This window comes from Phaenicophaeus curvirostris, chromosome 1 (assembly GCF_032191515.1).
Source record: "Phaenicophaeus curvirostris isolate KB17595 chromosome 1, BPBGC_Pcur_1.0, whole genome shotgun sequence".
Classification (NCBI taxonomy): Eukaryota; Metazoa; Chordata; class Aves; order Cuculiformes; family Cuculidae; genus Phaenicophaeus; species Phaenicophaeus curvirostris.
Window position 1 is genome coordinate 176,884,543 of NC_091392.1, and position 72,089 is coordinate 176,956,631.

The 72,089-nt window shown below is 41.7% G+C and overlaps 1 protein-coding gene across 1 annotated transcript; it reads left to right on the forward strand.

Moving 5' to 3' along the window:
- Nucleotides 1-24,441: 24,441 nt before the first annotated feature.
- On the forward strand, nucleotides 24,442-50,801 carry TNFSF11 (TNF superfamily member 11). The gene is made up of 5 exons (XM_069880998.1): nucleotides 24,442-24,700; nucleotides 34,771-34,938; nucleotides 41,570-41,615; nucleotides 41,698-41,796; nucleotides 48,555-50,801. The coding sequence occupies exons 1-5, from the start codon at nucleotides 24,494-24,496 to the stop codon at nucleotides 48,974-48,976; spliced, it is 942 nt and encodes a 313-aa protein (XP_069737099.1). The 5' UTR covers nucleotides 24,442-24,493; the 3' UTR covers nucleotides 48,977-50,801.
- The last annotated feature ends 21,288 nt before the right edge of the window (nucleotides 50,802-72,089 follow it).

The following is a 72,089-nucleotide window of genomic DNA, read 5'->3' on the forward strand; positions in this document are numbered from 1 at the left end:
CTGTTCAGGAACAGAAATGTTAGTTCTGCTGGGAGATGCCCAGCCTGGGAGCAGAAATAACAACATTGTGATAGCCTCCAGGACCCAAAGGTGCACTGTAAGGCAAGGAGCCTGATTAAGGCTGAAGTAAAACCTATCAGAAAACCATCATCTGCAGAAAAAAAAATGGTAAAGGCACCTTTTAACACAAATGACCTTTCTCATGACTGGCCTTGGGTTTTTTGTTGACACAACTGCTTGAAGTATCATAGACTCACATGGAATCACTTGGTTGGAAAAGACCTTTGAGATCAGTAAGTCCACCTGTACCCACATACTACGAAACAAAACCCCTAAGGACTTCATCTACTCATCTTTTAAATACCCCCAGGGATGGTGAATCAACCACCTCCCTGGGCAGCCTGTTCCAGTCCCCGATAAGACTTTCAGTGAAGAAATTTTTCCTAATGTTTAACCCGAACCTCCCCTGGTGCAGCCTGAAGCCATTCCCTCTCATCCTGTTGCCTATCACATGGGAGAAGAGACCAACACGCACCTCTGTACAACCTCCTTTCAGGTAGTTGTAGGCAGTGATAAGGTCTCCCTTTTTTCTAGGCTAAACAATTCCCTCAGCCGCCCCTCATAAGGCTTGGTCTCCAGCCTCTTCACTAGCTCTGTTGCTCTTCTCTGGAGACACTCCAGGACCTCAGTGTCTTTCTTGTAGCAAGGGGCCCAAAACTAAACACAGGATTTGAGGTGTGGTCTCAGCATTGCTGAGTACAGGGGCAAAATCACTTCCCTGGTCCTGCTGGCCAGGCTATTTCTGAAACAGGCCAAGATGCTACTGGCCTTCTTGGCCACCTGGGCACACTACTGGCTAATATTCAGCCAGCTGGTAACCAACACACCGAGGTCCTTCTCTGCCAGGCAGCTTTCTAGCCGTTCTTTCCCAAGCCTGTAGCGCTGCATGGGGTTGTTCTGTTCCAAGTGCAGGACTTTACCCATGGCCCTGTTGAACCTCATACCGCTGGTCACAGCCCATTGATCCAGCCTGTCCAAATCCCTCTGTAGAACCTCTCTACCCTCAAGCAGATGGACACTTCCTCCCAGCTTAGTGTCATCTGTAGACTTACTAAGGGTACATTCAGTTCCCTCATCAGATCATTGAGAAAGATATAGAACAGGAGTGGACACAGCACTGAGCCCTAGGGAACACCACTTGTGACTTCCCCCAACTGGATTTAACTCCATTTATCATGACTCTTTGGGCATGGCCATCTAGCCACTTCACCCAGCAGAGGGTATGCCTGTCCAGGCCAGTGGCAGCCAGTTTCTCAAGCAGAATACTGTGAGAAATGTTGTCAAAGGCTTTACTGAAGTCCAGCTCCACTCTATACACAGCCTTTCCCTCATCCATTAAGTGAGTAACCTTGTCGTAGAAGGAGATTGGGTTAGTTTGTCAGGACCTGCCTTTCATAAATCCATGATGACTGGGCCACAGTGGAAGGCCCATGTGACCTACCTATCTCACAGCCTCATGCTGTGCACGAGCCTATAGCCAGCTTCTCTGCCCTATATCGTTTTATAAGACATATTTTGCTGGACTAAGATCAGCATGGAAGTCTATTGATTGTTACCAGCTTATCTGAACTGCTGTACACACAGAGGAAGAAAGAGCTCAAATTTTCCGTGTTGTGCTCTGAAGCTCTTGGAGCAGGAGCTTAATTTCAGTCAGTTTGAAGGCATATTGAATTTGAGTTCACTATTGTAATGCATCCACACTTGGCCTTCAGTCAGGCATACGTGAAGTGACAGTCTTCCCAGCTATTTCGTGCCTCAGGGGAGAGACTAAGTCCCTGTTAAACCATATTTGCTTGTTTGGTACAGCTACATCTAAGCCACTGAAGAAAAGGCTTTAGGTTGTCTGCAAACTCCATGGCTTTTGTGGGTTTGTTACAGTGATTTCATGGCCTGAATTCAAATAAGCTGTGAAATAAGGGTCTGCTCCAAAGCCCACCCAAAAGTTCGGTCGTCTTCCCAGTGCCCTAAGCAGACAATATTAAGGGAATGCAAAACCTACATCTGAGCAATACAATATGTCACCAACCAACCAAACGCTGAACCTAGCAATTTTTACAGTCAATATGCTCTATCATCTATATGGTAGCTTGGTAGATGTTGTTAGATTAAAGGCTTCCGTTGAGTCCCGAAACAGAGGTTCTGCAGTGAAATCAAGACAGTTATTTCTGCTAAGCAAAGATGCCTCTTTCGGAGATAAAGCTCTGTCTGTTGGAAGGAAAATCTCAGTCACTCTGTGGCTATGTCATCCTTGTTCTGGGTGGAAGCTGTTTTGATAGGTAACATCTGTTATTTTCATTGAAATCTGAAAGACCTGTCTACAAGTCTTGGTGTTTTTTTTCTTCCTTGGTATAGGATGTGAGGGAGGGAAAAATAACTAAAGTGACCTTTCAGTTGACTGAGATGCAGTGTAAAAAGACTCAAAGAAATGAATATCCTTACAAATATGCATAGTAAGGCATTCTTACTCAGTTTTTCTCATGTAAAGAAAACCAAGAAAAACAGAGCTATTATGACTTTACCCACCTACAGACAAAGCCTGAGAAGATCCTATTTCTCAGACCTTTGTCAAATTTTCAGTCTATCTAGTGGGAATTCTTTTTCCTCTCTTAAAAGATAAATACGTTAAGTAGTCTCAAAGGACAATAGCTTTTCATCTGGGAAAACAAAAGTCATCACTCTCTTTCATTCTCAATCTTTTCTTCCTTCCCTTTCTCCATCTTTTTTCCCCCTATCCCTCTGCCCATGAGAATGCATATTCTCCTTTGCCATTTACCTCTCTCTTCCTGGGACTTTGTAACATTTGGAGACAAGATATACTGGGACAAAAATTCCACTTTAGGAAAATCAATTCGACTATAACCTATCTTTCTATTTGGTTTTAAGTAAAATGTGGTAGAAAACATAAAAAGAATGAGAGACTTGCAGACATTTAAACTAAGAAGTAAAACATTGATAAAGAAATAATACTTAAATTCATCATTGCAATTTGCTGAATTTGCCAACAAATTCACATTTGACCCTGAACTGCTCAAGGAAAACGAGGGAAAGGGGAAAGGGAGGGGGAAAGGGAGGGGAAGGAGAAGCAGTAGGGAAAAGGAAAGGGAGAGGGAGAGGGAAAGGAAAATTAGATTTCCAAAGTGATGTTGAAAATTATGATAATTCATAGTACAAAACCAAATTGCTGCTCATGAAAATTGTACAGCAGGTAGTCAGTATCTTCAGCCCCTGGCACAGGAGCTAGTGCTGGCTTTAAGACTTTGCTCTTACTAGAAGAAACCTTCTTACTGTCCTTTACACATAAGCATTCTCATCTATTGGATAACAACCTGTTGCTTTTTGATGACCCATAGCAGGACTGGATCATGATTCTTGTGCTGGGATTTTAGGTGTTGAGATCAGCATGTGCTGTTGTGATAGCAGCTAGTAATCCAAATCCCTGCCTATGGAGAAAAAAGCATCTGGTAGGGGCTGGTATTGATTGATGGTCACCTGTTTCAAGGGTGCTGCTTCAGCCTGACTCACTTCCAGTGGTGTAGCTGGGGAGTCATTTTACCTCTTGCCTCCTGCAACCATTTATGGTTCATACACTGTGACTGTTGTGCATAAGACGTTGGTGTATGGCAGATAAAGTCAGGCATGTTGGCCCGTTTGTTTGGTTCTGTGCACTATATGAATGTCTCCCCCACCTCATTTGAAAGCTAATAAGCTTGCCATCTACACAAGCAGATAGATACTGGGGCAACAGCATCAAACTGTGAAAGTTTTTACTCTAACCAGCTGTGTTGCAAAACTGTGGTAGGAGGTTGTGCTTGACATTTCTTCTGCTGTAGACACAGTGGGGTTGTTAATGATCCTGATTATGTGCAAAGCCACACAGCAAAACCTTTATCAGATTGATAGCCACAGGAGTTTTACCACAGAACTTGGAGTGACAGGGGACAGGACAAGAGGGAATGGCCTAAAGCTCCGCCAGGGGAGGTTTAGGCTAGACGTTAGGAAAAAATTCTTTACAGAAAGGGTCATTGGGCACTGGAACAGGCTGCCCAGGGAGGTGGTTGATTCACCTTCCCTGGAGGTGTTTAAGGCACGGGTGGATGAGGTGCTGAGGGACATGGTTTAGCGTTTGATGGGAACGGTTGGACTCGATGATCCGGTGGGTCTCTTCCAACCTGGTTATTCTGTGATTCTGTGATTCTGTGAAAACAGGACATATAGGAGGTCACAGCCAGGAGATTTTCAGGGATCTCCCATCTCACTATGAATTGGACTGGGTGCATAGCTGAGTCCCAAAGGACCTTATTGGTTTGTGGCTAAAAAATGTGTGGAGGCAAATTTCTGCCCACTTCCATGGGGGTCACACAACATATTTTCATTGTGGAAGCCATCCTTGAAATTGCTTAAGGCTTTAGAGAGAGAGTTCTGCATGACGGTCTAACTTTCATTGCCTTCCCCAAGACATTTAAATCTCCAAATAAGACTTATCGGAAAATAAATAGTTAAAAAATACTCTACCAATCAAAATAGCATGTGATTCTGATATATACAGAAAGTACTATAATGTTCGTACGTGTTGATATTTCCTACTTACTTTGCAATCTTTTTTATTTTGTTAACAGGTTTGTCTATCTCCTTCCTAGATTCTTAAAAAAAAGGAAGCGGAAAGAAGTCCCAATGCTCAGGAGCATTGTGCAACATGAATTTGAGGGACTGGAACATTTCGATCCAGTACACGGGCTTCTGCCAGTTCAACTAGGGAGAAACTGAGTTTGTGGGTAATGTAACATAATTGCAGGGAAAATCCCTTTAAAGCCAGATACTGAAACATCTGCAAAGCAAAAAGACTTCTTGTCTGCTAGCTGCTGCTATCTCACTAGCTGTATCCAAAATACATTGTTTAGCTTGATTATTAATTTTTTTTAAGTTACTCTTAAGCTGGGTCATCCAACATCAATAATTTCAACCTGGAGAATGAAAGACCTGCTGACTGATGAGAAGGTAAATCAGAATGTTATAATAAAATGTGTTGAGCAAGACTACAGATAAGCAGAACGACCTTCAACATGCACCTAGGTAAGAAAACAAATCCAAATAAAATTCCAAATTCAGGATTAAGTCACAAGGATGTTGTTTTGTGCAAGATGTCAATGAGCCTGTTTATTTTTCCTCTCTTGACCTTCCTCATTTTTGTTCTCCTGAGTTCTTGGATGTTAATTGCAACAGATCTAAAACTGAATTCCAAAGATGGTGCTGGAGAGGCTGAATCACGTTCAGATCTCTTGGTATAGCTGCCTTACTTTGGTGTTGCAGCTATGCAATTTCTGAGCAAAAGAGAATGAGATTTCATAGAATCATAGAATCACTAGGTTGGAAAGGACCCACTGGATCATCGACTCCAACCATTCCCATCAATCACTAAACCATGCCCCTCAGCACCTCATCCACCCGTCTTTTAAATACCTCCAGGGAAGGTGACTCAACCACCTCCCTGGGCAGCCTGTTCCAGTTCCCAATAACCCTTTCTGTGAAGAACTTTTTCCTAATGTCCAGCCTAAACCTCCCCTGGCGGAGCTTTAGGCCATTCCCCCTTGTCCTGTCCCCTGTCACTTGGGAGAAGAGGCCAGCACCCTCCTCTCTACAACCTCCTTTCAGGTAGTTGTAGAGAGCAATAAGGTCTCCCCTCAGCCTCCTCTTCTCCAGGCTACCTGTTAACTAGGAGAGCCAATCTATGACTTCATATTCAAGAAACAGGGAGAAGGTGTTAATGATGCACAGACCCCAATTAGCAATGACTTCACACTGAGAGCCAGAAAATTGTAGCCTAATTTTAAGGTATTACTTTTTGGATCTTTATGCTTGCATGCTCAACAGACAATGGAGATTTCTCCTTCCTGCCTTGTAAACCAGCAAGCTCAAGGTGAGATCTGGAAGAAAAGCTATGTATGAGCATATTAATCAGCTGTCTTCCCACTACCCCCTCTTTGCCCCCTGGATTGTGCTTGGAAAATTGGAGCTTTCCTACAAAATTCCCCCCTGCCGTCAGCTATCTTTAAAATGACTCCTGCAGCTGCACTGTGAGACATGTGGGGTTGTAGGCTCATCGATACTATGCAAATTTACCCTGTAAGGAGATTACCTGTTACTGTGGGAGCAGACTAACCTGCACCTGCTACATTGCTTTCACTTTTACTGGACAAGGTTAATGATGAAAAGAGGTTAGTTTTTTCAGTAATTCAGTAAAAGGTTAAGCAATTGATTACAGAACAGGAAATCTAATTACAAAGAACTGAGACAATAAACGTCTGATGTCTTTATTTTGAGGTGTTCCTTCTGGTTTTTCTTTTAGCATTTCAAATTCGGTTACCACTTGGGGTTCAGGAAAGTAATCTTTCCTCTGATTTAAGTAACAATTCCTCATATAGACAGATAAATATTTGATACTAGTAAAAAAAGTTGGGTTAATTTCTATGAAAAATGTAATTATTTTTAACATGGAAAAATAAAGATTTTTAAAAGCAGATATTTGGTGTCTAACCCTATGTATTCTTGGCCAGATTTGGAACTGAATTGGACCTTCGGCTGTATCAATTCTATCTTTAAAAGTAACTAAAGGGTGGAGAGCACACGTCCATTTGCCACTACAAATGAGCTATACATAAAAGGTTACAAATATCAGAAGGCAAATCCTGCAACAAAAGTTTTTTTTTTTTCAGATTTCAGACTTGACTGACTGAGTTCTAAAATATCTGTGGGGGATTACCAGTTATTTGTACCCTTGTAATTAAAAATGCATTGAAGAATTTGAATTACCCACTCCTTTGGGGTGTGTGTGTTTCTGTTCGTTTGTTAGTTTGGGTGTTTTGTTTTCTTTTAAATGCATTGACTATACCTTGCAAAACTACTTGCAGGTTAATTTTAGTCTTAATCCAACTCTTTCCCCCTAAAATCCCCCAAATCAACCAATGACACACATAGAGATCATATAGTGCAACTTCTAAAAACCATACCTGAAAGTTTAATTTTAACACAGTTTTAGAGTGAACAACACTCGACCTTTGGGAAACTTTTACCAGAATGGAGAGCTACACTTGTTTCATGATAACTAACTCCCCAGGTATTAAGGTCTAATACTGAAAACAGTGTATTGCGAGCAAGCGAAAAGAGCAAATGGAAAGAGCACAAACCAATTTGCTGTTTTCACTTATGCTTCAGAGCTATGAATGTCATCTCAGGTGGAAAATGTCTTAGGAGTTTTCTCTAGCCATCTGAAACCATTCTAATATATTGAAAAATGGCAGTGACATTTCCCCAAGATATTTTTATGTGCAGTACTTGGTCAATGCTAAGTGAGGAGAGAAAAAGGGCTCTGATTATAAACAACTGAAACAGTCATTTTCTCCTTTTTCCCCTCCTCAATGTATAGGTTTGTTTTTTTTCTAGAACAATCCTAATTTTTATAAAAATGCTGTATTTTTAATTCAGAAATATAACTCTGAAGTAATATAACCTCTTCTCTCCTTTTCTCTCACCTGCTTTTCTTATAAAATGTAGACAAAACAACAGCTGCAGTTGTAATCCATTCAACTGCCATTCTCTGGTCAGGCTGAGCAAAGCCTCCAAGTACAAGCTCTTCAATATCAGCAAAGGCATTTGGACTGGCAGGTGGAGGCTCTAATGACTTTTAGATGGATATTTCCTCTCTCCGCACATGATGGTGACTGAGTTGCAAATAAGCCAGTGCACTTCAGGCTAATTATAAACTTTAGATGCATATAGAAACTGGGAAATAGATCCAAACCAGCCCTGGAGTAGCAGTTTCCATGTATGCCAGGTTTTATAATATCTTAGGGGTGTTGCCTTGTGAAGTTTGGAGGAATTTTTTATTCAGTGCCAGACTGACTAGGGAAAGCTCCTTTTCAGGTTTTGGCTTCTCCTGAAGTAGATGGAGGAATGCTGGATATATCAGGATATGCTGTTCATGTTGTCATAGTTAAACAGGCAACAGATAGTGACACAAGCTGCTACAAATATTTTTCAGGCTACAAAGAACCACACTTGTCTCCTAGAATCAAGGTGAATTTAGAGTAAAACATTTCCTAGAGAAGCTGGAGGGATATATCCACTGCTCCTGGTAGAGCAGGATGACTCCACGGTCCCACTGGCATCAGATGCCAACTCCTTTATTTCTGAAGACAGTAATGATTTAGGACGAGACCGCAACCAGCTGTGTAAGAATTATTGTCACTGCTTCTGAGGTGATGTAAGCTAATACATTTCTCGCTGAATTAAACTACAGCCTTTGTGCCCTTTTCTATGCATATATTCTAAGACAATAAATGAATCTTTTCTACTGTCAAAAAGAGTCTTAAAGGATTATCTTCCAAGTGACATTTTATTTTGGATTTGGACCAAGTAGGAGTTACTATTATTTGTGCTTTTCTCACATAAATTCAGAGATAGGCTTGAACCTTTACTGAACAAGTCAGAGGATTTATTACATAGCCAAGCAATCTAAAACCAGTGGTGCTGCTCATGGATGTACAATTTTTTATGTGAGTTTATGAGTTCCACTCTGTAAAGGGCAGAAAAGCAGGTGTGGTAGGAGTTACATGAGAACAAAGCTGTTGTGTATCACTTGAGAGAGTGAATTAGGGTCCCAATGCTTTATTAATATTTGTATGTGTATTCTTGATTTGTTGTATTGACTTGACACTTGATTGACTTGGCTCTCAAAAATTTACATGTGCTGAGAGCAGATGGCACTGCTAAATGCGATGTCTATGGGATTTGGCAGTGGAAACCTCATTTCATTTAATGTCCTAGCTCCTTGGTAGAGTTGAGACTGTCTTTCAGCCATGCCCCAAGTTACCATGCCTCAATTTCCCTTTCTGTTAGATAAGTACAACAACACTGATGTGTTTAGAAACATACTTGGAGATTCATGGGGGAGAGAGGAGCACCAACTGAGTAAATGGGAACCAACATCTTCAGTAGTGTTATTAGCTATATTTCCTTATACACATTATTTCCTGGCCCTTAATGTCTATAGTGTAAAGTGATGTAATGTCTATAGTGTAAAGTTTGATGGGCATGGTTTAGTGATCGATAGATATGGTTGGACTCGATGATCCTGTGGGTCTTTTCCAACCTAGTGATTCTGTGATTCTGTGATCATGGGCACCAAATGAGGTCATTATGAGGAAGAATGCATCCACATCTTGCAGAAAACAGTTCAGGCCCAGATGTACCTGAAAGTAAGTGATGTGCTGTCTTGTCTGAAAATAGCACTGAGAGCTTAGAGAACAAGTAGCCTACTTTGAAAATCTCAGATATGAGGTTGTTGCTTTTCTGTTGTTTGTTGGTTTGGATTTTATTTTTTTTTCCCTCAAGGATGTGCATGATGACCAGTGATTATCCAGATAATCAGCTTCACATACAAGATTGGGAGTGTGAGCTGCATTTTATCCTGGCCAGGACTTAAAGTTTTCAAGAGGATCACTAAAACAACTGTAAGGAAGCACTGGAAACATGATTCCTGGAAGTAATTCCCAGCTGTCATGTTGAATTATAGAGACGTTTAGAACTGCTAAAATTTCCATGTCTCTGTTTAATCCTCTGTAAAATGAGTAAAGTAAAACATATCTCAGAAGGATGTAGTGAGTTACCAAAATGATGTTGCGAAAGATTTCCTATCTCTTAGGAAGAAGCGAGCTGTTTAGTTCAAGGTATTAGTGTTCTGCTGCTATGAAGCAATTCTCTCTCCTAGATAAAACAGGGCAAAATCATGTAACTTCATGCTTCACTACTGATGACTGACAGGTCACTTTGAATTTGTAATTATAGTCAAAACCCATATCCATTTCTTCATAATAAGTGTTTGGATTTGTGTAATTGTGATGTAAGAAGAAAATGTTTAAACCACTTCTTTAATTTCTGTAAAGGGAAATAAGGGAACAGCATGAGATAATGCTCCGATTTCAAATAAGCACCATCAAAGAAAAATAAAATTGTATTTTGCTTTCCTATATGTTACACATTTTCCAGGTTATGTTAGAAATACATATTCACTTCGTATGTAACGTATTTGTTATTTTCTGGTTCTCCTCCAAGACATTTTACCATTATCCTGCCAGGACTGTATCTTGTCTGACCACTTCCCCATTGCAATTAAGGATTGAAACCACTTGCTTACGCACAACGGAGACCATCATACCTAACCCCAAAGGAGGCCAGAAACTCCTAGCACATTGCATTTCCCAGACCAACTAGGAGGCCCAGGGCACAGAAGGACAGCGTGCTATTTGCAACAGTGGCTGGCACACTGACAATCCACATGAGTGAAGCACTTCAAAATAAAGAAAAGGAAAAAAAAAGAAATGACGGGGAGCAGGGGGTTTAGTGCATCTCACAGAGTGGTGCTGTCTGCATGTTCATAATAAAATGAGATAAGCTACTTCAGAATCAGTTGTTAAGAACATGCTACCAAAGTCCCAGCTTCAAGGAATGATATTTATCCAGAAGCTTTTCTTCAAATCATGCAGTGTATATTTGGCAGTTGATGTGCAGAATCACAGGCTTGATCTGAACAGACATCAGACCATGAAGCTTGCACAAGCGATGCAGCCTTCACTGGCAATTTCACTTTGTCCCTCCTCCCCCTTCTTTGCTTTTCCTTCACTCTTTCTCTGCTGCCAAAGCCAAAGAGGAGGAGGATGAGGGAGGTGGGATGCAAAAGAGAAGGAGGCAGTCTCGAATTCTAAATGGAAATATTTCATTGGCTTTAGTGTATTCTGAATCAGGCCCATTGTACTCAACAAACTTAGAAGTGACCAGTATGCAATAAAGTAAGATTCAGGGTAATACAGTCAGGAAGATGAAAGTGATTGCTCAGTCCAGACTGCAATTTTTATATGTGTTTGTATGCATCCGCACATGGCATTTGGGGGCTGGGGATAGTGCTAATTAATCATGATAATCAACCCATTGAATTAATCTTTATTTTTCATAAGGCAAATCTTGTCATATTAAACAGTGGCAGCTGACACATGTGGATCTGATAACCTATGCTGAAAATAATCTTTGCAGCCATTTGTTCCATTTCTTTCTCAAGGTCTGAGGACTTTAAAATGAAAATCAGTTTGCATTGCCAGAAAAATATAAAAAAAAACTGAGTGGGATGAAATTGTTTTGGATATCTAAGTCCACGTGGCAACATGTTTTAAATGCTCTTACACAGTTGTAGCAGGAGGACATGATGTTTCTTTACGATGAGGGAACACTGGGAGAGGAAGAAGCCTCTCAGATAACATACTGGCACAGAGAGGCATAGATATACATGTATTTGTAGAGACATTAGGTGTTCTGTCTACCTGCGTATTTAGTTTGAAAGTAGTTCTGTCAGAAAGATTCAGTTCAATAGTTAAGATGAAAGAAATGACGGGGTTCACTCTAAACTTTTATATTAGTCTGAAGCAAGCCACGGTTTGAAAATAAGAAGCTGTTTGGATTTATTATCTTCTGGAGCCATTAATTACAGTGTGTCCCATTTCTGTTTATTTGTCTTTTTTCTTCTTGGTGTTGAAAGACTGACCCTCGTGGACATAAAAAAGGTTATCTAGCTTCATCTGTCTCACCATACTCTGTGGCTCAAGTCCTTGTGGTAGGGCACTTCCCCAGACTACATGACACAGCCAGATGTAGCAATTGGATACCGGGCTATGAAAAAGCACTAATTTCAGATGTCAGCTTTCACACTTCATAAAACAGAGAGCATATTACAGCGTACGTTAAATTCAAGAGCAAATAATACCAAACATCTGCGCAGATGTGTTGTAGTTTTGAAAAATCTGGCAGAATGTATTTGGAAATATTCTCTAAATTTCCTCTGTCCCTGCCCTGAGACTGTGGTAAGTAGCACAGAGACCAGCTGTCCAGCCTTGTTTTTCTAAGCCATTGACTAAACAGTGAGTTCATGTTCAAGATAACTGTGGGGAACCAGTTCATGAACTTCTTGAACTCTGCTGTCCTTAAGTGTGGTGATGGGATTGAAAAACTGCCATTTAATTAATAGTGAGTCTTGTAGCTAGAAACGAACCTTGGACCAAGGGGGGTTTTTTTCATTTAAAGATGTCTGGAAAGCAAAAATAAGTAAAAGTGCTAAGCTGGCTAAATTGTTGCCTTTTTGCCAGGGAAATACGTTGGTCCGTAAAAGAGGGAGATAAAACCATCAGCCACATATACAGTCCAAGACCTGAAATGCATGTTGGCTCCAATGTCAGAGCATTTACACACAGCAGAATTTGCCCTGTGCTCCTTTCCAGATTCACTTCCCAGTTTGCAAAATGATTACCTGGAGGTCTTTCCACCAGCGGTGTCTATTTTACTGCAAGAGTTTGCAGCTTCCCCGTTTATTTGTGGGATTCAGTTCTGTGCCATTTATAGGCAGAATGGGGACTGGTCTCTGTGAGAAGAAAGCTGCATAAAGCTTAAAGTTGAAATCTTGTATTGCCATTTCAGCCTCTAAAACTCTCCATTCCTGTTGATAACAATGCTTAGATGTTGAGCCTTTGTCCAATATAAACTCATTTTCTTTGAGAGGAAATGGTCTCAATTTGTGCCAGGGGAAGTTTAGATTGGATATTAGGAAAAAAATCTATTCACTGAAAGAGTTGTCAAGCATTGGAACAGGCTTCCCAGGGAAGTGGTTGAGTCACCATCACCATTTTAAATAAACCATGGAGGTATTTAAAAGACATGTAGATGTGACATGGCTTAGTGGTGGACTTGGCAGTGTTAGATTTCTGGTCGGACTTGACGATCTTAAAGGTCTTTTCTGACTGAAATGATTCTATGGTTCTGCGAAAGCTGTCTTCTGATTTCTGGCTTAAATGTATTCCTTGTCAGTTTATATTAGTTTGTCTATAGACCCTTGGTTTAAATAAGCTCCCTTTCCTGTCTTACATCTCTAATGTATTTATGGCCAGCAATTACACACCTTCAGCCTTGACTTTGAAGGCTCTCCACTCCTCTGATATTCCGTAGCATTTCTCTCTTCTGTTCCCAGTCTGAAATCATCTTTCTTGAATATGGGTACCAGATGGGGACAGATTGTGAGACTGCGGTGGGGCCTTAACCCTGCCCCCCCATGGAAACAGAACTGGAACAAAAGCATTGTATTTGAGTCTCACATAACTTCACCATTATCTTGTTGATAACTGCCTTTGAGTAAATAGACCAAATGTAAACATTTCAAACTATAACTAGTAGAAAGTTTCCAACTAGCAAAGTATTATTTTCACACTTTCCCTTTATATGAGGCCTCAAAGTATCTTATGATGTGTAATTAGGATCCAGATCTTAAAAAATGTGGCAGAATAAACAGCTATGCTTCCTCTTTCAGTTCATCCTTCTACTGTGCTTTGGTATGATGAAGCAGAATAGGGTGTAATTATCTACAAGTAGTTACTGATGAATAAATGATCCTATTTCCCCAGGCCCCTCTGCTTAAAGATGCTGAGGGAGTTGGTTTCTACTTCCATAGTACCTGGAACCATCACTGATTCTGTGCACTCTTGGTGCACTAGTTGAAGAGGTTATAAAAGTTTTACCATTACTGACCTACTGATATCCGATAATTACAAATAAAATGTAAGGAATATAAGGATCTTCCTTTGCTACAGTATTAGGTGGCCTCATTCTGTAAATTCTGTTGCTGCTTTGTAATGCTCCTAGGCAGGTGTTACCACAGTCTTTATTTAAACTATTAAATGAGACTGGCTGCAGGATCAAGTGAGGTGATTAAGGAGAAAAAAAAAAAAAGTGTGTGCATTTTGGTACATTACTCTGGCTTTGATCATCTGCAACGTGTTGGGGCTGCGATGTTGAGCACTATAACACCAGACTTCATGCTGATCCTTGCCAAAGCACTGGCAGACACTGTCCTGAACTGGGTCTGCACTCTATTTTTTCCACAGCAGGTACTTCGAACTCAACTCCCAGGAACTGGTGCTGAGCAATGAGTTTCTTTGTGCTGCAGGGGAAAAACAGAAAAAGAAAAAGGTTGGTAAGTAGGCAGGCATCTGTAAAGAGAGATTCCTCAGCTCTGCATCCCTTCTTTCAGGATGCATATTCAACATTGTATCATAATTTACATTAAACCCTTCTCCAAGTCATGCTGTCCCCTTTTACCCTGGGCATCCTACTAAGTTAGAAAACCCCAATTTGCTTTCCTTCTAATTATTCCAAGCAATATGGAACATCTCTGACAGGTGGCCTTACGCAAATGCCTTTGCTCCCACGTCAGAAGGGCAGATGATTTTCCAAGTAAGTGGGACATGCTGCTCTGCCTTCCTTCATGGAGGCAGAATTGAATCCAGATGCTCTTGTCCCATGCTTTAACCACTGAAGTGTGTGGGGGAAAAAAGGAAGTTAGAGATGAAGACAGATATTTCAGATAGATATTATCTCTAAAGAACACTGTGCATTTCATGGGAACTCATCCATACACACACACACATTCTCCTTCTTCTTGTTTGCTTCCTCTTCCAAATATCTAAAACTGCCGTGCAAACTGGGAGAGCCCATCCTTCAGCTAGCACACAAATATGTGGTTAGGATTTCTTCTTGGGGATCCTGGAATATGTGTGGGCTTGAATCCCACTGGCAAAAGAGGAATGTGAAGGCAAGTCTCCCACATCCTGTGGAATGCTCTAATCCATGACCTAGTAGATAAAACTGTGTGCCTGTGGGAGAGCCCAACACCTCTTCCCCCGGGGCTGCTCTGTGCTAAGCCCAGTTCTGTGCCCTGAAAGCACCTACTAGCATGACTAGTGCCAGTGAGATGAACGGAAGAAAAGCACGTTGTGAAGTTTGATGGAATTAGTTGAGGACACTGTCAGAACTTAAATGGGAATAGTAGAAGCATACAGCCTTTTCTCTTTGTCCTGGGTTCAGTGGGAATAAAGCTAATTTTCTTCAGCTTCTCACAATAGTCTGCCAACAAGAAGCCCTTTGGCACATTGGCCCAAGGGATATTTGATGCCATATAGAATCATAGAATCATAGAATAACAGAATAACCAGGTTGGAAGAGACCCACCGGATCATTGAGTCCAACCATTCCTATCAAACACTAAACCATGCCCCTTAGCACCTCGTCCACCCGTGCCTTAAACACCTCCAGGGAAGGTGAATCAACCACCTCCCTGGGCAGCCTGTTCCAGTGCCCAATAACCCTTTCTGTGAAGAATTTTTTCCTAATGTCCAGCCTAAATCTCCCCTGGTGGAGCTTGAGGCCATTCCCTCTTGTCCTGCCCCCTGTCACTTGGGAGAAGAGGCCAGCACCCTCCTCTCTACAACCTCCTTTCAGGTAGTTGTAGAGAGCAATGAGGTCTCCCCTCAGCCTCCTCTTCTCCAGGCTAAACAACCCCAGCTCTCTCAGCCGCTCCTTGTAAGACCTGCTCTCCAGCCCCTTCGCCAGCTTCGTTGCTCTTCTCTGGACTCGTTCCAGAGCCTCAACATCCTTCTTGTGGTGAGGGGCCCAGAACTGAACACAGGATTCAAGGAGCGGTCTCACCAGTGCCGAGTACAGAGGGAGAATAACCTCCCTGGACCTGCTGGTCACGCCGTTTCTGATACAAGCCAAGATGCCATTGGCCTTCTTGGCCACCTGGGCACACTGCTGGCTCATATTCAGTCGGCTGTCAACCAACACCCCCAGGTCCCTCTCCTCCCGGCAGCTTTCTAGACAGACTTCTCCTAGTCTGTAGCACTGCACAGGGTTGTTGTGCCCCAAGTGCAGGACCCAGCACTTGGCCTTGTTAAACCTCATGCCATTGGACTCTGCCCAGCGGTCCAGCCTGTTCAGATCCCTTTGCAGAGCCTCCCTACCCTCCAGCAGATCAGCACTTCCACCCAGCTTAGTGTCGTCCGCAAACTTGCTAAGGGTGCACTCGATGCCTTCATCCAGGTCATTGATAAAGACATTGAACAAGGCTGGACCCAGCACTGAGCCCTGGGGAACCCCACTTGTCACTGGCCTCCAGCTGGATTTCACACCATTTCCCACCATTCTCTGGGCCCGGCCATCCAACCAGTTTTCCATCCAGGAGAGTGTGCACCTGTCCAGGCCAGAGGCTGACAGTTTCTCAAGCAGAATGCTGTGAGAAACTGTGTCGAAGGCTTTACTGAAGTCCAGGAAGACCTCATCCACAGCCTTTCCCTCATCCAGCAGCCGAGTCACTTTGTCATAGAAGGCGATCAGGTTAGTTTGGCAAGACCTGCCTTTTGTGAACCCATGTTGACTGGGCCTGATCACCCGGTTCTCTTGCATGTGCTTCATGATAGCACTCAAGATCACTACCTGCTCCATGACTTTCCCTGGCACTGAGGTCAGACTGACAGGCCTGTAGTTTCCTGGGTCCTCCCTGTGACCCTTCTTGTAGATGGGCACAACATCAGCCAGCCTCCAGTCCAGTGGGACTTATATATATCAGTATATAACTGGGGAGGCTGGCCAGGGGCAGGGGATTGTTGCTCAGGAATGGGCTGGGCATCAGTTTCTGGGTGGTGAGCAATTGCACTCTGCATTACTTGCTTTGTGTATTTTTTCTATTATTATGGTTATTATTTTTATCTTCCTTTGCTGTTCTATCAAACTGTCTTTATCCTGATCCACAAGTTTGACCTTTCTTTTTCTGTTTATCCTCCCAGTCTCACCTGTAGGGTGAGTAGGGAAGGAGTGAGCAAGTGGGTGCATGGTACTTTATTTCCTGCTGGGGCTAAACTACGACACTCTTCAAAAGAAGATAATCTTTCCTTGTCCAATATGCTCTAGGAATGCCATGTCCCCTTTTTAAGATAAAGATTTGTCTACATCAAGTGGACAGTTTATTTATGTCAATCAACTTTCTTTCAAATAACACTTTATACTTAGTACTCACAATGCCAGTCATATTAAGAGACATTACTTTTCAAGAAGCAGCTTCTCTATTGTGGTGACTTCCAGTGTTTCACTCTTGCTCTGTTCCCACGGGTCTTCAACCCCTACCTAATGCTTCTACATCTTTCCTATTCAGTATCTTCTCGGAGGGTTCTTACTACATCATCTAGTACACCGTGCCCCCTCTTGTGAGCCACAAACACTGCTGGGTATGTCTGACAGCTTCTGTTGTAATCGCTGCTACGTTGTGTCTTTTCCTTTTATGTCACATCCACTTCTCTGTGCCCTATCCAACACTTAGCTCCCACTGAGGCTCCATCACATGTACATACAACATCAGAATCCTCAAGCATCTTCAGGCACAGTCTTTAACACAAAAAATACCACTGCTGGCCTAGGATAGCTCTCAGCCACAAGTTGCTGGATCGTACTGGGAAGTCTAATTATACGCTAGCCCTGTAGGGTTTGTTTCTTTTTTCCTAGGCATAGACTACTGGCCACTGCTACTTCTGAAATCAGGACGTTATTCTCTTGTCTTAGCTGGGTTTACTCACTATTGATGTTGTGGCTACTGGTTTCTTGGGCAGCAAGAGAGCCTGGATTTTGAATGAGCATGAAACTGTCCTAATCTCTGTCACCGTGCATGGTGAACTGTAGGTGCTAGTGCATGATCCTGGATTCAGGGCTTTTTTTGGCCTGAACTACTGTTCCAGCCAGTTTGAGAGTCTCAGACCCAGAAATTTCAGCATGGTGGCAGGAGCTCCAGACTACGCTTGGTTAGCAAAGCCATCCCTGTGAAGGACAGACGGGGAACTGCAGTGTGGTTTCCAAAGAGCAGGGCTTAGGCTAGCCACACTGCTTTCCACAGCTGGACATGGCTACTCCTATTCTGCAGCAGCTGCCACCCACACAGGCGAATGTGAGCTAGATGGATCTCCATCTGACTCAGTACTGCTTTTATTATCTTCCTGTGTGAGAAAACTATCCTTCGACAATGCTATCAACAAATGTTTTTTTTTAAATTTTATGTATCTGATTAGTAATAGCAGCAACAGCTTCTTCCTTGGCGTCAGATCAATTCCACTATTTCCAGGCAATGCTGAAGGCAGTAAATGCATAGTGGTGGCTGGGAAGATGGCCACAAGAAGGTAAAGTTATACAGCTCCTAATTGCACTGTAAACAGGAATCTTAAATTTTAGGCAGATGGTCTTAATAAAAACTTAAGGCTGCATGTGTTTTATCAAAAGTCAAGGAGAAGGAAAAAGCTGCTCAGTGAAATTAGAAAATGATCAACTAATTCTGACAACACCATAAAAAATACTATTTCTGCAATGTTTTAATTTAACCAGTTTATTGTATTGTATGATGTTTTGTTTAATTTGGAAAAATAAACACTTTGAAGTCATAGTTTGATCAAAGTGACTTTATCCAAACTCCTCTAACCAAAGTAGTTCTCTGCCTGTGCTCCTGGGTTGCATTGTAATCACTGGGATGAACCCCCATCTGTCTTTTAACTCCATCTCACAAGGCATTGCAGGACTCTCACAGTTCTGCATGTCACCTGTAACTCAGTCATTGACTTTGTCTTGCTGAGGATACTTGAAACTTTGGCACTATAAAGAGATACGCTATGACAGTCAAGTGACGCTAAATGAGTCTTTTCTATTTAGAAATGTTTCAGCTTATCTGGCTTAAAGAAATATCCAGAAAGTCCCTCTTCTGCAAAAGAGGCCTCGAGGTGATGTAAGCTCAATATGTGAACTCTGTACAATGGAGAAATAAACTGTGCAAATTCAGAAAGGGTGACTACGAACCTTCTGACTGGAGAAACCTGATTCAAAACTTATTAAAATCCCCAAAAATATATTCATCAATTTCTTTGAACTTTTTAACAGGCTCTGAGGACTATTACTATTGATGAGCAATTGTGTTTTGTTTTGCTTTTACAAAACATAGAAAGGCATGAACTGTTCTCTTATTGCCCAGTATTTTCCCCAACACCTTGTTGCTGACTTCAGTTCTAAAATAATGTAAGAACATTTGTACAATTTCATTTCAATTAGTTGTTTCCTGAAGAAGGAAAAAAAGCTACTTTTACTACCATAATTTAAGAGTTTTTATATAATCATAAAAGACTTTAATGTACTAATTATTCCTGTCCAGATTTCAAAATCTGCTTCACTGTTTTGACCTTTGTCATACCCACTAGAGTAAAAAGAAGCAGAATGGCAGTTTGCTGGGAAATGTACATGACATTTTAATGCATTTTTCCACTGTTTTCAAATATAGCTATTATTTACTGGTATATCAATTGCTGTTTCCCAGACCTTCCTAGAATACTATTTTAAATAAAAGCATAACTTTTCAGGGAGGCATTCCATGTTACTGGCTATGTTTTGCCACCCTTCTTTTCACTCTTACACACTTATCTGTATTTATCACTTTATAGAATGTGAAAAAGTGAAGAAATAATTGTTAATTCCATTCCATGACAATTTCAGAGGTTGTGGAATTTAATTTTCTTCTAATATGCATGGAGAAGAATTCTCTGCATATTTTCACTACTTGTATCAAAATGGCCCTATTCACATTGAGTAGATGAGGGTTTCGGTACACAATTCTCTTTAGATCCACTGAAGTGTGTTCTGTTCCATGGAAAACTTACTGTCCAAAAAATGTTCAAAACATACAGATCTCAAACAGTTGTCCCAGCTCCAAAACAACCTTTTGCTGAAGAAACATTTTTCTGAACAATACTCCAACTAACAGCAATATTAGAGGTTAGTTATGAATATCTCTCCACAGAATAAAATCTCGAAGGTGAAAGAATACAACACTTGTTTAACAATGTTTGTTAAGAAAACGATGCAGTCATGGTATGCACTTACTCCTTTACCGAAATGAAATAGTTCATCTGCATAATTTTTTGAGTTAATAAATGTTGTCTTATTTGAAGTGTAGGCCAGGATAACTTTTAGTAATTCTCCCTAATTTGAAGCAGAACAAATTAAAATAAAACCAGAAGAGCTTCTTTTTTCTAATGTTTTACTTTGACCTGCAGGCTTGCTGCTGTTTGACATTTTCAGATTTTTCAAGACTTTCAACTTTGCAATGAGAACCTACTTTCAACACAGCCTTTTATGTAAACACTATATTTCCTGTTTTGCTTCAAAGCAAAAGGATGATAAAATCCTAGCAGTTATGCAGTCTTATCACAACAGGTAGTGTATTCATCACTGTCTCCTGCAAGACAATTATTTTGTAGGCAATAGCAAAGAGCTGTATTCTACTCAGGGGCTAAGAGTTGCCCTATAGAGTCAGGTCTTTGTCCACAGGAAGACAGCCACGTTTTTTAGGATCTTATTAAGCTAACATACTCAACTGGGTAAAGCAGGTGCTAGACAAAGCCGATTCATTGTCACGCAGATGAACTACCCTTTGGGTCCAGAAAAGAGAGAGAATATTAACGTACTTGCAGTTAATTTGCTCTGAATTATACTTAATTGTTTAATCAGTCAGACATTTGAGAGAAAAATGTTTGCTCACTTGGGAGCAGAGGGCATTCCTAACCCTGCCAGGAGTACAAGAGGTGATAGAAGATAAATGATCAAAGGAAACAGTAATTCCCATCAAGGATCTGCAGGACATGAAATATGGGGAAACTCAGGTCAGTCTTGAATCCACCTGATATGGTGTCTGGTAGCTGATGGAGTTACAAGTTTTAGTTTTCTGGCACATCTTTTGTCTTGCAGTGTCAGGGTTGCAAGGTTAGAGATGAAGTAGTTGTTTGGAAATATAATTTTCCAACTGGTAATTGGGTGTTGCTCTTCTTTCATAATTAGGTAGCACATGGTAGTTGTTTGGTTTCACCCACAGAGTTCCCAAAGAGCAGTGAATGCATTGTGTGATGCCTGTGACATTTCAGCTGGTGCATGTGTTGAATGGGATTTTGGTGGTTCTGGGGTGGCAGGCACTTATCATGGGCGTTGTGGCAAGGTTTGGATCTAATATTTTCAAGCTCTCTTGTTCTAGCCAGCATATCCTGGTCTGTTGGAAGTTTGCGTTCAATGGTGGAGTTAATGGCTGTGAGTGTCATTTGAAGGGAAGGAGGGATGTTTCTAGGAAAAAAACGTTCCAAGATTTTCTTCCAGCGGAAGTTTCAACTTGTTAATGTTTTCCAGTTTATGTTTCTTCCATATTGTGGTATGGGATACCCAGTGGGGGATTTTCTCTCTGCATCATATTAAGTTTGTACAAGGTTTAGGTGGCTTCTTCAAATATGTGACCCTAGAGGAGTGCCACTGTTGGATGAACATCATCTGTAGCTTTGTGAGGGTGTGTCATGAATGTTATCCCCAGAGCAAATGAGGTGATGTCTGTGGGCTGGTTGTATATCAGTTTTTCTAGCGTGTTTTGGATAGCTGATGGTTTGTGGAAGGAGGTGTGTTGGTCTGTGGATTTTCTGCATATGGTAGTTTGAAGGTTGCTATTTTTCATGTTGACCTTGGTGTCTAGAAAGTTGATGCTGATGTAAGTTTTCCAGAGATAGTTTGATGGACAATTCTGGTTGCTGAATTTGTGGTAGAAATCAGTGATAGAATCCGAGTTTTCAGTCCAGATGTTGTCTATGTATCCTAGTGTGTCCTACAAACGCACACTGGTTTGGTGGGAAGGTTAAAGACTTTTTCTTGAGGTGACTCCTGAAGAGCCTCATATTGTGGGTGCTTTAATACAAGTACCTGTGTGCTTGTAGTTGCATCTGCAATGTGGTGAGGATGAAATTGTGGATGAAGATTAAATAGATGGAGTTGATATATATATGTGTATATATATACATATAAGAAGCCAGTTAGAAGGCTGGTATCAGTTAGGCATGCAGGTCAGGTGTAATGTTTCGCTGGTGTAGCATAGTGATGATAAATCTAAAGATAGTGCCAGTAGAAAGATAATTTATGAAGCAGTGATACACGAGGAAGCATGTTTTTCCAGAGAAAGATGCTTTCATATATAACAAAGTGTTACAAGATGGTGTCTGCAGATCCTTGTAGCTCCTCAGCAAAAGTCTTCTTGGGCTTCCTTTTGCAAGAATCTAGAACAGCACATTAAAGTCTTAATGTGGCAAAAGGAGAGTTTACACAATTTTTTCACCCTTCGTTGAGAGATTTGAGGTCCAAGGTAAAAAAAAAAAAGTCTTTCTTGACTTCCTTCTCATGTGAGAGCATCAAAAATCATCTGCTAGCATCACTGATGATCACTAACTTCTTTATCAATTGTTTAATAACTAGCTGGTGCCTAGATTTTAAAAACTGCATAGACTCTTAAAAAAAAACAGTTGTAACTTTCAAAATTTTTTTTCTCTCTTATTCCTTTCTTGAACAATTTATATTGTAGACCAATGTAAAATTTATTCAGGGATGTCTACATCAGTATAACATGAGATTATTTTCACAGTTATTTTGTAGGGGACAGTGACTATTTTACCTTCAGTTTGTTTTCAGAAAAGTTGAGACACACATAGAGAAACAATTCCTCAAATTCTCTGCAGACCACAATGCTACCAAAGTTTCCGAGCATAAATGTAAGCATTTGGAAAGAAGAAATAGGGGTAGCCATTGAAGGCTGCGGTATTGCTCCATGACTTCCTGGTGGGTGATGTTGGGAAGCAGGTGCGCTCACCATCATTTCTCAGATGTGTCTCACTGTTGGTGAAGTAATTGTTATTGCAATATTTGGGTCCAGTGTTAAATTATACCAGCTTATTTTGACAGTAATCTGTTGCATGGTGGTTTGGTGCATTTCAGACAGTTTCCTTATTTGTTGGAGCACATAATCATGTCTGGTTCAGTCAGCCTCTTTGGGGGGTAAATTTTCCTGGTTTCTTAGCTTAGGCAGATCTAAAAATGATATTCTGTCATGTATCAAGTGTCAAAAATTAGACTTTTTCTACAGTCAAAATAACCTACAGGGATCCGTGTCATTCTCCCATGTTCTTCAAAGCCTTAGCCAGACTTCAACTTACTTGTTTTTATGTCTGGACCCATTCCCCACTGAATTTTACAGGGCTGAAGACTTAGTATGCCTCTATTGCCTCCGCATAAGGCACTTTCACAGGGTTTAGAAGAATGATTTCCACCAAGTGTAGATTTCCAAAAGTGTAGATAAACTGATGAGCAGGAAGTCCAGAGGGAGGAAAGACTACATGGAAGCAGGAAAGACTATAAATAGACAAACTCTAAATAAGAAAGTATATGAAGAGGAGACTTGACATGAATGAGACCCCCAGAGGACAATGACAAAGAAAGTGCCTACAAACTATAGCATGACCTCATGAGGAAGAAGGGGGCAAAGGGTGAGGAGCGGGCCAGGATGAAGAAGACAGGGACCAGGGGCAAGGAAGATGGGAGCCAGGGACGAGGAAGATGGGAGCCAGGGTGAGAATGGGACAGGATGAGAAAGAAGTGGGCAAGAGTGAGAAGGGGGCATAGGGCAACAAGACGAGGAAGACAGGGGCAAGATGAGAAAGAAGTGGTCAAGGGGGGAGGAAGAAGGGCACATAGGGTGAGGAAGAAAGGGGCATAGGGCAAGGAAGATGGGTGCACAGGACGAGGATGGGACCAGGATGAGAAAGAAGTGGGCAAAGGGTGAGGAAGAAGGGTGTGTAGAGTGAGGAAGAAGGGACCAGGATGAGGAAGAGGGGTGCATAGGGTGAGGAAGACGGGAGCCAGGGGCGAGGAAGAAGGGGGCTGGGGGTGAGGAAGAAGAGGACTTAGGGCAAGGAAGATAGGGTCCAGGATAAGAAGGGCGCAGGATGAGAAAGAAGTGGTCAAGAGTGAGAAGGGGGCTTAGGGTGAGGAAGACAAGGGCAAAGGGTGAGGAAGACGGGGGCAATGTTGAGAAGGGGACCAGAATGAAAAAGGGACCAGGATGAGAAAGAACTGGGTAAGGGTGAGAAGGAGGCATAGGACGAGGAAGAAGGGACCAGGGTGAAGAAGAAGAAGGGACCAGGGTGAAGAAGAAGAAGGGACCAGGGTGAGGAAAAAGGGGGCCAGGGTGAGGAAGAAGGAGACCAGAGTGAGAAGGGGGCAGGATGAGAAAGAAGTGGGCAAGAGTGAGAAGGGTGCGAAGGGTGAGGAAGACGGGGGCTAAGGATGAGGAAGGCAGGGGCGAAGGGTAAGAAGAGGCCCAGTATGAGAAAGAAGTGGGCAAGGGGCGAGGAAGAAGGGACCAGGGCGAGGAAGAAGCGGGCATTGGGTGAGGAAGACGGGCCCAGGGCGAGGGGTGGAGGGGTCCAGCGGCCGCCGGAGGGAGCAGCGCCGCCCGCGCCCCTCGGTCCCGGGGCAGGGCCGGGCCGGGCAGGGGCGGTCCCGGCGCGGGGGGCGGGGGCCGCTCGGCCGCGCCCGTTATAAGAGGCGCCCGCGGCGGGCGGCGGGGTCGTGGTGGCTGATGCCGGGCAGCTCGGCGGAGCCGCTGGGCGCCTGCGGAGCCGCCCGAGCGAAGATGCGGCGGGCCAGCAGAGACTACACCAAGTACCTGCGCGGCTCCGAGGAGCTGGGAGGCGGTGCCGCCCCCCACGAGAGCGCCCCGGCCCCGCCGACCCCCGCAGCCCCGCCGCCCGCCTCCAGGGCCCTGCTCGCCGCCCTCGCCCTCCTGGCGCTGGGGCAGGTGGTCGGCAGCCTCGCCCTCTTCCTCTACTTCCGAGCGCAGGTGAGTGGCGCCGCGGGGTTGGAAAAGGACCTTCTGGGGTCACTGGGGCCGGGCGGACTTGGGAACCGCGGCTCTGGAGTCCCCAGCGTGAGAGGGATGTGGAGCTGTTGGAGCGGGTCCGGAGGAGGCTGCGAGGATGATCTGAGGGCTGGAGCACCTCCCGGAGGAGGACAGGCTGAGAGAGTTGGGGTTGTTCAGCCCGGAGAAGAGAAGGCTCCGAGGAGAACTTACAGCGACCTTCCAGTACCTGAAGGGGCTACAAAGAAGCTAGGGAGGAGGGACTGTTCACAAAGGCTTGTGGTGTTAGGACTGGGGGCAATGGGCATAAGCTGGAGAGGGGCGGATTTAGACTAGACATAAGGAGGAATTTCTTCACCATGAGAGGGGGGAGACACTGGCACAGGTTGCCCAGGGAAGCTGTGGCTGCCCCATCCCTGGAGGTGTTCAAGGCCAGGCTGGATGGGGCCTTGGGCAGCCTGGGCTGATGGGAGGTGTCCCTGCCCATGGCAGGGGGATTTGGAACTGGATGATCTTTAAGGTCTCTTCCAACCCAAGCTGTTCTATTATGATTCATATCCCTAAGCACTTCTTCTACCTGTCTTTTCAAGAACCCCAGGGATGGTGAATCAACCACCTGCCTGGGCAGCCTGTTCCGGTGCCTGGTAACCCTTTCATTGAAGAATTTTTCCCTAATATCTAATCTGAACCTCTCTGGCACTACTTGAAGCCATTCATTCTCATCCTAGACGTCTTGTCTTTTCCTGGGAGTAGAGACCAAGTGACACCCACCTCACTACAATCTCCTTTCCAGTAGTTGTAGACAGTGATAAGGTCTCCCCTCAGCCTCCTCCAGTCTAAACAACCCCAGTTCACTCAGCCGCTCCTCATAAGACTTCTCCAGCCCCTTCGCCAGCTTCGTTGCTCTTTTCTGGAGACACTCGAGGACCCCAATGCCTTTCTTATAGGGAGAGGACCGAAAGGGAACACTGGACTCCAGATGTGGCCTCAGCAATGCTGAGTACAGAGGCACAATCACTTCCCTGGTCTTGCTGGGTGCCTGCCTTGCACTTCTCCCCCACGGTCCCCTCCAGTTTTGGGAGAGGGGAAGGTGCTGGCATTACTGTTCAGGAGATTAATTAAAAAAAAAAATAAGGCAGAGGAAAACTCGTATCTGTTGCTGAAGTTGGCTCAGCTTTCAGAGGGCGTTGGGCTGGAGGCTCCCAGTTTCTTGCTTAGCCTGTGTTATCCACTGTTCAGCCTTTCCAGGCTGCTCAGCCTGAGGTGTTTTAGGGAACGACGTGGCCTCGTGGTGTGTGTTGAGATGCAGAGTTTCTCACTGAGGTTGGACATGAGAGGTTCTGAGGCAATATGCTATGGAAATAACTGCTGGCAGAGGAAAGGAGGAATGAGGAGAAGATGCCAGGCAACAACAAGGAGACTAGCACCAATTTCCTCATGTAGATGATCCCTGGTGAACAACTTCAGAACACCTGTATGCTCTGGGGCATGGCAAGAGGTGCATTGTTCACTGTCAGTTGGGATATCCTGCCTTGAGCAAGGTTTGGCCAGTGGGGAGCTGTGGTCCTGTGGTACCTTGTCTGAGATGGCAACACGTGTATCCTAAAAGGTGAGGATATCTTCTTTGCTAGCAGCTTTTCGCCATTCACTAGCACTTGCCAGGCAGTGATGAGACTTGTGTCTGAATTTAGAAGGGAGGAGAGTATGAAGGGTGTGGATAGGAGCAGCTGAATTTTGAAGAGGCCCTGAATTTTGGGGTCTGTCCCTAGCAGTTGCTGAGTCCTTTTGCTATGAAAGCAAATGGTCTAGGGGAACCTCAAGAGTGGCAGCATAGCTCTTATGGAACCCTACCGGAGAGGGTTTTGACATGGCTGAGGTCTTTGGCTGCCATGAATGTTTCACCAGCAGGAGAAATGTCTTTAAGTAAAATAAAACCACCACTACTTGGAATTGTTAGCCCTTCAGATTGTGCTCGGGCACTAAGGAGTGGGGTCTCTGCATTAATGGGCATCATCTGGAGGTGTCCACTGTTGCCCAGGAGCTCCTTTCTGAGGGAGAGCTGCCCTGTGCCTGCCAGGGAATAGAGATGCTGCAGAACAGGCGATGGTGTGTGCAGAAAGGAGCACAGGGAGGTGTCGCTGCAGGGGAAATGAGGTGATGAGCGGTTAGGCTTTCGGAGAGAAGAGGAGTCTGCTTCTTGGAAACAGCTCAGCTGGCTGGCTGGATTTGCTTGCTTGCTAGGTCTCTTGCCCCGTGTGGCTGAGCCTTCTCAGAGGAAATGTGGGGGATGCCAGTTGGCTGCTTCTTGGGGCTAGGTGTTAGATTTCTGCTTGGCTTTACTGTTGGATGCTAATTAGTTCTGTTAATACAGGTCTTGCTGAGTTCATGGAAGCAATACTTCTGTTGTGTCTACTTTTCATTTGAAGTCAGAGAGGAGTGAAAACTTCTTTCTTTTGGTTTACTTTCTAGGTAGAGTCACTTGTTCTTGGTGTAGCAGACTGGATTTCTTGAAGTACGCTCTGAAAACAGATGTTGCACAAATGTATACCCACTTAAACAAGTGAATAGCTATCAAATGTACAGTAACACTTCTGATCATTTATTATGCAGACCAGGGCATGTTTTCTTACTGCCAATAGCTTTGTTTGCCATTTTTACAAAAATACCATTGAATGGTAATACAGTACTTAGTTAATCATATCCTGTGTGCTTCAGAGGAGTGACATTTAATTTCTGGGACTCATTATAAAGTAGCTTAAAGCTACTTGTTTGCTTTACAGTAAAATAAATTAATGTGTGCTTAAGCTTGTGGTGGAGAAATGTTTTTCAGTCCAGATCTTGCATGAACTTGAAAAGACATCTTTGTCAAAACACAGCTCATAGAAATGCACAGCTATACACTGATTAGTAGGCTAGAGAGCCATTGCAATCAAAACAACTCAAAGTATACTTTTTTGAAAACCCTGTATTTCCATTTACTTCCCCCCTTTATTAAGGACATTTTGATATGTTCATGTCAGTGCTTAACACATGCCTACCAAAGGGTAAAAAGAGCTTTCTTACCATAATAACTATTTTTCTTCTGCTGCCTTGATTTAAAAAATTACATAGTCTGGGTGTTATTCTACGTTTGGCAGCTTAATTTTCTTGCAGTTTCTTGTCCCTGTAGATTTTGAGTTTTCCTGCTGGATGGAGTCCTTTTTATACTTGAACTTCTAAAACATCTGAAAGAGACATTTTAGCTAGATGTAGGCTTGACTGAAAAGTTTCTAATGCAGAAAATCTCATGTGTATAAATATACTTTTGAAGTTCATAATTCATAATAAGATATGATAATCTGTATTTATTCACAGATTTCTTATTGTGAAATACAATAGGTGGCAAAAATACAATAGGTCCTGCAGAAGTTAAGTCTTATTTAACTGCCTTGCAGATTGTTTTATTTATATGGGACATGATCTGACCCCTTTCTTTTGAAAAGATCGTGGTCAAATTCAGTTATATTAAGCTATTTGAATTTGTACTTTTCACAGAATCACAGAATCACAGAATCACAGAATCACAGAATCACAGAATCACAGAATCACAGAATCACAGAATCACCAGGTTGGAAGAGACCCACCGGATCATCGAGTCCAACCGTTCCCATCAAACACTAAACCATATCCCTCAGCACCTCATCCACCTGTGCCTTAAACACCTCCAGGGAAGGTGACTCAACCACCTCCCTGGGCAGCCTGTTCCAGTGCCCAATGACCCTTTCTGTAAAGAATTTTTTCCTAACGTCTAGCCTAAACCTCCCCTGACGGAGCTTGAGGCCATTCCCTCTTGTCCTGTCCCCTGTCACTGGGGAGAAGAGGCCAGCACCCTCCTCTCTACAACCTCCTTTCAGGTAGTTGTAGAGAGCAATGAGGTCTCCCCTCAGCCTCCTCTTCTCCAGGCTAAACAACCCCAGCTCTCTCAGCTGCTCCTCATAAGGCCTGTTCTCCAGCCCTTTCACCAGCTTTGTTGCTCTTCTCTGGACTCTCTCCAGAGCCTCAACATCCTTCTTGTGGTGAGGGGCCCAGAACTGAACACAGGATTCAAGGAGCGGTCTCACCAGTGCCGAGTACAGAGGGAGGATAACCTCCCTGGACCTGCTGGTCACACCGTTTCTGATACAAGCCAAGATGCCATTGGCTTTCTTGGCCACCTGGGCACACTGCTGACTCATATTCAGTTGGCTGTCAACCAACACCCCCAGGTCCCTCTCCTCCAGGCAGCTTTCTAGACAGACTTCTCCTAGTCTGTAGCACTGCACAGGGTTGTTGTGCCCCAAGTGCAGGACCCGGCATTTGGCCTTGTTAAACCTCATGCCATTGGACTCTGCCCAGCGGTCCAGCCTGTTCAGATCCCTTTGCAGAGCCTCCCGACCCTCCAGCAGATCGACACTTCCACCCAGCTTAGTGTCGTCCGCAAACTTGCTCAGGGTGCAGAACAAATTTCAAATAGCTCAATTTGTACTTTCATAACAGAACTTAAGTAATGTGGTATGTTTTAATAAAATAATGAGATGTTAACAGCAGAAGCTGGGCATCGAAAGACTTTAATTGTTGGTTGGTGAATTAAACAAATTAATTAGCAGAATTTGACTGTATGGGCTAATATTAAGAAATTATACATTTTACAAGCTCTTTAAGCGTCTACCTAAAAGGCTGAGTAAACTCTGACTCAGTTTTACCGTACATATTTTGTCTGTATTTGCATAAAATCATTTGGACTAGATCATGACACAATATAAGCTGAGACAATAGTTGAGGTTTTGGTTTTTCCTTACTTTTGTTTATTCAGTGGCTTGAGCAGTTTGAATTTCACAAGACACAACTAGGACTGACACTAGGTTTTCATGAGTAAACACATGTTTGTGGCCAAGAAATAATGCAGTGCAATGCAAATGAGCTGACAGACCTAAAAAGAAAGAAGAAAACCTAGGAACTGAATTTTGCCAATATTCTGGTAATGTTCTGAAATGTAAAACCAGTAAAAAGTTCTAACTTTTCTTTCTGGACCATCTTGTGCAATGTACTGAATCCAAGAAATTAAACACTAAGAAAATATATTGGTCTTAAGAGTTTGTTTTGCTAACACTTCGCAATGAATATCACTTCATGATCAATGAAAATGCCATGAAAATTTAGTTAGATACTTAGAGCAGCTGAAGATCATCATGTAAGAGATTTGTGCACAGCATGAGGTGAGAGAATTAAGTATTTTAACTGTCACTGGTAGATGTTAAAATATAGTCTCAAATGCTTGGCTTTTAAACTTTTCTTTCTGGCCCATTTCCTTAATGCACTTAGATCATAAAAGAGTGGGAATTTAGTCTAACACTGACTGAACTGGAGAACAGTGGAACAAGCTGGAAGTGCTCAAACTGGAAGTGCTCAAATCCAGATATGGGGCCTGTTTGTCTAACTCCTTTAGTTCAACCTAAACTCTTAAGTTATCCATTTTTCCAATTAAAAAAAGTCTGTTCAAATGTTAGTGAATTCTACCACACTGAAGAATTTACACTTGGATAAATGGGGACCTGGAAGAAAGATTTGATTTTTTTAATTGTCATTTCATGCATCTGTGGAACTCTAATTTTCATTAAAATATTTTTAAGCAGTTGCCTTTCAGACTTCATCTAAAATACTGTGAGTGTGCTAGAGCAGTGGCTAACAGAAGACAGCTTGCTGGGGGTCATTAGGACTTTTTGAAAGCTTGGAAGAACTCCTTCTTGCTAATTTGGTAATCTGAAGGAGTAATTTGGTAATCTGAAGTTGATTTTAAGTTTGAAAACAAGTGCAAGCATAAATTATAAACATTTATTGTAAGGAGTAAATACAGAATGTAAATACAGTAGCACTGCATAACTGAGGCAACATTTAATAGGTAAAGTTGGATGGAATGTATTGTAGCTCTTAAAATCATGTTAATATTCCTTTTAATGTTGAAAAAATGGTTTTTAATTCTGGAAATTCATCTGGTCTCACTCACAATGCTGGAGTTCATTTTGGGTGCCCTAGTTTAGGTGAAAGGAGTCCAGAGATGCAACAAAGATGGTTCAAGATACTGAAAATCAAGAGGCACTGGAATATCTGATCCAGTTTCATGGTCAGATGCAATGGATCTATGCCTAACAGTAACATAAGGAAAATAAACTAGACACTCCTCTCTTTAAATTGGTTAATTCCTCTAAGGTATTGACCTTATTTAATGTATTCTAAAGCTTTCTCCAGCATTTTTGGTGGCATCTTGATGTCAAATTTTAATTATTTTAACTATTTAGGACTTACTGCTGAAGGTCTCTCTTTATCCCAAGGCTCGCCTTCTGTGCCTTGCAAGTTAGCAAGCTGACTCCTGTAGAACATTCTGGTATTTTGTCTGGTTCTGTAGAAGTTCTTCTCAGAACACCTGAACTTGAAAGCTTTTCTGTGCATTCCTTCTTGCCCACAGTTTTGGTCTCAGTGCTAGGTGACATCAGTTTGCAGCCAGTTCAGTACATGTTACTTAAAAAATATAAGATGCTTCTTAAGAAAAGCAAGCTCATTTCTATGATTGAAATGTGGTAAACACTGGGTATTCTTTGAAAAAGGTGAGGACCACCAGGTAGGTTAGCTAATCTCAAGATCAGAGCTTCACATTGTCAGACACAGAATCTCTAGAGACTTGAAGTTTGTCAGGATGGGTTGCACAGCTTTAAGTGAAGCTATCAGTTAGTGTTTCCATTAAACCTTCAGTGTAGGTTTAATATAGGTGCAGAATTGTTGGCTTTCTGTCTTAAACCTTCAGCTGATAAGCTATAGTCTAAGTGCTTTTTTGCAATCTGCTGTTACTGTTCTGGCATTGTGCTGTGATGCATTTGACTGATTGCTGGTGAGCGATAGCTGTAAGCATATGCTGCACATAATTTGTCATGCTGGACACCGGCCCTCACAGGTTTCATAATCTTCATGTAATAGAACCTAGTTTTCTTGTTTACTTTTCAGAAGATGTGTTGAAATAAATCCAAAACTGGGGTAGTAGTCTCTCACTAGTAGAATTGCTGATAAAGATGAGTATTGAGTGGCGGTTACTTGCTGTGGCTTCCAACTTACATCCTGTGGTGTGTGTGGAGGAGGTAAGAGACATCCAAGTCCTGTTGAAGGCTGTAATTCCCTCTAGTCTCTAACAATTTCAACATATGAAGCTGCATCCAGAATAATGGATCCTGTTTGGGGTCCCTCAGTACCAGAGGTGTATCAACAAACTAGAGAGAGTCCAGCAGAAATCAGCTGTGATAAGTAGGGGCTGTAGTGTATCAAAACTGGAGAACTGGATTCTTTGAACATAAAGAACAGACGAAGGTGAGGGAACCTAATGACTGTTTTAGCTACCTAAAGATGGAGACAGGATCTTCAGAAGTGTACAGGAAAAACAAGAGGTACAGTCATAAATTGCAGCAAGGAGAACTGTAGCTGGACATCAATGCCAGTGTTTTTTCACAATGAAAGTGATTAAATTCTAGAACAGTTTGCCTAGAGAGGCTGACAGTCTCCTTTGATGGGAGATTCCACAAAGCTTGTCCTGGCAAGACTTTGAGCAACCTGACCTGAATTACAAGCTGGCTGTGCTTAAGGTGGTGGGTTGGGCGAGAGACCTCCAGAAGTACCTTTGAACCCAGATTGTTGTAGTAAATGTCTCTTAGCAGCTGCTGGTAAACATTTTGTGCTTCTTTTTTTTTTTTTCTTTCATCTCACCATTGATTTGGAGTTCTAGATACTAGTGGAACATAGTGGGAGGGATGCTTTTAGGGTGCAGTTTTACAGTGGGTACAGCTAGTGCTGCCTTCCTGCTTTCATTCATATGCCTGTCCCTGTACTGGCTGTGATGCTTGTCTGATACCTGGAGTGAGTTAGTTTCAGGGTGCTGATCTTTCAGGAAATTAGATCAGCAAAAATTCCTCCCATTTGATTTAGAAGAGGAAATTGAGAACTAGGGATGGAGTTTTGTGGTGAAGAAGGGAGCGCAGAGATGCTGTTTAGATCAGCTTAACTGCTTAATGGAGTTGCAGTGCACTAGTTGTCTTCTGAAGTCATAAGTGTAGTTTTTAGTGCTTAATTCATAGAGTTGTAATGACTATAGACAGATCTTCTTTTGGATTCAGCTGTGTCAGGCTGCCCCAGGAAGGTGTTGCTGCCTCCAAGCCATTCTGTAACACATCTACCCCTCTGCTCTAAGCTGTGACATCTTCTGATCTCCAAGTGAACCTTTCTTTACCTGTTCCATCACAGATCTGCAGGGATAACTGAGACAGCTAAACAAGGCCACAGGGGCTTATATTGGTTTGAATGGATCAGGCAAATAGCCCTCATGTGGATACCTCAGCAGCAGGATGGTGACAAAGGAGGCAGCATTTGGTGTTGCCATCTGTGCAATAAATGTTTCTCTATGGTGTGTGCCTGTTGGATGGCTGTCTGGCTGGTGTAGACTTAAATTCACTTCAGTAATCCTAACCTCATACTTCTATCTTGATTCTTTTTTTGGCGTGAAGGAGTCAAATTTATGTTTGTGTGAACAAACAATAAAACATTTGATTCACTCTGGCTGTTTTGTATTCTGCAAAACTTCCTTTTGATTTGTTTTGTTCAGTGCTATGTTAAAGGAAGCTGAACACTGGTCAGGCACTACCCATAATGCCTTGGCATTCTCTCATTATGATTAAAAAAACATTACCTCTTGTAATTCTCAGATAAAATTGTTTCTTTCACCTTATGGTACAGATAGAAGTAAATGTTCTTTATTAAACCATCTCATACAATCAGAGAACTTAAACAAGTTTTTCTGAGTGCACAAACCCTTCTTTAAGCCTGAAGTAAAGGCAGAATAAGTACAAGTTGAGAACAATTGCTGAGAGCCTTCGGCCATCTCTGAAAGAAAGTGGTTAGTATCTTTTGAGTGTAAAGTATGTCGGAGTGTGGGTGAAATGGTTTAAATAATGTTTATACAATTAAACTCTACCCTGGCATAATACTAACCTTTGCAATATCCTCCCAATTTATCTAACTGATGGAATTCAGGAGTATTCTAGACTTTCATTTAAAAATTATATTTGATTCAATCACAAAGACTAATTGCTGAAAATATCTTCTAGATATTCCAGATTTACCAGTCTGTTCTATGAAGCAGACATTTTTTGTAGTACAGTTTTATAAACTTTTGGTCTTTCTGGATTTGTACTGTCTTACTTTGTGACTGTTTCACACGGCAATGTCTAGCCCACAAAATATTTCCAGTGCTAATTGTCTTCTGTTCTGTGTCTCCTCTTGAAAGTGATGTGCTAAATGCTGTACATACTTTCCCCAAGTTCCTGTACTTGGCATTTGTGTTGTAGTCTTGTAAACTATAGTTTTTACAGATAGGGAGGCTATGTATGTTGCCTGCTAAGTTGGAACAGGCTGCCCAAGTTGGTGGTTGAGTTGCCATCCCTGGAGGTAATTAAGGCAGGTAGATGAGGTGCTCAGGAATATGCTTTAGTAGTGGACAGGTACAATTGGACTTGGTCTCAAAGGTCTTTTCCAACCAAATGATTCTGTGATTGCCTCATGTAGTTGAAAAATGGAATTCAGGATTACTGATTTTGCTGTAAAAGTGGGGTTCATCTTTAACTTTTGAAAGTCAGTTATCCAGTCTAATCTAATGAACTAGGCAGCTGTAGAAGATCATAGAATCACCAGGTTGGAAGAGACCCACCAGATCGAGTCCAACCATTCCCACCAATCTCTAAACCATGCCCCTCAGTGCCTCATCCACCCACACCTTAAACACCTCCAGAAGATAATTTATTCTCCTGTCTCATGCTTGTTGCATGAAATAAACCTCCTTGTGGGGAACTTTTTCTCTCTTCACTGCTTACAATGAAAATTTAGATAATAAACTTAGCTAGGTGCCAAATTTTCACATGGTTGAAAATTCTCACTCACTTAAATGCTCCTAATGTCTCTTGGACAGACACTTAAAACTGTGGTTGTGGTTATTTTTGTTTCAGATGGACCCTACTAGAATTTCAAAAGAACATGTACACTGTGTCAGAACGCTTTTTGGACATCAAGAAAATACAGATTTCCATGATGCATCCTTTGAAAATCAAGAAGCAAAGTTAATGCCAGAATCATGTAGAAGCATGAAACAGGCTCTACAAAGAGCTGTACAGAAGGTAAGTGACAGAGACTGTGTTTATTTTGTGCTCCTGTTGAACTTCAACCAATTTTTTCTGACGTCTGTATTCAGAGGTAAGTTCTAGAAGGTATTTTCTGGGGTTTGCATAATACCTGTGGTTGCATCCAAGATCGTATTGTGCTTGCTCGTGAACCTGGTTGTGGTTAACCAGTTCTGAGAAAACTAACATTGCAGTTAGTTGATGGCCATTTTGGCATTTGGATGTGCCTGAATGGTAGTCATTTATCCTAACATTTGTATGGATTTGCCAGCATTGAAATCTTCATAATAAAGGAAAGTTCTGTATTTTTGTCAAAGCAATCTTCCTGACTCTTTCTGCCAAGATTCTCCTAAGTAAAGATCAGCAACAAGCAAAATATTGCTTCAAAGACAGAGGAAAGAACATTCACTCTTGTTTCTTACTCTTTGTGCAATGTGGAGTGAGGAATAGTATCTCCTTTGTTTTTTCCCCTTGCTTTGGCAGTTCTTTGCTCTGTGCAGACCATTCCCACACTGTCAGGAAGACCTGCTTTACCATAGCACAAGAGTTGGGCAGTCTTTGTCCAGCAGCTGAGAGTGATACCTTGTTCCCAAACACAAATAAGTCAGCTAAAGAAATCAGCCCTAATGATGTCTAGACAAGCTGGATGTAAGTCACAATCACCTCTCACTGCAGTCACTGCCTTTGATCTTTGTGTGTTCATTATAGTGTTTAGTGCTAATTATGGGCAATTTAAAAGGTGAATGTCTGCTGTGATATTTGATTTTCCTGGCTTACCAGGTCCGTTACTACTTCTTCACATCTGCATACCACTGACAATTTTTCATAAAGGATACTACTGTAGATTTGAGCTGAACTCATCTACACTTTACAGAGTGAATTGTGCTTGAGTTAATTATATGGTACTTTGATTCTGCTGCTGCTTGCTTTTATCTGAGTACCCTGAATGAAAGATGTTTCTGTGAACTAAACTTAAACCTAGGAGTTCATGTCTTTGCTGGCAACCTCCTTGAAAAGCGTAAGGAAAAAAGAAATAAACTTTGTAGCATTAGTTCTGTCTTCCACCGTTTTATACTGTCTCACACTACATCTAATTCTCTGTTCTGTGAGCTGGTACTAGACATGCAACTCCTGTGACAGAGCAAGGAGCTTGTTACAGTAAGTGAATTCAGGATTTGCACGGGTGCAGGATTTGCAGGGTGGTGAATCCTGTATTCTGATCATTCACTGCTGATTACTCAACAAAAGCATTGGCTTTAGTTGAGGCTGCATATCCTGTCATTCTGGATAGAGGTTGGAGGTTCCATGCTGCAATGTCTGTGGCCAGGATAAATAGTGAGTAGGGATAACTTTTTTTGGCTGACGACCATTAGTTTAAGAACAATAAAACTTCTCTTTCCAAAGTAATAAGAGTCTGAATTTTCCTGGAATACAACAGAATGTATTAACCTGCTGGCTCAGTGTTCTGGATGCTTTGTCATCATATATTTGTGACAAGAAGAAAAATAGAAAAATGCTTGCCTGGGGCTACATTTGTATCTTTTCATAGAATCGTAGAATAACCAGGTTGGAAGAGACCCACCGGATCGAGTCCAACCATTCCTATCAATGTATCGATGTATATTCCTATCAATGTATTTCGATGTATCAGAAAAGAAAAGAAACGGTGTGAAGGCAAAATTATACTTTATCATCTTTAAGCTAAGCTCTGCCTTTTGTTGTCTGGGCTGTAATGAAGGGCAGAGATGTAGCTGAATCTTGCTTCCACTTGTACTAGTCCTGTAGGTGTAGGAATGCAGCTCATGCGATTTGAAGGAGATTTCCTATCTTCTGTACTGTTTTCACTTTCCTAATGGAAAATCTAACCTGTGTGTGTCAGGAACCAATATCCTTATTTGATCTGGCAGCATTTGAAGTGACTGAAGAGGAAGACTTTAAAACACCATTTAAGTTTTGTGATTTTTTTTTTTAATATTTTATCTTTTGCAATTCAAGCTGTTCAGGATCTGAAAATAGACAACTTACTTTTGCTCAGGTTTATGGTCTGGTTACAGCCTTTAGCTTACTGCACTGGTTCTCATGTTTTCTTTGCACACCTGTAGATGTAGTGTTTAAATCTAAAGCAGGGTTTGTTGAAAATGAAAGTGCTCTTATGAAAACCATTTTAGTAAGGCTGTGTGGTCAGGTTTAGAAACATCTCCTAAAAAAGAAAATTTAAGATTTTCTTTTGATCAAAACCTAATGATGAATTTCTTAATCCATTCTAGGATAAAAATACTGCTTAGGGTGCAGCTTACTCAGTAAAAAGCATGTTTTTTGATGTTATTGTATAAAAACTTTCAAGCAGACGAAATAGTACTCTTCCTTAACTTGCCCATTTGCTTTTTTTTTTGCATGTAATTCTAGAAACCTTTTGCCTGTCCAGATGCACTATCCACACTTCTTATGAAGTTTTATGTGCCTGAAGCAGAAAGGACTACAAACATATGTTGGGTCAATTCATAAGTAACTTCTCTTGGCAATACTCCCAGCTTCTAGCAGCTTGGGGAGTTCAGGAGTAAACTAGTCTCCCACATGGCCACAGTGTGCTTTGCTAGACCTATGGGACAGCACTTAGAAAGAGATCTATATACTTAGCAGACATTTGAAGTGCGTGTCATTACGGACAAAGTCAAAGTTTCATGGGTAGTTGCTGCAAGTTGAAAAAATTTTAGTTTCCATCCTACAAGCTTACATGCCTTTCTTTTCTGCAGGCAGTAGGCTACTCATTTAGGTAGAGGTTGTAGTGCCAGTCTCTGAACTATCTTCTGATGAGTATTGGTTCACGTACTTTCTATTTCACTTCCTTCCAGATTAGCGTTCTTGAAATTGTTGAATTTCCGGTAAGATAATCACATACTTCTTCCTGGTATTAGCTGGACTTAAAGAACTTGGGTAGCAGAAGAAACAGCAGCATAAAAGAGCTTTAAGGTCACAGCTGAAGCAGTGCATGAATGTCCGTCCAGAGTGGTTCTCTTCTGTTTGTTCTCAAAAGGCTTAGAGTAAATACTGAGGTATTGCAGGAGCCAAAGGAGAGAAGACATTCACGAATGTCATGTGTTCAAATGTAGCCTTGTATCTACATCCTCAATGTTGGATGTAACTTAAAGAACAAGTGTTGGTTTTGTTTTGAAGGTGATGAGATGCTAAGGGTTAAAACCCGCAGCCTACTGTGGATGAGGAAAGACCACTTCCCACCTTTCCAGACACTTAAAGCATCATTTTAGCTTTTAAAATGTGTAAATTTGTCATCTTCCCAATCTCCCATTGAATGTTTTGGACAAAGGAAGACACATTTTTTACTTTTGTGACTGGCTACTTGTCTGCTGTTTAAATGGTGACTGTATGAGGGAGCTTGGAATGTGGGGAAGCAGGCCAGCAGTGTTGACTTGGTGGGCAGTAAGCAAATGATGCAAAGGTGTACAACTTATCATAAACTAGGAGTGGTGTGATCTTTGGGTACGCTTTTTCTAAAAATAACTCAACAGCTTGGTAGTGCACATGGTTCTGTGGTTGGAAGTCAGAAGAGAAGTCGCTGGTAATATTGCGTCAGCAGTTCTCATACGATTATAGCAGTGTCTTAGTGACAGGTTCTGTTGAGCTGTTTCTGCTTTCTCAATGGCAGTGTGCATTGTGATTAGATAAGAGATGCTTAATGTAATTCAGGTGCTAAAGAATGCAGTTGATATTTTTAAAGATCTGGAAAATCCTAGCTCTTAACTCCTTGCAGTAAGGATACCGGGGTTTTTATAATACCACTATAAGAGGCTGCCCTTAGACATCTGGAAATCTTCAGGTATCTACTGAGAAATGTGGGCCTTTAGTGTCAGAAGGAAGAACATGCTAAAATGCTTTTCTAAGGTAGATTATATATTAGCACCTTGGAACTGTAGAAATGTGAAGTGAAAAAAACAAGAGAAGTGTTGAACTATGTGTTCTTCAGGAGAAACCCCACAGCTCCATCTCTGTTATCGAGGGACTAGTTCATGTATTTCAGCTTCCTGAAAGGAACAGAAAGGAATGTTAAAATTTTGTGGGGCTGGTCAGAATCAAGAACTTGACACTGGATTTGTTTTCTGGCTACAGGCTAGACACTTCTAATCCAATGACAAATACACAGAAGAAATGTGAACATAAGCCAGTTTCCAGCTTGTGTTAGTGTTGGGCTCACACTTAACCTCACTTTTGTTGCAACGACATGTGTTCCTAATGGCATAGTAGCATAGTTTCAAGAGGAGTACAGGAGAGTGTTTGTCAGAGACATGCTCCTAGGAAACAGGAAAGTAGGCTGAAGACCATCAGGACAAGTAGAGTTGTCGACCCGAGTCTTCCTGGGTGGCTTTTCTGCTTAGCAAGTGGTGATGTTGCAGATGAACAGCACCACCAACAGTTAGAAAGCAGCTCAGACTGCATTTCATGAGTACTACTGCCTTTCTGCATGGAAGATGAGCAAGTTTAGCTGCTAGACCTCAAAAGGTGAGGTACCCAGCTGCTTAAACTAGAGCATCTTTGGAAATGTGCAGAAATTGAACTCTGTACTCCTAGGAAAAATGTAGGTTAGGAAAGAGGAAGATAGTGATTGGTCAGTTCATGGACTTCAAGGGCTGTGCAGTTAGCAACAAGATTAAAAAACAGGAGATTAAAATGTACATAGCTCTTAATGTACATAGATCTTAAAAGAGATCTTCCCAGTTGGCTCTCCAGTCAAGTACATTATCACATCCCCTAGAAGGAAAGAATATAAAAGCAGACTCAACATTTGAGAAGTATCCATTGAGAAAGCAAGAAGAGTCTTTCCTGTTTAAGGAAAGAGTTGGTAGTAGGTGTGGTGCAGTATTCTGTGTGCCTCATCTCCCAATCTGTTATATTGTGTCCTTTTCAGAGGCTTTTGCCACTTTTTGCAGTATCTAGCACTTGCAATTTTTGTCTTCCTGCTTCTGACAAAGTTGACCTCAAGTGTGGCTAGAACTAAAGCTGGTGTGCAGCTCCTAGAATTGAGCTTTGTTTTCATGCTCCTAGAACTGATATTGAAATAGGAAGATCAGATAGGGGAAGTGAATGTAAATGGGGGAGGTGGACATGAGTTTTGCTTCTTTTGAAGTTGCGATTCTTCTGCTTTTCTTCTCGTCTCTACAGCAGAAAGTATCTTAATGATTCTTATCTACAAAATCAGCGTATCTCTGCTGAAGTATTATGCTTTGATAGTCATACTAGAACTTCTATAGTGCTGTGGCTTTTCATTTTGGTTTAACATTTAAACACCTACTGAAAGGGGAAAGTGAGAGTAATAAATGCACTGGCTAAAGCATAACTGGTTTTACTGTGGCTGCAAAATTACATAAAAGAAGGACTGTAGGTGTTTTCAAAGCCTGAATTCGAATTCTAATACACTGTAGTGATTGAGAGCAGAGTGGAAAATTGCTGATCTGGCCTAATCTGAGACGTATTACATGTAAATGGTATCAAATCAGACAAACAGCAATGTGTGCCATAAAGACAAAACAAAGCACCACTCTTAAGTTTCAAAAATAAAATTACTTGCTGTCTTCAGCAAAATGTTTCATTTTAGTAAACATCATCTTAATGGCTCCATAGTATGAGATATTCTGAATAGCAAATAGTATATTATCCCTGTTTTTTTGAAAGCAGATGAAGAGTGTAATAGGGGGTCAGGGGACAGAACTTAATATTACTAAGACTTAGTCCAGGCTTGTAACAGGAAAAGGCTACTTATATTTTTGGAAACTAATATGTTTGTTTTCTCAAGAAGAAACCAACTATGGGTTATTTAAAGCAAGGCCTTTTGTTTTGCCTGATGTCTGTTACTTGTGCTGTTCTTGGGTTTTGGTAACATGGGTTTCATTCATGTTAAAGTTCACCTGCAATTTCAAAGAATGTATGCTTCCAGACTCTGGTGCCCAGTCCATTTGGCCCAGTACGGATACGGAAGATGCTTAATCCTTCAGTTCCTGCCTACCTTGTTAGAAATGAGCCTCTATTAAAGCCTTGTAGTCTTGCAACCTTCCCTGGTAGTGGTCAAATGTGAGGTCTGGAGGTTTTAATTTACCTCATCACAGATGAAATTCAGAACTTGGCTTTCCTTGGTTGTTAGTGTGATTGCACACTAGTCTCTATGCATAACAGAACTGTCTATTTAGTTACCTTTTGACCCCAAGTAATTAAATCAGTTCATAAACTCCATTGTTTTGTGATGCATTCTTGGCAATCACTATTCTGTTATACTTAGGGAAATACTCCACGTACAATAGATCAGAAAGGTCATAAATGTCCTGTCACCACTACTTCAGTAAACAGTGTGGTGATCATTCACATCATCATTCCTATCCACGTTTATCAGATATATTGAACAGAGGAAGCATTTTGATTGTGACAGCTAAACTGGTGTGTTCATACTATAGATCATGTAAATATGAGACTGTATATCCCAGGCATCTGAATATACTGTGGGTGTTATAGAACAATTCCTGCTGTGTGTACACATGGTGTGTTGTAACTCTGCAAACTACCTGCAATACACAATATTACAAAACCAAAACGATGTCAAAGCAATGGCTCTTTCTTGTTTTAGGAAGTCCAGCGTGTTATGGGAAGAGCACCACCAAGACCAGAAAAAGGTAGGTGCTGATTTATGAATAAGGTATGTTTTAGTTCTGTTAAACTCTTCTTTCTGAGGTAATGCAATTATTTTATCTCTAGCTGCAATGGAGGCATTAGGAATGGATCTGTACCAGAGAAGCAAACCTGGGAAGCTGCCATTTGCCCATCTCATTATTGATGATAAGAATATTCCATCTGGTAAGTTCAGTTTTAAGTGAATACTTCCAATGCTACTATAAATATATTAAATGGTGAGGTAAATGTTAATAGTTCAGCAATACCAGCAACAAACTGGGATTGCAGAAATGACTTTTGATAATAAGAATAAATTGGATGTGTTTAAGTATTTCAGAGGCAGCAGGGGTAATGTTAACAGGAGGGTAGCTCCCCTTTGCCTCAGGTATCTTATAGCAGTCTGTTTGTGCTGAATGGCCTTCATTTCAAATGACCAGTTTTCATGATCAGGCTCTGAGGGCTTGGCCTGCCTGTTTGTGCTGTCTTCAGATGAGGAATGAAGATGTGCATTGAATGCTCTCCTCTGAAATTTATTTGCTCTGGCTCATAAGGTCTGTCTAGAGTTTTTCACTCACTCTGGACACTGTACACACAAACATGCATACAAACATACAAGCATATACCAGCACAAAGAATGGCCAGAATCCAGGTCTTGCTGTTTGGAAGATATTTCCCTTCCATTAAGTCTAAGATTTTCTTTTTCTAAGATGAAAAATGTGTTTTCTGCTGTTAAATTCAAGAATGTCTTATGTCCGCATATTCAGCCCTTCATGTCAGTGCTCTTTTTGTGTGAAGTGTAGTTGGGTCTGGACGCAGCATTTGTATTCAGGGTGGATTTGGAAGCTGCAAATCTTACTTGTATACACAACACATGTCAAGTGCCCATCAGTGTAAGAACTTGCCATAAAGGAAGCACATCTTTCATTTGGATGTGTTGAAAACCTGGAACTGCAAGTCCCAGTGTCATTATTATAGCTTGCCTGCTAGTTCTTTGCCCGCTGTGCATACATAGCACTCTTGTAGCATAGGGATGAATTTATATAAGCATTTCCTTCTGTTAATGGCTTGTTGAAAAGGTTTTGCCACATTCCATTCCGTATTATGTTGCAGGGCTGGTATAGACTCTTTCACATCAAGACTCCCAGGGCCTTTATGACATTCAGACATGCCCCAGTTTCATAAAGGTCTGTCTGGATCCATCTAGTCCAGTAGCAGGAAGATCAAAGATAATAGCATTGTAGATCAGTGTGCTAACTTGCATGCAGTATGTTTCTGAGCTGTCGAGTAGGGGGAAAAACGTTTCAGTGGATTTTATCGGCCCCTGTGGTAAGAGGATGGCATTCTTTTATCTTGCCAGAGCTCTTATTTTCTACCCACAAGTATCTTTGGCTGGCTTTGGGAATACCCTCGCTAGTACAATATGAGGGAACAAGAGATGAGTCTGTCTTGGAAGACTCTCTTGGGAAGAAGATTCATTTCTGCAATTTTAAGATGTCTTAGTACTGTTTCCTTTTTTGCCCTGGGGCACTGTCAGTTGAGATTTTTCTCTGTGTATTCTCAACACAACAATCATCATTGGTGTCATAGAAGTAAACCAGAGTTTATTCTGAAGCTATAAGACAGAGGTTCTCAAGATAGGAGGGGGCATTGATCACCACTGTCTGCTTCCTTGTGAAGAAGTATACATTCTGCAGTGCTGAACTCCTTGTTAGTTAAGCTATGTGCATTGCTTTTCTGTTTTATATAACCAAACCAAAAGGGAGTGCTGTGCTGAGGCTGGAGATCTTGAGATTTCAGCAGCTGCATAGTAATAGCTTGCTTTTGCTCTAGTTAAAGACAACGGACTTCTGTACACAAGGGGTTAGCTTCTTCCATGGGAGGATAGGATTTCTTTATCCCTTAAAGTTCATTGGCATTGCCGAAATCCAGAGCTTTGTAAGCAGTCAGAACTTCTATAAGCTCTCTTATTAGCTCAAGTGCCTCCTGACAAGCTTCTGTTTCAGTCAGATTTTGGCTTTTGACATAGGTCAGTAATGGAGGATGCAGTAACTGTAAACTTGTCTTAGAATTTTGTCTTTGGAAAGAGTCAATTAATTTGCTAATCAGAGACAGATCACTTGTACCTACAGAAGTGGAGCGTGTCAGTGTCACTCTTTGAAATCCACCTAGTCCTGTGGGGAAGTTATTTGCTGTCTAGTTGGATGTTGCTGTAAACTGTATTTTTGTCCAGGCTAGCAGCTGATGATTGTGTTGTGCATCACTGCATTAACCTTCTAGGGAGTGTTGTAGCACATCTGTGTATAATTGCAAGGGAGGTGTTGCTCTTGCTTGCTCTCTTCACTTTTTTCTTTAATAGCACAGGCTTTAAGGAAGTCCTAGAAACATGGTGGCTGTGACAGCAAGCTGCTCTGTTTGTCCTTGGAGCAGATCAACCACTTACCAGTGTGATGAGTTGGTCACGCTCCTTCCTGATCTGACACATATGGCTCCTGCCTCTATGGAAGAGGATTTTAATCATGAGCACAGCTTCTGTGGTCTGAAATCTTTTTAAACTGTTTTCTGCCATCTGTGAGTCTGGATGGATCTGTTCTTAGTATTTTAAGGTTCTCTGTCATCACTCTGACTCAAAATCAACAATGTTAAAGAAAAAAAATTAGTCTTCATCACTGTCAAACAGGATTTTAAGTAGTTTGCCACTGAACACCTTTTGTGAAGAGACACTGAGCAATGTCTGTGAGGGAATGTTTTTCTTTTACCTGGTTCACAATCATGTGAAGCCCCAAATGGACTTTTGCAGCTGGAGGCAGTGTGAGAGAGGAGGAAAATAACCCTTCACAAATCTTAGTGTCCCCACCCATTACTTGACTGCAGAAGCTGTAGTGGTTTGGCTCGCTGTGTATTTTTAGGTTTGCTACCTAAATGCTAAATGCTTGCTGGTTGCTTTTTACCAGAGCCCATTATAAATGCTACTTAGTTTTTAAATGAAAACAGTGAATTTTAGTTTATAAATTCATTACAGAAATTAGTCAGTGTAAAGGAGAAAATCACAAACAAATAAATGTAAATATTGCTTGGTATATGAATTGATGCATTTAGCTGTCTAAGGAAATACTGTAGTATTCTGAGCTATTTACAGCTACAGGTTAGGTTTAGCTGTCCTTTGCCTTCAAAACAGTTTTTCAGAGCAAACAGTGATTTGGTCCTCCCCTCAGGTTTTATTTATACCTGAAAGCTACTATAGGATGCAAACAAATTACCAGTACTCTGTTCCTGTCCCATCAACTGCTTTCTCGCTAATTAATTTTATTGAAACTCACTCATGTTGTAGTTCATGCTCACAAATATCCAAGACATTGTTTTGATGTGTCTTTGGTTAACAAAAAAACTGTGTATTATCTTTTTTTTCAATGGTTTTTATCATGTCTGGCTACCTTACTCATTATCTCTGACCTGTTCCTTCTCTGTCAAAATGACTTACCTTGAGCTATTTTTTTCATGGCTCCATAGGAAATTTTATCACAGAAGATACTATACTGCAGCATTTCTAACCGTTCCATGGCTTAGCTAGTGTTTCAGAGTTCCTGATATACGGATGGCTGGTTTGGCACTTGCATGTACCAGTTTTCTCTGACAGTGTTTTTTGGGGTATTGATTGTTTTGATGTCTCCAAATTCGGGTGCATCACCAGAAGTGCTGAGAGGCTGCTCACTCCTTACATTAAAGGCTGCATAACTCCTACCAATGTGTCTTTGTGCTGTTCTGACTCTGGCATTCCACTTCTGAAGCTCTGACCTGTGGCAAAACACCTATCTGCCTCAGTTAATATGATCATAGCATTATAATCTAGATTGCAAAGGACTTCCAGAAGTTATCTAGGCTAATCTTCTGCTCCAAGCAGATAGTCATCTTCCATCATTTCTTGTCTTATCCTTCCACCTGACCATGGAAGGATGATGCATATTCCCCTCAACATTAAACCAGTGTGAACAAATTTCTTTGAGCTGCCCTCAGCATCTTAGTTACAAGTGACTGTGGCGTCTATTTTTCTCTTCCCCCTTCTTCAGCAGAGAATCATGTCTTCCCACCATGGATTTCCCCAAAATTCCTACTTGATTAAGACTGGCAACTAAAGTTGTTTGCCAGGTAAATAAAATCTGCCTCTCCTCCTCATCTTGAAGACAGCTCAACCTCCTTGAGGCATTATTTGTCAGACTTAACATTGCACACAAGAAGTTCTATAGCTTCCTCAGCCATCTCCAGTACTTCAGCGGTAAACTGTGGTGCTCCTATCTCAGCATCTCTGGTAGATGAATAATTCCAGGCTAAGATGCTTAAGATCTTAGCATTGCTTCCAATTAGTTGATAGTTTTCCACAGTCTTTTTGAGGTACGGCACAGAAGTACTGCCCATAAGCTTTTGCTTATATGATTTCTAACTGGCTGTACTGGAGCCATAGGGGAGCAACTATTTATAATCCATCTTTGACAGCCTGTGCTTTGCTCAAGTATTTGTGGAAGAATGCCAGAAGCTTTTTGTTTTGGAATGCTATTGAATTCCTCTTACATGCAGAAGTTGCTTGCCCTTGGCAGGTCTCATAGCTCTCAAATTCCCATGTCTCTACTTCCCCTCAAGTCTTTCTGCACAAACAAATCAAAGAGGCATCTTTTTAGCTAATTGAACATACCTGGGGCTCTTCCCCAGCATGCTTGTGAGCTCTGGTGGTTCTGAATCATGCCTTGAAACATGCCTGGAGGAGAGGACAGTGGGCTCTGCCATGTGCCATTTAAATTTTGGTGGGAATAGATTGTTTTGGCTTGATGTTAGGAGGGTAAGGTACTGAATATTCCAAGCAGGCATTTAGATGCATTGGGAGCATAAGGTATAAGGTCTTCTGGTGTCTGTGTGGACCCACTGCTCTGGGTGCAAATGGACTTAAGTCTTGTGCACTGAAAGTTGCTAGTGGTTAGTAGGACAAGTCAACCACCTTTCATCTGTTGTGCTGTGCCCTGTGCATTATTACCCTAAATAAGTGGCAGAGTTAGTGGCTTGTGCATATCAGGAAGATTCAGGGCCAGTGTGGTTTTCTCAGGACAGTTGTGTTTCCTCTGTGTGGCCATGCCCTTGGGTCTTGGCTGGATCTTCTCCCACTGTTGCCCGTTCCTCTTTTTTTGCAGGCAGAGATGGTGAGGTGGGTGCTGTAGAGGTGTGGTGATAAAGCTGCAGAGATGGGAATGTATGCTGGGAGCATGCTCCTCAGCAGAAAATACTGTGGTAAACCTCTAAGAAATACAAGTGCTGTAGTAGGAGTGCTGTCTGGGCTGGTATTACAGGCTGCTGCTTAAGACTGTGCCACCAAAGCCAAACTGAAGTATCAAATGTGACCAGGTTTAGAGGGTAGACTCAAATGCTCTCTCTCAGTGAGAGAGACAGCCAGGCTGTCTCTTATCACCGCCTCAATAGTAGGATCTAAATGAAGTGTCATCTGAAACTTTACCAGCTTGAAACCTCCAAGAGATGATACAGTGTAGCTACTTGATGATAGCACCTAGGAGGTACCTTTCAGTCGATTTCCTGGAGGACCTTTGAACTTGTATATATGAAGTTATCTTTCAGTGACAGTGCTGAGTTGACTAATCAGAACATCTGTAGTCTCTCAGCTCCTTTTTGCTGTCTTCACAGAGCATTCGGTTATCTTAAAAGATAAGGGACAGTTTCCTGTTTACTAGGTCGCTGTTGTGCAGGCAAAGCTGAAAAGGCTTAAGTGTACCTGTTAGAAGGAACTCAGTACTACTTGTTTAAATGTAATAATCTGTCCTTTTTTTAGTGGTCAGATTTGGTAACTGTTATGTGTATTTTGATTCCTACCTGCATGATGTTCCATGGAGAGACAGAATATTATAATTTTTTTTCCTAATTTGTGGATCTTCAGTTTAAGACAACTTGGGGGTTTGTTCTCTAAGCATGGAATACTGGCTCCTTGTCTCAAGATCAAAACTCAAAGATACTTTAAAATAAAGAAAGGTGGGAAAAAAAGAAAAGAAAAAAGAGCAATGCATCCAGAATCATGTCTTCCTAAAGCTTTTTCCAAGACCTTCTGGGTATTAGACAAAGAACCTGAGCTTACCTCCTGAAGAGCTGTAATTGCTCAGCTATAAGGGTTTGTACAATTATAAAAGAATTAGGATTGTGCTGTAAGCCGCAATATCGGGCATCTAGGATATGACTAAATGGGATTGTTGACCCTTATCCAGGTATATGCGAGCGCTGGGTTAAGTCTAAACATTGGTTTTGCGTAAAGACATTTGTTATGTCATAAATACTTGAAGTGCTCTCTAAAGTCCAGGCAACCTATTGTGTAGTACTGAAGATGCACACTTGTACTGATTTTTTGCCCTATTTTTTTAATATTCTGAAATGAAGATATGTTTATCTTTGTACCACTACAGTCACAAGGACATAAAATGAGCTTTCTGTTTGAAGAATTATCAGTTTAACTTGTTTTCAGATTTTTAGTTATTCCTTGCAAACACTTAAAGGTTGTAGACTAATACCAAGATTTGCTTTTTTTATTAGTAAGCTTTGTTTTCAAAATCTTCTCAAGAATTTCTTGCTTAAATAAAGTTCTAGGTGGAGTGCAATTTCTATATAGAGAGCTTGTGTGATTGCTTAGCATAATCAGACTATTGGCCAAGCAAGTGTTTTGTATTGTGGCCCAGAAGATGTTCTGGTGGGAGGGCAGACAGTTATAAATAGCAAACCAAATATGGAGCAGGTGATGGGGAAAAAGAATTCTTATGAATTATTATCCTAATTGTCTAATATTCACATTAGCCTATAGAAGTGTAATTGGTATTGATTCTAAAAACCTGGAGTTTGCTTTCTCAATATTGGGGTTTATCAAATGTTTATAGATTTCCTTTTTTTTTTTTTTCCCTCTCCAGGAACTCGAAAAGTGAACCTCACATCTTGGCATCATGACAAAGGCCAGGCAAACTTATCAAATATGACATTCAATGATGGAAGACTAATTGTTAATCAAGACGGTTTCTACTACCTTTATGCCAACATTTGTTTTAGACATCATGAAACTTCAGGAAACCTGACTAAAAGAGGGCTTCAGCTGATGGTGTATATGACTAAGACAAACCTTAAAATAAGGCGCTCTGATGTGTTGATGAAGGGAGGAAGCACCAAATACTGGTCAGGGAATTCAGAATTTCATTTTTATTCTGTAAATGTAGGAGGGTTTTTTAAATTAAAATCTGGTGAAATGATAAGTATCCAGGTATCAAACCCACTGCTACTAGATTCATCACAAGAAGCAACTTATTTTGGGGCATTTAAAGTAAGGGATTTAGACTGAGTATTTCTTTAGTGTGCTGAAAATTGTTTGGGTTTTTAGTGGTCCAGAAAAAACTTGAAGACAGAACTGAAAATCTTTTGCAACTCAATTGCATCTGTATAAGACACATTTCTCAAGACATGTTTTTGCCCTGTACTGATTCCAGCAGGATTCCCACAAATGCACAGAAGGGTAGTTGCATAGTTCTCCTGATTCAGTCTCATAGTAGTTTTTTCTTCATATGTCTCCACTGGCTTCAGTAAAGTCATTATGACTTTTACATTAGCCTAGTTGAAATCAGAGCAGTTAATACTATTGAACTTCTGTTTCCAAGTTCTGCTGTGACTTTTTAACCTGTGCTAGTCTTACCAGTTTTGATGCAAACAGGGTGAAACACGGCTCCCAACTTGCATTCAGGGCTCAGTTTTGTTTGGGGTTGAGCATTCTGACCCTGAAGTGGCAAAGATTGAGAAAATATGACTAAATCCATTGCATTTGATGTGGCTTTTCACATGCTTAGGTAAGCCTGTTCTTGCTTTGCTGGATTAGTTTTGGAGAGTTCAGGCTTTGGCAGAAATGAGTGGCAGAACACCTAAACGGTTCAACTTAAGTTTTTTACCTGATTATAAGGGCTTTTCCGGGAAGGAAAAAAAAAAAGCTTTGCAGTTCTAAAAGGTTAATTACAGGTAACTTTTATTATTGTTGCACAGTTAATTGCAAATACAGACTGCCAAAATACAGTGTGCCTTTAAAGTATTACATTGTGCCAGAACCTGCAGACATTTTTTAGACAAAAAGTATGTATTTTTATATTCTGTAATATCTAAAGGTATATTTCAGGTGTAATGTTTTCTGTAAAAAAAAATGTAAATTATATTGTCCTATAGTATTTGATACAAAATATTTAAGATCTCTTGCTGTTTGTATATTTAATGTTTTAAATGGTTTTTAATGTACAGACATGTTAAACTGGTGCACTTTTTAATCCCAATGGGAAGAACTGCAGCTAAAAGAGGTTGTTTGCAATTAGCAAATGTAATATATATCTTTGTTCTTTTTAACTTAATAGATTTCTTTTAAAATTGTCAGTATTATTGGGAGGAGGGAAAACACACCAATGCCATTAATAATTACACCAGAATGCTGGTCACTGGGTGCATTTCAAACCTGGAAGGTAATTGATGTTAAAAAGCTGGCATTACCAAAAAAACAAAACCACCCCAACTTAATACATAAGCCACAGAAATGTATTAGGGGTATTTATAGTTACTGAACAGGCATATATTCCTACAACACAATCTGCAAGTTGTAAATTTTGCAATTGAGTAATGACTTTTCTAGCTTAGTTTCCTGAAAAAGTGAAGCTTATGTCATTGCATTGCCTGTCCTTGCCTCCCCTTATAGCTTTTAAAACTCTGCAAGCTTCTGCCAGGTTTGGTGGGTGAGTGGCAGAGTTAAGAGATATTCTCACTGGTTTTATGAGGACAGCTGAGAACAACTCAGCCATTATGTTATTTGTCAGTGGCTGGCCACTGTTCATATTAGCCAACAAACTAGCGTGGGGAGACTCCTAGCTAGCTGCAACATGGGTTGTCGCTTGTATAGATGCTTGGTTAAAAGATATGTGGATGGAATCTGAGGGTTGGTACAGGAGATACAGGAGAGAGAGCCATCAGTACTGTGGGTGATGTTCAGAGCACATCTAGAGAGGGAACATCATCTTGTTGGGGAAGGGATGAGGGAAGTTTTAGGAGTGTTTGTCTGGGTGCTCTGTGGATGATGTGGGGAAAACCTGCTCTCTAATGCGGTAGGAATCACAGAAGTCAAAAGACTCAAATCTGTAGGAATTGAGGCTTCATAAAAATCCTCAGGCTTTTTTTATAGAGAACTGAGTTGAATTTAAGCAGTTATTTTATACTGTATAACAAACATTTCTTTTTAATGTTGTTTTCTTACAAAATATATTTCTAAAAAAAAATCAACTGAGTTGTTTTATTTTCCTGTGTCCTTTTATTTCTTGTGCAGCTTGGATAATTTTATTCTGATTTCAGAACATGCAGGCTGGATAATATGTAACTCATTCAAGAAAACTGAGTCAAATAGAGTATTTTGAGAAAATTACCATGAATTTTATGGACTTTTAATTTGGCTACAAACATGCATCCTTCACTTCCAAGTAGTTACATTGGAGATTGAACTGGAAATGGAGGCTTCTGATTTGCTTTACGCTAAATTGTTGTCTGTTCAAAATCAGAAATGACTGAAGTATCTGGGGCTTCTCTTTAAAAATTTAAAGAGCTACAGGTTGAACTCAAGGAATTTAATTTTTCCACTTTAGAGATGTCCATTGGCAGGTTGGGAGAAAAATGTCTACTGCATGTGCCTGGTGTGGGGTGAACCTCTGTGGAGGTGGGGGTTTGCAGGATTTAAAATCTGAATTAGACTCAGCACACAGTAGTTGACGTTAGCAAATGTTCTGCCTATGTATGGTGTTATATGAAGGAGGGGAATCACCAGCACTAAATGTCATTTGAAGTGACAGGGGCTGAGCTATGAGTGTGTGCTGGAGAAGGTCATGGCCCCTGCAGTGTGTGAGTGCTGAGCCTCTGAAGACACTTGTTGATTACCTATGCCTCCAAACTACCAGATGTTAGAAAAAGGCTTCTGAGGCTTGGCTTACTAGTACATCTGTGCTCATTAGGAGTGCTGTGTAGGCACTTGATTTTTCACAATGTTATATAGGGCTTTAGATTTCCCTTTTATGATGACTTTGGGGCCTAAATGCTTATTTATGTTTTTTTTACCTTAGCTGGACAAGTTGCATCCAGAGGATGCTAGGCGATGAACTGGATGGAGGGGGGATATGATAAAATAGTCCTTAGGTGATTATATAGGCTACCCTGGGGGGTGTGTGTGCATAACTGGGAACCACACTGGCTATTTTCTCTATGAAATACAAATAGAAAGCAAATAGCAAGTCCTATTCTATCTGTCTTGCCTCGCCCCTTCTCACCCTTGCATATGTTTAAAAGGAAGCAGGAAACTCCGCATAGAGCTGTTAGTACAGTTGGATTTTGCTCTTCATATCAGAGCAGGCATGGGTTGAAAAGCTTCAGTAGTGTCAGTGTGGCAGCCTGGGCATTTGTGCTAAGATGATATCAATAAAACTGCCTCCTCTCTCACTGACCTTCTAAACCCATTTCTTCCTCCAGAAGCTTCTGTTCCTTTCTGTATGCTTCATTTATTTGATTGCTTCATCAGGATGCAATTAACAAAAACAGTACACTAATCAATTAATGAAGAGAGTTACCTTGAGAAGGTGGTAATGCTTTCTTGGCTAAGAGGGGTACATGTGACTCTTATTTTATAATCCTTCAAAGATAGTTTTGGTCTGTGGATAGAGGATGCTCATTTACTGAAATCTGAAGTTAAAAATCTTATTTGGAAACAATTTAGAATTCAGTGTATTTGTGTGCACATAAACATCCATATTCTTACTGTGTTCTTGGCTAAAAAATATAAATTTTCATACATGGGATTATGAATGCATATTTTGGCACCTGGCTACTCCTCCCCCTTGCCTTCCCAAGCTCTTTCCAGCCAGTGAGTGTTTCTTTTTCTGTCTATCCCACTTCCTTTTCTCTGGCTCCTTCCAGCTGCCAGTGTCTCCCGCTTACCCCAGTCTCACTGACTTAAAGCTCTTTTTCTGGTGGTAGCAACAGCCTTGGGTCAGGTCTAGTTATACTTATTTGGCTCAGTTTCAAGTGGCTTTGCTATGGCTTTAGGTGGAAAATAATTCAAGAACTAAGTTTGTTAAAAAGATTTTTGAAACTGATGCAAGGGCTGAGCTGGATAGGAACAAAGGAAAGTAGTTGAGGAATAAGGAATCAGCAGGTTGGATGTATGGAGCAGTCTGTGCTGCCCTTTGGTTTGATGTAAACAGCTTCAGAGGGCTCCAAGCAATTATCTCGTATTTACGCTTTTGCTGTTACAAAATTAGCTTCCAGCAAAACTTCACAAACATGACTGCAGCATTTTTCTGTGGTCATTTGAGAAAACTTGCATCTAAAGAAGAAAGGATTCTTGCATATATATGCAGGCAATATCTTCTTTCTCCCTCTCTGTATTGGCTTCTTGTTCTGTATTTCCTGGTTGCTGGTATTTGGGATTACAGCTTGGGGACTTTGCCAACTGTTGTGGGTTTTTTTTCCACCTTTCCCTGATATAATTTGTGACTAGCTCAAAAGCAGAACTCTGTCATGAAAAACTGAGAAACCTGTGTCAGCTTGAGCTTGTTTAAATTAGATTTCATATATTTCTAGGCAACTTTGGATTATTATTTTTTTCCTGCTTTTTTTTAGCCTGAAATCTGAATGTCGTGTGGTTTCTAGTTGGGTTTCCAAGAAAGCATTTGTGCCAGGGTGGAGGTGAGGGCTGGGAATCTTTGATTTACTGCTATCTGTTCACAATACATGTTATGAAGTTCAGGGAGGGTGTATTTTCCTGATGCTTATTCAGTGTTTAAGCCATGGGCTCTCTACAGCCTGCCCTCTTGTGTGAGACACATTGCTTTTCCTTGGACCACACATCACCAAACTCCAATTACTTTGTTTGCTAGTGACAGAAGACAAGCAGGAACTCCAATTGCTTTCAGCTCCTTACGTGCTGCAAATCACAAAAAGATTCATTTTTACAAACTCCTGCTTCTTGATTCATTCACTGCATGAGAAATCACTGGTTGCTCTTTTAGTAGAGGATGCTAGAATCCTTCTTTGAGTGCTGAGATCACGTTTTAGGTGCTATCGTGTCTTCATAACCATGATGTAGCTGTTGCCTCATCCTGTAGGTCCCAAACTCCCTCAGTCCCTAACTCTGTGCTACCAGGTGGGAGTAAGGCTGCCTGGCAGGCAGTTTTGGAGACCCTGACTCCATAAGGGGAGGATTCACAGGCAGGATGTCCTCCCCCTGTTCCCTTTCTAGCAGGTCACAGATTTTGGAGCACTGAAACATGACCACGTGGAAGATAACTCTTTGGGAAGTTCAGATACTCTCTTGTACATAATGATTTTACCTCATCTTCCACTAGTTTGAAGGTTTTTAACCTACCTTTCACTATTAATTAGACCGAGTTAAATGCTTGGAATATTTTTTTCATTACTGTCCCATTAAAAAAAAAACCACCAGATGCCAGAATTGTGGCTTTCCATGGACACACATTAAACCAGTCCACCACAGATACTGGCTATGAATGCACAGAGTGGAACAGATCCTCTTTGCTGGTCCGTAGTTTATTGTAAGCCTGGTACGATTTCACATGGATTCCCCACCCTGCTGATATCCCTGGGGATCTGATGAATGGCAACTAATGTATGACAAATCTTATAACCCATTTTGCCCTCTGGGAGCTAATAACTAATGACACTGCTTTAACTAGCAACCATTGGAATGGTTGGACTCGATCATCGAAGACGTCTTTTCCAACTTGGTGATTCTATGTGCGGCTGTCTACTTTTTTTGTATCTACTCTTTTTGTGTATAAACATCTCCCCAGTATTATGCTCTTTGTATTACACAGGAGTTTGACCAGCTCCCTAGTTACCTGCAGCATTTTGCAGTCTGAGCTTCACTAGTTATTTTTTTCTGCAGTACAATATCACATGCAGTAACACAGCTTAAACAAAACAAGGTCCATCTGGTTTAATGGTTTATCACTCATCATGACTCCAGATCTTTACTCTGGAAAAACAACTGCAGTTCTGGAAATGGACAGTTAGGTTATTTCTGTCCTGCTAACTGGAAGAGGGCTGGAGTTACGAGGCAGTGAATGGCACACAGCACTGCAGTGTAAGCCAGCCTCCCTCTTAAGCAGAAGATACTACCAAGTTGCAGCCCGCTAAGTTGTGTTTTCATTGCATGAAACTGTGTGTATGTGCTGCACACCCTGGGACTTGGCAGAGAGGGCTCCTCCAAGTAGGTCAAAACAGAATCGGCAAGAAAACTAAAATAAACCCATGTGGGCAGCAAAGGTTCAGGTCTGAACTTCTGCCATTTTCTTCTTTGATTTATCACTGTCAGTAGAGAGTAATAAATTAGGGAACAACCTGGCAGCACAAAACACTTTAAATTTGTTTACTATTTCCTAAAGTTGATGTCTGTTTTACAATCTATTGTCACCTGTAAATGTATAGCTGAAGCTGAATTACTACTCATGTTACTTAAGTGAATGTGCATTTTCTCTCAAATCTAACCATCCTATTACACCACTATGAATAAGATGAGACACTTTTCTTTAAGCCTCATTAGCCTTATTGTAAATATAAAAAGCAATACTATAATTTAAAATGTCTTGGACTTCAGTCCAGCATTCTTCTGCCTGTGGATTGGTAGCAATTTATTCTAGTTCTGGTTTGTTGTCTGGCTGAAAATGTCATTTAAAATGCTTTTTTTTTTCAGAAGTATGAGCTAAATAGAAATGTTCCCATGATTTATTTGAAAACATCCAAACAGATTTCCTCAAGTTTACTCCTGTTCTCTGGTATATGGCATCTGTACACTTGCAGAATTTTGCTGATGTGGGAGATTGTGAAACAAAGCAGCTCACATAAAAAAGATAATTGAGAATTCCGTTGGCCCAGCTGTGTTGCGAGACTTGCTGAATGTGAAAAATTCCCCACAAAATACATAAATTGCTTGTTACAATTCATTCAGTTTTATTAATCTTGGTTAATATTGTACCAGTAAGAAAGGGCTTAGCTTCTCACTTTGAAATCAGTGGATATTTTCCTGCTGACATCAATAAGATCAGTATTATAAATAGTTTTATATAAGGCAGATCCTTTTTTAGCCTTTTTTAGGAGGTGGCTGTTCTAATGTATGCTGGTATTTGTCACTCTGTGCAGTATAAACTGCTTTAAAACATAGCAACAGAGGATCCGTTAGTTGTATCCCTTTCAAATATAGCATATGCAGTCTATATGTAACTAAGAATAATATAACCCTAGAAATAATATTTGCTTATTGATGATATATCTTTGCATCATTTGTCAGTCTGCCATGAAGGAAGACTGTAACTTATTTCAGCATTTCTATGCCTATATTAGAAGGATTATATGGAATCACTTTGGCAGTGCCAATGACAAATTAATAGGTGGTGGAAAAGCTGTCTTTGCTCACCAAATGTTTAGAATTACCCATTTATTGTCAGCATCCCAGCCAGGAACAGGAACAAGGGCTCATAGTTATTCCATACTATATTGCGGCCATCGTTTTATGTGGGAGAAGAGATATGACACAACTTGCCAGAAACTTTTACAGTGCCTTAACAATGTGCTTGTGCAATGTGTGTAAAATATGACCCAAGCAGAAATTCTGCCTTAATGGTAGGGAGGCTTTTTTTTTGTTTTAATTTTGTTGGTTTTGCCCAGTATCAATGATGGTCATGAAACTGAAAGGTGGACAGCAGAGGAGGCTCCAGTCAGCATCTGCCATTCCCTACTTGGGAGCCAAACTCCTGAGAGCACAGATGGCCTTTACAACCATTATGGGCTAGAGACATATTCAATGAAAAGTAATTTAAGTTCTTACAGAAAAAAAAAAATGTGTATGAATGTGGGTTTGCTCCCAACACGAGACAGTCTGAATCAACAATGGGAATGGGCTGTTTACCAAAGAGTCTGCTGGAGCAAGTTCCTGCTGCCAGGGCAGGATCTCCTCTCCCTCTTGGCCATTAGAGGGAGGAAAAAATAACAGACTATAAGAGCCACTAAAATAAGGACCAACACCAAGAATGTATCATGGGTTTAATACCAGCTCCTCCTCTTGAAGTAATTATAGCTGATGTTGCCCAATGGTTACCGATGAGCTATCTTTCATCGTGGTCTTTTGTTTGGAGTCAGTAGTTCGGGTTGAACATCAAGACCAGAACATGCCAGTCAGCTTCTCACAGAGAGTAAAATAGGGCTGAAGGTGACAGTGAGTGTTGTGCTGCTTCAGCCATGAAAACAGGCAGCTAGGTTTGGGCTAGACTAAAGCCCTTCTTACATGTTTATTTCACATTGTATAACCTTTACCCAAAAGTTCACCACAGCACTAATTTTAAAGTGAGAAGGGGCCAGGCTAAACGAAATACTGGTATTTCTCATATTATCAACTCCTGCATACTCGGAAATGTGGTACTTGCTAAAAATGTATCGGTAAACTCAGAAGTTTTCTTTGAATTTCATGATGTGACCTAGATTTAGGTGGTGCGAATAACCCTTGCGATACCATGCTCACCTAAACCATTCCATTTATGTGCAAAGGAAATGACATGTAATTCTCACTATGGCTTCCCTCTATACATGTTTGTAGGGCAACTATTTTTTAAGAGGAAAATTAACTAAGTATATGCTTCTGAAGGCATCAAGTTCAAGTTCAGCATCACTCTCAAGTTTCAGTTTTGTTATTTCTTCTGCTTTGGAAGTGAGTTGTTTGTTAGACTCCTTGCTCCAAAGCCACTGATGTGATGGATGTGATCATGTATATCTTTCTACACAGAAAAACTTTTTAATTACAGCAGCACTACCCTAGTTGTTCAACACAAACTTTTTTCTCTAATATGATTCCTCTTCGTCATATGTTTGGATGTAACAATGTTATCTCCAGTGTTTGAGGGAGAAACTTATTTAATGCAGTGAAAAGTTTGGAAAAGTAGTAGGAGACCACATGGAGACCTCTGTAAATGATAGTTGGCCGTTAGTACACACTCATTAAGGTTTTGATGCCTTTGCTAGTGCTGTGATATGATCTCCTAAGAATCAAAGCATTTAGGAGGAAAACTGCTTCCAGAAAACCTGCCAGACGTTCCTGTGTAGAAAGATCCACCACCATCTTCTAACTTTGTTTTTAAGGATGCATGGTTTTCTGATTTTGCATGTGGTTAGAACTGCCCCAATCTGAGCAACTCCTGGCTGATTCAGGTGGATATGTATAGAAAAAGCAAGCTGGTGCTCTCTACCCCAGAGGAAGAAAGCCCACTGCTGTACTAAGATAACATCTAGGCCGTGAATAAGTCCAAGCTCTTTATAAAGCATCGCATTTGCTCAATGTTTATAGCTGCTTGAACATTCAGACGTGAGACAGGGAGACCAGACAAGCAAGGAGTATTGTCCTCCATAGTTGCATACTGTTTCTGTGAATTAGAAAAAACAGCAGCTGTGCTCTTTCTATATCCCTCCACGTTTCTCCCAGGTTGTTTCCTTGTCAGCAGGGCCAGCCATTCTTTTTGCCTGAGCTCCTCAACCACTGGGCAAGCCAGTCATGTCTTAGGTGGTGATGTAGTCTTAAACTCAGATGACTATCCTCTGCAGGCATTTACAGAAGAGCCCCCAGGCCTTTTACAGTCGCTGGGGCTGGGCAGCGAAGTATTTCTGTGGGCCTGAATCTAGGAGATTAAGTATATCTAAATGTTTTGTTCTGAGCTTTCTAAATTAGGCAATAACAACAAGGCAAAGAGTAAACTCCTGCACTTGGGTTGGGGCAATCCCAAGCACAGATGGAGGCTGGGCAGAGAATGGATTGAGAGTAGCCCTGAAGAAAAGTACTTGGGGGTACTGGTGGATGAGAAGCTCAACATGGGCTAGCAATGTGTGCTTGCAGCCCAGAAAGCCAACTGTATCCTGGGCTGCATCAAAAGAGGTGTGAGCAGCTGGTCTGAGGGAGGTGATTGTGCCCTTCTACCTTACTCTTGTGAGACTTCACCTGGAGTACTGTGTTCAGTTCTGGAGTCCTCAACACAGGAAGGACATGGATCTGTTAGAGTCCAGAGGAGGGCCACAAAGATCTGCAGAGGGCTGAAGCACCACCCATACGAGGAAAGGCTGGGAGAGTTGGGCTTGTTTAGCCTAGAGAAGAGAAGGCTCAGAGGAGAACTTACAACAGCCTTCCAGTACTTAAAGGGGGCCTACAGGAAAGCTGTGGAGGGGCTCTTTGTCAGGGACTACAGTGACCTGACAAGGTGTTAACAGTTTTAATCTAAAAGAAGGAGATTTAGATTGGATATTAGGAAGAAATTTTCTACTGTGAGGGTGGTGAGGCACTGGCACAAGTTGCCCAGAGAAATCGTGGATGCCCCATCCCTGGTGGTGTTTAAGGCTAGGATGGATGAGGCTTTGAGCAACCTGATGTAGTAGAGGGCGTCCTGGCCCATGGCAGGGGGGATGGAACTAGATGATCTTTAACATCCCTTCCAATGCAAACCATTCTACGATTCTGTGATTCTATCATTCTCTTAACTTTTCACGAGCCATACAAAAAGGACCTATGATTCAAGGTGACAATCTGGCTTACTTTTCATGAAGAGATTTCCAAACTTTGCAGTGCTGAGCTGAGCATAATGGCTGCAAACTACCTGCAAAACTAGGTCACGTCTTCAAGCTGTAACTTTAACTAGGTCATACTTGCTGACTAGTGAAGAGGGGGAGTATGAGTTTCAAAAGCTTGTAAATTATCATTTCCTGGGAAAGACCCAACATGATTAAATGCTATCCAAAAAATCAACCGAGCCATCTTGACGCATAAGAGGAAGTTCATAAAACATCACTTTATCTTCCTCCGCTTCATGAAAATGTAAATGTATTTCCCTTTCAAATAATTGGTAGTGCAAACATTGATGCTGGCTGTGGTTTCAGCTGCTACTGAGTCATTTAAATTTTTGTGAGCAGGAACAGTCAACACGTATTTTTCTGAGTCCATTCCTATAAACTGCATAAGTAAGAGAAAAGTTTATTCTGTCAAGCTTGAAAGTCACTTGGGTTTGCAGGAATCAGAGAGGAAGTTTATAGCTCCACTTTCAAAAATAATCAAAAATAATTTTAACACTAATAATGTAACACAATACCATGCAAAGTTGGTTGCTCTTTGGAATTATACATCACAAACTGAAATACTCAGTAGGTTCTTTGGTCTCACTAATGGGAAAAAAACAGCCTCAGATGCCTACCAATTCCGTGGAATCAACTGACCCAAACTAACTCTTCTGACAATTTTGCATCTCTGCCTGATTCCTGCAAACATTGATTGCTGTTTAAGAAAGGGTTCTTAACGTTCCCATTGTGTCCTAACTCAGTGTCATTGCAAACAATACCTGGGCCGTTGTTTAGGATGATAAATGATATGCCTGGCTAAAAGTATCTGAATACAGAATAGCAACAGCAATGAATAAACTGAGATTGTTGAAGCTCAAGGGTTTAGCTACTGAATTTGCTGAGAGCTGAGCTCTGAAATTCCTTCAGTGGCTCAGAAAAAAACAGGCTAAGCTTTTTGTCTGTGAATCCTTCTGTCTGCTGTGTGGAAAGAGAAGTGTCCAGACTAATGTCTGTAAGGAAGGATGAGCATTGCTTGGATGGCTGTTAGGGAGAGATAAAACGGGTATATATTCTTCCTCAAATTGTACCTTCCCTCCTGCCCCAGACTGGTGTTGTGGGGACCTCTCTTGAATCGTCTCTGACTTGCATGTTAACATACATCTTGCCTCTACTCAGGGTTCTGGGGAAACCCTGTGGCCAGCAGGTTTGAGAAAAGCTTGTCAGGGACTTTTGCTGCATTTTCTCCCCCGGCGCTGACAGTCTGTTTGCTCACATCCTGCTCCTTGCAGTGTCTCTGCCACCCCATTGCTTCACCTCTTCTCAACTCAGGTCCTCCTCTACTCCATACCCTATCGCTCTCCCTCAGTAGTTTTTAGCTTGCCTGTCCTACAGCAACCTCTTCCCAATCCTGCAGAAGCCCTGTGCACATTTGGCACTGGCATAGTTTTTGCCATGATGAATTATTTCACATCTGCTACCCAACCTGACCTGAAAAGCACTCATTTTGGGTACATGCTTTAAGGATACAGATCATTATTTTGTGGTAAGAAGAGAGATCGATAGGGAACAGGAGTCTGCTTGGACATATTTGTATTTTGGACACAAAACTACTAAAGGAGGCAAGGTCTTCTCAGGAAGAGTCACTGGAGGAGTAAGGCTAACAGCTCCCTAACCATGGGAGATGGAGGAACCCTGGGAGGACACATATTCTTCCTTAGTTATCTAAGCCAGTGCCGGGGAAGAAAAGGAAAGGATGAGTACCCTCCACCTCCCTTAGAGGGATATGTGCTGTCCTATCTATGCTGCAAGAAGAGGAAACTTTCCAGTGCATAGATACAGGAGTCAAAATCCCCTCACTTGTCTAATTTACCCATTGGGGCAAGTTACTTCAGCTCTGTGTAAAACATCTTTTAGCTTTAATTGCAATTATTATGGTGATGCCTAAGAACTAACAAAGGGGATGGCAGCAGATTAGGGGCTGCCCAGACACAAGGAAGAAAAGTTCCCCAAACACAACATGCCCAGATTCAGTGACTTTCTTTTGTGTGATGTGTTGGCAGCTGCTTCTTAGCAAGTGATATATAATCAGACATCTGTAGTATCTGATTTGGCCTCAGTTGCAGAATAAAAGGAAGTATCTGCAATAACCAGGACCTGTGCTGCTTATTGAACCCTGAGCCGGCATCCACAGCACTAAAACTACAACAGAAATCAGCCATTGACAGGCTGCAGTCATATAACACAATAAGGAAGCTGCGCTACCTGGAATTTCCCCTTCATTTGAAATACATAATAAAAATCTGAAGCAGGAAACCAGTTATCTGGTAAAATTTTGAACAATGCTGTTATCTGGTATAACTTCAGCACATGCTAGAATTCATCATCTGCCTTTGAGTCCTTGAAATCAGCTCAGTTGTGATGATCTGTTATTCATTTAATTTCTCCCAGTAAAGGTGTCAACATGAACACTTCACTCTACTGCAAGGTCCTACACCTAAGTCGGGGCAATCCACGGTTTCGGTACAGGATGGGGGTGATGTGGTTGAGAACTGCCCTGCAGAGAAGGACTTGTGGGTGCTGACTGATGAGAAGCTCAACATGAGCTGGCAAAGCATGCTCACAGCCCAGAGCGCCAACTGTATCCTTGGCTGTATCAAAGGAAGTGTGGCAAGCGGGTTGGGGCAGGTGATTCTGCCCCTCTATTCCTCTCTTGTGAGACCTAATCTGAAGCATTGTGTCCAGCTCTGGAATCCTCAGCATAAGAAGGATATGGAGCTGTTGGAATGACCTTATAGCAACCTTCCACTACCTGAAAGGGGCTACAAGAAAGCTAGGGAGGGGCTATTCACAAAGGCTTGTTGTGATAGAAGTAGGAATAATGGCTTTAAACTGGAGAGGGGCAGATTTAGATTGGGCATAAGGAGGAAATTCTTCATTATGAGGGTGGTGAGGCACTGGTACATGTTGCCCAGGGAAGCTATGGCTGCCCCATACCTGGAGGTGTTCAAGGCCAGGTTGGATGGGGCCTTGAGCAGCCTGGTCTGGTGGGAGGCGTCCCTGCCCATGAGCAGCTCTTCTGGGCTTTTTGAACAACATCCCATGGGATTCTGCCTACCACTGCTCTGAAAAAATGTAGTCCACTCTCCTGAAATTCAAAATAATTTTTGCATTAATTGGCTTCCTCACTTCACTCAAGATCTTAGGATTTACTATTCCATAGTTCTCACAGCCAAGGCTGCTATCAGCTATTAGACCCTTGACTAGTTTTTCTTTTTCTGTGAGCAGTTGAATTGGCAGAGCACCTCCCTAGTTGTCCTGATGAGTACCTGTGTAAACAATTGACCTCAACACATTCTGGAAATCACCTGGCTTGCTTGAGTCCCACATGCTGCCCTTCTAGCAGATGCTGGAGTAGGTAAACGCCCACCTTGACAACCAGGTTCTGAGATCAGGAGACTTCATCCAGTTGTTTAATGAAGACATCACCTACTCCTCCTTCTTGATCATGCAGTCTGTAGCAGATGCCTATTGTTGCCTCCCTCTTGTTGATCCTGTAACTTCAATGTAACTGTAATATAGAGGAGACCAACCTGAAATGGTATCCAAGCCATACAGTATCAAACAATGACTTCTTGTCACCAGAAAGTAACTGGATACAACATTTCTTATTGAGGACCTATTAGAATAAAAGGCTGTTCACAGAAACTATGCGTGTAAGACAGTGAAGAGCCTGCAGATGAAAAATATAATGATTTATTGTTGAGTGTACACTTCAGTGCTAATGAGATTTTGATTCCACAGACTACGACCTCAAGCCAGGTTGGCAAGCACACAAAACCTGAATTTAATCAAGCCTTTCACTGTTTGCAAAGTGGCAAATGATATGCTGGGTAAGCAGACCAGACGTATCTGTATGCTGAGCTCTGCGATGTGCAATGTGTGCCATGCACAACTGGGCTGTGGCTGCTGCTGCCAAACTCCTCTGAGTAAATACAGGGAGCATATCAATTTACAGAAATAAAGAGAGCACATCAGAATTCAAACTTTTCTGTATTCTTGGGAAAATACTAACCAATTCAGCATCTGGGGATGGTAAGATGAAAAATGCAGAGCAGAGCACTGTTGGCTGGAGAGAGCTAATCTGAAAAGAGGAGCATCATTCAGATCACAGCTTGGGTAAAGAATTGCAGTGGGAATCTGGAAATGTCAAAATTGAATGGTTTGGGTTTGTAGCCCTATCCAAGTGTACTTTTTCTTTTCTCAAAATAACACTTTCTGTGCAGGTCTTCCTGTTAAATTGTACCTTTATCTGAAAAAGTAATGGACTACAATTGCCTTTCCACCACGCACCCATGCAGGACAAAGAAAGGAGTGAAAGCACAGAGATAGGAGATGAGCAGAAACAAGTCTGTCAAAGAAACCTGGATATTATAAACCTCAGAGGCAGCCAGCCCCACTGATTTCTCAAGATTTAGGAACTTAAACATCTTTAAAAATCTGTGCTACGGAAGAATCTTTTTTGTCTGCATCTTGAGCTCAGGCTTTGTCTTCCTGTCTGTATTTCTGCAGTTCCTACCTGCAGCATTTACTTTTTCAAGGGTCAAGACTTCTTCTGCCTCTGAATATTCTGCCTTAATGCCCTCACTGACTCTGGTGGAGCTGGGGGCAGGAGTCCTGTGCGTTACAGTGGCTGCACAACACTCTGACTGCTGTATTTCCAAGGACTGAGGTCAGGGAAGGAGCTGCCACAGCTTTACCTTCTTAGTGTAAAGAAGGTAAAGTGTACTCAATTTGTGCAGAATCACTGACTTTTAAGTCTTTGAGAGGTTATGTTATTCAGGACTGAACATAACCTTGATCAAAGAAGGCAAATAGCATGCTGGCTTGTATCAGAAATAGCATGGCCAACAGGACTAGGGAAGAGTTGTCCTTCTGTACTTGGTGATGGTGAGGCTGCACTGTCTTAATTTTTGGGCTCTTTGCTACAAGAAAGACATGTAGTGAGGCAGGTATTTGTCTCTTCTTCCTAGTAACAAGTGATAGGACAAGAGGAACTGGCCTCAAGCTGTGCCAGGGGAGGTTTACACTGAATATTAGCAGAAATTTCTTTACTGAAAGGCTTGTCAATAATTGGAACAGGCTGCTCAGGGAGGTCATTGAGTCACTGTCCCTGGAGTTATTTAAAAGGCATGTAGATGTGTCACTTAGGTACATGGTTTAGTGTTGGACTTGGCAGTGTTCCATTTACAGTTGGATTGATGATCTTAAAGGTCTTTTCCAACTTAAACAATACTGTGATTGATTCTGGGAATGATGTACACTCTACCTAAGTCAAGTACAAATTATTATTTTGCATTTACCTGGGATCAGATTGACCGGTGTCATATCTCCTTAAACAGTCTCTTCTTGGCCACAGCGCTCCTGGATGTTTTAAGAACTGCTTTATTCTTTGTTACGGTTCAGAGTATTGATTGCTTCCTTACTATCAGCCATGGTGCTACCCATCACAATGGTGATGACTCCTCCAGCGCGTGTGTAAGTAAGAAAGTAAGTACAATTCCCATCTGTAATTATCCCTTAATATTTTATAAACTCTTTCTATGGGTACCTTCTCAGTGGAGTGTGACTGAACATCTGCTCTCATTTCAAAGTAGGATCAGATTCTCAGAGGATTTTTGAGTGCCCAGCACCTATTCAAATGAGCACTGGGTAAATAAATACACCTGAAAACTTGTGCTTGCTGTTAGATATATTTGTACAGGCTGTTCCTGACCAGTGGGATTTGTTGTAGCATTCAGAAAGTGTTAAGGCAGAGCCTGGAGCACAGGGATGGCAGTATTTATGTTTTGAAAGACTCATTTAGATGGGGCTGGAGCTTAGATTGTTCTTCCCCCATACAGAAATGAAAATACCGCATTTCTTCCTTACTTTCATATGCCTTGTGTTTGAATACACAAAGATACTCAAGGGATACTCAGTTATCCATCTACTTCTTGACAGGACTTACCTTCACCAGGGAGGTGCCGCAGGCAGCCTTAGAAACAGGTATCACTCTGCACCCCATGCTGCAGGAGTCTGGGATGCCACAGCAGAAAAGTGGCCAGCTGCAGAGATCTGGATGGAGACTTTCAGGCTTTAAGTCCCTATCGCCTCCTTGCAAGAGACAAGAAAGTTAATACCCTAGTCACCTGCACACATATAAGTGTGTATGTGCATTCCTGTATAACATTTGTACATGACGTGTATCTGGAATTTAATAAATGTGGAATTTAACTAGTGCCCAAAAGATGGCACTGTTTATTTGTGCTGTTTTCATTCTTAATTGCTTACCCTCTTCTTGGCTGGCATATCATCTGACAAAACTAAGACAGGACTTACATACTCTATAGAGAAAAGCAGTACAAATCAAACTATTGCTGCAGTGTGGCCTTTCCCGTAACCTTTAATGTGCAATATTTTAATGGAAATGGGCATATTGATGCTGCTTAATATTACAAGTGCAAAGTAGCTGCCCTTGTATTTCCATCTAGCATTTTCAAAGTTGATGTTTCAATCGCAGCTATTTCATTTAATGCCTAAAGATTGAAGAATGTGCTTTGGTTGTTTAAAAGGAGAAAGAATTATTGACAAGAACCAGAACTTCTGCTTTGAAAGTTAGCATAAACACCTCTGCCTGTGCAGCAATCGTTATCCGTATGAGCTGAAAAAAACAACAAACACCAGGTAACAAGGCAGTCAAATTACAGTGAATCAGTTGCCCACATTTCTGTTTAAACAGCCAAATTTCAAGTCCTACCTTAATAGCTTGATAGAACCAAAGAAAATGGGGAAGTACAGTTTACCTCACCTCATTGAATTTAATGAAAGTTTTACTGGTAACCATAGCAAATGACAACATTGATCCCCACATCAACTGCCAGGTTTCTCCAAAACAAGAAGGTGTGCCAAACTAGCAATTATAATAATAACATTAAAAATAACAACAAACCCAGTAGTAATAGCAACAACAATGATAATGCCTTGATTTATTAAACCAAAGCTCTTCAAAATCTCAACATAGGAATTGCTTCACCTAGCACTGACATCCAGACATTTCTGAGGTAACAAACTTCAGGTATCAAAATGCCTAAAGATGGCTATGATGGATTTGATTCCACATTTTCCCCATCCAGCTCTGCTTTATGTTACTTGTGGCTGCTGCATGAAACCAGAGGGTACCAACCAATGAAGGCCCAATAGGAATACCAACTCCATTGCCCCTGTCCCTTGCCAAGGCCTCCTCTAGGCCTGGTACCTCCTGCACTAGATAGAGCTGGTCTATGAAGGTAAAGACAGAGAAAATCCGTGTTGCTATTTCTCTCCAGGCTATACAGCACCAGCCCAGGAGACTGTGGAACAAACACCCCTTGTACATAAAGCTTGAGACTCGACAGGTCTAAGTGGGTAATAGTTAAAATTGTACAGACGTCTCTCTGGTCCCTCAGACCTCCATGGGCTTTCATCACTAGCAGCAACCTCCCTGTCCTAAATATATTTCTCCTTTATCTGCACCCTCTTTCATCCTCCTCCTGTCCATAATATTTCCTGTTTGCTTTCCCTCCTGGCTCAGCACTGCCTGAATGTGGATCTGAAAGAAGCGTGGTGGGCTCAAACGTGCAGGACTAAAACACACTGCTGCTTAAAACCAGTCACCTCTGAAGCAGTATGTGAACACAGTGCTGGGTTGTCCCCTGATGATTGCTTCATTGGGATAGGCCTTGCTTTTGAAAAATTAAGTGCTCAAGAGGCTGTGTGTGAAGGGGAAGAGGACAGAGAAGCCAACCAACCAGACAGGCAAGCATCAGAGACAGATGACTTTGAAACCTGACTGTAAATACTGGCAAGCAGCTCTGAGACAAAGGAAATGGGGATTTAGTTTCACTGCCTGAGGGAGACTTGCTTTTGGGTCCATCCTTAGCATGGAGATTTGAGGCTGTCCTTCCTCAGGCAGAATCCTAATCATCAGGCAAGAGGCTGGAGATAACCACGCTGCTGGCAAGCCTGTAAACAAAGAAGATACACTCTAGTCTCAGGCTCTTAGGTCTTGTCCCCAGTGAACTGTGAATGCACTTTGATGGCTTACAGCTCAATGACACCCAAACCACCAAAGTTTTGGACCTAGATGCCACATCAGAAATTGCGATGTACAAGTCGGGTGCTTCAGGCTTTAGCTCCCAGGGTCCTTGTATTGGACATGTTTGGTTTTGAAACCCTGTCTTGATTTGTTTGTTTGTATTAACCAGATCTTTTATAAACAGATATTCACTAGCCTGTCCCACATTGCTTACATCTGTTGTTGTGGTGCCTGGCTTTTGCAAAGAACAGTTGTGGTCATGTTTATTTGTACTTTCAATTAAATACGTAGAGGGTGCCTAAAGGGATGAACTATGGGTTACGTCAGAATGTTCAGTTTTAACTGCCTATAATCATAGGTGCCAAAATTTGTACTCACAATACTGACAGTTGTTTTGAGAATTTAGTTCCACATTGAGTTAAAGTAAAAAATGACCTATTGGTTCTTCCCTTATTCATTTTATTCTTGTGTTTAGATGCTTATTTACTGTTCAGGAAAAATATATTCTCTTTTTTTTGCAGTGGTAGTAATGGGTATTTTTTGTTTCAATGACAGTTCCAAGAATCAGATGGGTATCTGGAAATGAGACTTTTTTTTGCTCCTTACATCTTCATTGCAATAATAAGGCATCAGAAATCAAAATTTAGCTGGCAATTTTGATGATGCTGCAAGAAGCAGATATAGCTTGCTGTTCAGCTATATTGGTTCTGCAGCACTGAAAGCAGTAAACGTTTGATTGTGTCAGTAAACCGAGCTGATAGATGTTGGAAGATACATATGGGCAGATTTTCAAAGTAATACATGGAGCTGAAGCTGCAAGGTTCGGTACTAAAGGGGAGTAGATGACAGTACTGAAAACTTGAGTCACAGAGAGCAGATCTACACAGCAGCATGGTTGTATTTTAAAATCACCCAAATCACTTGTATTTAATGAATTTTTTTCTTGGAATGATCTTTTTTTGAGGGTTAACATAGCTAGGCTGCTGCTGGCTGTGCGCAGAGCAGGATGTGCAAAGATGGTGGGTGCTCTGGCACTGTTTCCATCCCCATGCTTGCAAGGACATAAGCCTCCCTTTTCAGTGGCAGTATCCCCCATGCAGAACTCGGAACTCAGCATGGGGAAAACCTCTGGAAGCAACTGATTTTGGAGCTACATATATGCATGGGCAGACAGACTTGCTGGTGGTAGGTAGCAGCAGGGGAAAAACAAGAAGGGATGTTGGCCTCAGGAAGCGCAAGCCCCGGGAGCTGGCATCTGCCTGCTTCTGCCCGTGCAGCAGGGCTTCCTCAGCTCTCCCAGATGCTGCCTTCTCCTTTTGTTGGCTCCTCTCTTGTAGCCCCAGGGCTTGGAGTTGGAAGCAGGGCTTGAACAATGGTGGTGGGGTGTCTTTGACCTTGCTGTTTCATGACAAGTGCCTCGATTCCTATTTAAACACCCCCTACTGAGGAGCACTCTTGCTTGTTAGGCTAAATTGTATTTAAACACAGATTCTCAACTGTTCTCTTCTCCTCACTCAACTGACAACAGCACAGAGTGCAAATAGCTTGATATATATTAGGTAAACCCCCTCCCACTGTAGAGGAGGATCACGTTCATGACCACCTGGGGAACCTGAACATTTATAAGTCTATGGGGCCTGATGAGATGCATCCCAGAGTCCTGAGAGAACTGGGCGATGTGGTTGCCAAGCAACGCTCCATGATATTTGAAAAGTCATGGCAATCAGGAGAAGTCCCTGGTGACTGGAAGAAGGATGATATTGTGCCCATTTTTAGAAAGGGTGCAAAAGTTGATCCTGGGAACTACTGACCTGTCAGCTTCATCTCTGTGCCTGGGAAGATCATGGAACAGATCCTCCTAGAAGCTATGCTAAAGCACATGGAGGACATGGATGTAATTAATGGCAGCCAGCACGGCTTCACCAACGTTGAGTCCTGTCTGATTAACTAAATGGCTTTCTATGATGGGGTAGCTGCAGCAGTGGACAAGGATAAACTGACGGATGTGATCTATCTGGACTTCTGTAAAGCCTTTGACACGGTCTTCCACAACATCCTTCTCTCTAAATTGGAGAGATATGGTTTTGATGGGTGGACAGTTCGGTGGATAAGAAACTAGTTGGAGGGTTGTATTCAGAGAGTAGTGGTCAATGGCTCAAAGTCCAGATGGAGATCCGTGACTAGTGCTGTCCCTCAGGGGTCTGTACTAGGACCAGTGATGTTTAATATCTTCATCAATGATACTGACAGTGAGATTTGAGTGCACCCTCAGCAAGTTTGCAGATGGCACCAAGCTGAGTGGTGCAGTTGCCACACCATAACGACAGGATGTCATCCAGAGGGACCTGGACAGGCTGTAGAAGTGGGCCTGTGCAAACCTCATGAGGTTCAACAAGGCCAAGTGCGAAGTCCTATACCTGGGTCAGGGAAATCCCCAATTTCAATACGGGATGTGGGGTGATGTGGTTGAGAGCGGCCCTGCAGAGAAAGACTTGGGAGTGCTGGTCGATGAGAAGCTCGATACAAGCTAGCGACTTGCACTCCAGAAGGCCAACCGTATAATATGGAACTGTTGGAACAGGTCCAGAGCAGGACTAGAAAGATGATCAGAGAGCTGGAGTACCTCTGCTATGTGAACAGGCTGAGAGAGTTGGGCTTGTTCAGCCTGGAGAAAAGAAGGCTCTGAGGAGATCTTATAGCGACCTTCCAGTGCTTGAGGGGGGCCTACAAGTAAGTTGTGGGAGGGACTATTCACAAAGGCTTGTAGTGATAGGACAAAGGGCAATTGGTATAAACTGGAGAGGGGCAGATTTAGACTAGACCTAGAGAAGAATTTCTTCACCATAAGAGTGGCGAGGCACTGGCACAGGTTGCTCAGGGAAGCTGTGGCTGCCCCATCCCTGGAGGTGTCCAAGGCCAGGTTGGATGGGGCCTTGGGCAGCCTGGTCTGGTGGGAGGTGTCCCTGCCCATGGCAGGGGGTTGGAACTAGATCTTTAAGGTCCCTTCCAACCCTAACTATTCTATGATTCTATGGTTCTATGTGAATCTAAGCTAAAATCTTGTCAAAGGCATTTCCAGGCCTTGGCTCACTCTGGAATAGGCTTGGTACATAGGCTGGAAACAGGAGCATGGCCAACAAGGATGAATTGGAGGCAGGGCTGGTGTGTGGTTTGCCACATGGAGTAAATTTTTACTGGGCACTGGCTTCTTTTAGAGTATGTGCTTCAATGACTCACCTTGTAAATCAGCTGTGGTCATAAATTGCTTTCTGATGAAATACATCTTTTTTTGGGTTTCCACGTTATTGGGGCATACAAGGTGCACTCTATTAAACCTATGCTTCACTTTCAGACAAGTCTTCTCTGTTTCTTTCTTTTAAGAGTATCTTTGTCTGTTGATAACAGATACTAAAGAATTTTTTCACGCCATATCCACCCCCTCCAAGTAAACAATGGTACTCACAGCTAGAGCCAGATAGCACAACCATTTCCTCCTGCAAGTATTCCCTCTCAGTGAAGGGAAGAGCAAGGCATAAGACCTGCATCAAGACCTCCACCAATGTTCTAGTGCCAGTCTGGCAGTAAGAAGTTACAAAACTCCCTCACCTGACCCTGTACCTATTGAGGAAATTAATCTCATGAAAATGCATCCAATTTTAGCATACCAGGGCATCAGACACCTGAAAATTGCTGCTAAATCTGGATTACAGAAAAAAAAAAGAGGTGTTAGACTGTGTTCTCTTTCTTTGCTATTTAACTACTATTTAACACTTTAATCCTCCTGAGGCATTTTTTTTTCTCTTTACTATAATCTCTTAATATAGTCTGCACTATTTATAATCATTCTCCTTTCTCCAGTTTTAGGTTCCCATTTAAGCTACTTTCTTTACCTTAATTACTTAGCTAACTGTAATCTGTCAGAAATCATATACTTACAAGAGGGCAAACCCTTATGATGAGGCTGTCTTCTTGCCAAAGAAAAGCAGCTCACTGCAGTCTTTTTTATTAAGTTCTATTCAGCAATTGAAGCTTAAATGCCTAAATCCAGGAAGCTTTCGCCATTTCCTTTGAGATATTGGGGCACAACTGAATAGAAGCTGTTGTTGGGAAAATTTTCTCTGAAAATCTGCAATATTGGTGTTTTCTTTCTTCATTGCATTTACTATTAGTGGGTAGTCTCAACTGCTGGCCTGTAAGCCTCAGCTCCCAGACCTGAGAGCAATCCCTGCCTCCAGCAGGACCTCATGTGTTGTCCCTTTGCTGAATAGTTGAGATAACAAATTACTCCAGGAAGGAACAAACGATCACTCTGGAAGCATAGAGACAGAGAGGAAAACTGACAGCAGCCAGCAGAATGGTGGTGATGCTGCTAAGTGGATCTGCTGGCTCAGTTAATAAAAATCAATAATGAAGGACTGGTCCTCTTAGGCAATGTAGTCTCTGACTTATGAGACCTTTGGTGAATACTCACTCTAATGGCATAAAGAGTAAGAATCCCATCGTGTGCCAGTATGAGACACTATCTTCAACATCTGCTGAGTGAGCTATATGTTCATTGCTTTCTTCAAATGATGCTTTGGATAGTCTTCATGGGATGCAGCTGTGCCTATCATTGTAAAGTCCTGGGCAGGAGCAGGCAATGAATTTCTGTAAAAACAGAATAGAAATGAGCGTAATA

Coding starts and splice junctions, on each gene's coding strand:
- TNFSF11 (XM_069880998.1), top strand. CDS start 24,494: ATGCGGCGGGCCAGCAGAGACTACACCAAGTACCTGCGCGGCTCCGAG. Junction 24,701..34,770: donor TCCTCTACTTCCGAGCGCAG/GTGAGTGGCGCC, acceptor TTTTTGTTTCAG/ATGGACCCTACTAGAATTTC. Junction 41,616..41,697: donor ACCACCAAGACCAGAAAAAG/GTAGGTGCTGAT, acceptor TTTTATCTCTAG/CTGCAATGGAGGCATTAGGA.